The 56,645-nt window shown below is 39.9% G+C and overlaps 3 protein-coding genes across 9 annotated transcripts; 2 read left to right on the forward strand and 1 right to left on the reverse strand.

Moving 5' to 3' along the window:
- Nucleotides 1-936: 936 nt before the first annotated feature.
- Nucleotides 937-9,074, forward strand: opn3 (opsin 3). The gene is made up of 4 exons (XM_040138547.1): nt 937-1,343; nt 3,606-3,925; nt 7,287-7,538; nt 8,236-9,074. Exons 1-4 carry the CDS (start codon nt 1,025-1,027, stop codon nt 8,506-8,508), a joined length of 1,164 nt encoding a protein of 387 aa, XP_039994481.1. The 5' UTR covers nt 937-1,024; the 3' UTR covers nt 8,509-9,074.
- A 1,468-nt stretch (nt 9,075-10,542) lies between these two features.
- LOC120796444 (kynurenine 3-monooxygenase) lies at nt 10,543-28,784 on the reverse strand. Of its 6 annotated transcripts, none has more exons than XM_040139313.1 (16): nt 28,637-28,784; nt 25,383-25,579; nt 24,955-25,024; nt 24,659-24,756; nt 23,913-24,002; nt 23,166-23,214; nt 20,818-20,905; nt 17,513-17,678; nt 17,308-17,379; nt 14,831-14,952; nt 14,133-14,280; nt 13,996-14,053; nt 13,813-13,895; nt 12,302-12,403; nt 12,156-12,215; nt 10,543-11,130 (listed from the first exon to the last, which is right to left on the reverse strand). In XM_040139313.1, exons 2-16 carry the CDS (start codon nt 25,443-25,445, stop codon nt 10,984-10,986), a joined length of 1,416 nt encoding a protein of 471 aa, XP_039995247.1. In that variant the 5' UTR covers nt 25,446-25,579; nt 28,637-28,784; the 3' UTR covers nt 10,543-10,983. The 6 variants fall into 6 exon arrangements, with proteins under 6 accessions (XP_039995247.1, XP_039995248.1, XP_039995243.1 ...); XM_040139314.1 differs by lacking the exon at nt 28,637-28,784 and adding an exon at nt 27,723-27,969 and having other exon boundaries at nt 25,410-25,579; XM_040139309.1 differs by lacking the exon at nt 28,637-28,784 and adding an exon at nt 27,723-27,968.
- On the forward strand, nt 27,040-56,192 carry ide (insulin-degrading enzyme). 2 transcript variants are annotated; one of them, XM_040139307.1, is made up of 25 exons: nt 27,040-27,284; nt 28,779-28,963; nt 29,848-30,055; nt 31,499-31,668; nt 32,656-32,778; nt 34,005-34,117; nt 34,398-34,560; nt 34,942-35,034; nt 35,181-35,272; nt 35,582-35,662; nt 36,310-36,413; nt 38,168-38,270; nt 38,408-38,530; nt 39,000-39,082; nt 41,142-41,286; nt 43,271-43,381; nt 43,652-43,772; nt 44,732-44,823; nt 46,829-46,940; nt 49,897-50,064; nt 50,639-50,911; nt 51,863-51,924; nt 54,369-54,441; nt 54,525-54,592; nt 55,135-55,230. In XM_040139307.1, the coding sequence occupies exons 1-25, from the start codon at nt 27,106-27,108 to the stop codon at nt 55,228-55,230; spliced, it is 3,141 nt and encodes a 1,046-aa protein (XP_039995241.1). In that variant the 5' UTR covers nt 27,040-27,105. The 2 variants fall into 2 exon arrangements, with proteins under 2 accessions (XP_039995241.1, XP_039995240.1); XM_040139306.1 differs by lacking the exon at nt 41,142-41,286 and adding an exon at nt 40,165-40,309 and having other exon boundaries at nt 27,042-27,284; nt 55,135-56,192.
- The last annotated feature ends 453 nt before the right edge of the window (nt 56,193-56,645 follow it).

A 56,645-nucleotide genomic window follows, 5' to 3' on the forward strand; every position in this document is an offset into this window, starting at 1 on the left:
CTTGGATCCTCGAAATGTCATTTTTGCTTTTGGGGGCCACCCCTCACACACTTTCCTATCATTCTTTCCCTCTTGGAAAAAAAGGTTAACAGGAGTACTAAAAACAGTTATAGATCACAAGTGTACTCATCTACTACATGTCACCTCGTTTCAGGTAAAAACAAAAACAAAACAAAAACACATCTGTGAAAGGAGATAGATGTTTTGTCTCTTGTTAGCAGCTGGAACAATTTGCTATTGCTTTTAATAGAAGACGTTCCTTATTTGTGTGTTCGTAAATGTGCGGGATAATGACTGGGAATTGTATTCCAAGTGTCCACACTAAACATCAAATGGATCTAAACCCTGGTCATAAATGCATTTAAACGTGTATATATATATATATATTTCACAAAATAAATGTTTATATATATATATATATATATATATATATATATGCAGTCTTAGTGTAGAGATGTAAATAAAAAAAAACAAATAAAAAAACCCCAATCACAACAAAACATCACATGGTCTTGAGTCATTGAAGACTAAATCAATTCCACCACTGTTAGTCACAATAAAACGGAAGATTATTTGTAGACTTTTGGTTTCAAAATAAAAGTGAAATATGAAAGTGTATACAACATGAAATACAAGTGAAATGCTGCACCATTTGTAAAATGATTAATTTGTTATAGCAAAGGCCGCTTTAGGAAAGTTATTCTTAAATGCTCCCTCTGTGCGCTCCTCAAACGTAGCTTTAAATATCCCACTGCATGACAAGGCCTGTGTTCGTCGCCAGAGATGTAGGTCAAAAAACAAAAACAAACAACGAATTTACTTTGAAAGCACAGCCGGAAGCATGGCGTTTATACCCTGTCTGTCTTGACGGTGTTACATTGACCCAGTTTCAGCGAGCGGCGGTCTCGGGGTGGTTTTGAATTGGCGGCGCGGGGAGCGCGTCAAGGTGCGCCGCGGAGCCCACAGCCTCTCGCTGACACACCGCGCGCTGCACGATGCTGGAAACCAAGTTTTGCTCCGCGCGATGAATCCCGCCAACGAAACCAGAGCCGAGAGGAGCACGGAACATCTGATCTTCGCGGTTGGCACCTACAAACTTCTCGCTTTTACCATCGCGACCATCGGAGTATTCGGCTTTTGCAATAACGCTGTGGTCATCATACTCTACTGCAAATTCAAGAGACTCCGGACGCCCACCAATTTGTTACTGGTCAACATAAGTTTGAGTGATTTTCTGGTCTCAGTCATCGGAATAAACTTTACGTTCGCTTCGTGCGTCAAGGGCGGGTGGATTTGGAGCCAGGCAACATGCGTCTGGGACGGTTTCAGCAACAGCTTATTTGGTGAGAAATATTTCTCAGTATTGGTACATAAACTTTTTACCAAACCAGTGCAAGACGAATTTATTTACGTGATCACCCTCGCTGAGCTTAATTATTGGTTTCTCACTATAGGCAACAATCTTATTCTAACATAATTCCGAATATGAGCAAATGCAACCTAATGTGATGTTATTTTCAAATGCAGAGGGGAGCTCATGCACAATGCAGACTACTATAAGACGCACGGAACGATGATATTCCACGTGGAAATAATAATTAAAAAAAAAAAAACTGTAAAATATGGTGACACATTTTCTCTTTGCTCTTGTGCGCACTTCCTCACAGAATCTGAAGATGGTTAAAATTCAGACCGGCTCTAAAACAGTTTAGTGACTCTAGTCTCCCCCCACGATGAGCTCCAGTAACATCCATCGACCTTGAAGGGCTTCCAATTCAATTTTTTTCCTGTTCTTATCAGACAGTACAGTAGGTTTTTCTTTTGGTTTGGGTTTGTTTGTTTGTTTTTTTATGTAAAGGGAGCATGTTCTGCAGGGTCATTGCCTCATGCAGACGAATGTTTTTTGTCGCCTCCATTGTGCCGAGGGCTTCCGTTTGACTGTAACATGACTGTCCCTTTATCCCCAGCATAACCGTGTTCGTCAAGTGAAGTGGGAATGAACACTCGGGGTCGTTCTGCGGGTCCAACCCGTGTAGGAATTACAGCTGGGCTGGATGGGTGTGTGATAATTAGCTCATTAGTGCAAACCTGCAAGCCTTTTTGCTGCCTTAACAGCAAACTGAACGCAGAGGTGCAGTGGAAGGCTGCCCTCTTTTTCTACCATCTTTCCGTCCCTTGATTGACATTGGCTTCGTTGCACATGATCTGAAGCACACGGTCACCCGCCTGCCTCATGTGGCAGCGCTTGGAGCAGTGAGTTTGTTGGTCTAGTTTCCATTGCAAAATATTGGTATGTCACGCAGAGGATAATTTCCAAATAAAGCATACAAATTTGTGGTTAATATTTTTATCCAAGCTGTGAGAACGCCTCCTTTCATCCCTGAGATGACATTGAAGAGAAAGGATGTGGTGTCCCGCTGCTCTGGCCCACCGTTAGATGGGCAGGACTAACCTAGCAGATAATGGAGATTTCGATTTCAGTGACACCACATCCTGAGAACTCACCGGCCCTTCCCTTGCCATTCACAGTACAGTACCCCAGCTAAAACAAATGACACGTCTTCTGTGTGGCACTTTTACACGTTAAAACCCAAGGTCATGCAATAAGCCATGGCATGATTTGGTATGAACACCGCAATTCTGGAGAGCCTGGCTCCCAGCACCTACTGATAAAGTGAGTATAATATATGTCACAGTAATATAAAAACTGGAGCGCACAAAAAATATATCGCACTTCTCTATCTTTGTCGCCTAGTCCTCTGTACGTGAAGGTGCCCCCATCTTTGCGCCTTAACAAATGCATTACCCAGTGGAGGTTGGTGTCCGTGTGACCGTCACACGCGCACACACACACACACACACACACACACACTAACACACACACACACCAGCCACAGGGCTGCAGCAATAAGCCCTGGCAGTTCTGTCAATGCGCGCCCTTCCTACCGAAACCCCGAGCCGGGTAACCGCTCAAGCTCAGCGCACAACGTGAAACAGCTCCCTGTATAGTGTGTTTGCAAGTTGTGTGTCCATTTATGGACACTGCTCCGGGGTTGTACTCGTGAATGTAGAGATTAATAAATTACAGAGTTGAAAAGGGTACTAGAGTATGTAATAGGGTAGATATATATAGGTTATGTGAGTGTGTGTGTGATTTGTATTGACAAAAAAGATGCGGCATCAATTTTAGATACTGTACCATGACTCTGGCCTGCAGATGTGCTCTTTAGGTTACATGCCATATAAAACTGAGAACAAAATGATGCACAAGATGAACATGAGAGCTGCAAATATGTACAAAATAAGCTGTCTGCAGCATTAGAACCAAACCAGGTTACTTTGAGTGGAAAAAGGCAGGCCGTGCGATGCAGATGCAGGTCTTAGAGGTGTGTGTGGGGGAGTAAAGAGTCTTTCTGTGAGTTTTCAAGGATTCACCACAAAAGGCTTGAATGTGATGTTCAGTGCCAAGACGTTCAGAATTCAGTTTATATAGAGTATGATGAAACTCGTTCAGTCTAAAGAGACGCTGAGTAGCCACTGACCCAGATCCTGCAGTGAGCGCTCTGCATTACTCAGCGCGGCTGTCTCTCTCCCTCCACTGCCAGGCATTGTTTCCATCATGACTCTGGCAGCCCTGGCCTATGAGCGCTACATCCGGGTGGTCCATGCCCAGGTCGTGGACTTCCCCTGGGCGTGGCGGGCCATTGCCCACATCTGGCTGTACTCCCTGGCCTGGACGGGGGCTCCTCTGCTGGGGTGGAACCGCTACACTCTGGAGATCCACCAGCTGGGCTGCTCTCTGGACTGGGCGTCTAAGGAAGCAAATGATGCTTCGTTCATCCTCTTCTTCCTCCTGGCCTGTTTCTTTGTGCCTGTGGGTGTCATGATCTACTGCTACGGGAACATCCTCTATACAGTGCAAATGGTAAGACATGCAGATGTACTTTTTTGTGTTTCGTTGCTAGCACATTTAATACATTATGAATGAGTTAGGCTAATAAACAGAAAGAATTACATAGACTTGTGAATGAAGGGTTGCTGATCGAAATCGTTAGTTGAAAATCTGGGAATAACACATTAGACATGACTGTCGAGACTGATGATTGGGCTCCTCCCCGACTAAAAAAAAAAAGTTATGAAACTAAATTACCACGGTCTTGCCCCATTGTAGCTGGTTATCATCACAGATGTAAAACAAAAACGGATATATGTTATTATCAGGGCTGCAACTAAAGATTATTTTCATTATTGATTAATAATTTTTCGATGAATCGATTAATCCTTTGGTCTATAAAACATCAACAAAGAGTGAAAAATATCCATCGCAGTTTCTTGGGCTCAAGGTGTTACATCTCACCTCCCCTTCCCCCCAAATGACACTTGGACTTTACTCATTGCTTACACTCAAACTGAAACTTTTATTTCTTTCAGCACTTCTATTTTAACTTTCAGGGGATTTTCATTTTAATGAAAAGAAACTCCTTGACCTTCACTGGCCAAGTGCTGCCTTTCACTCGTCTTTCATTACAGCCTCTATCATCATTGGATATGGCAGTGGTCATTCCATATTCATTGGAAACTCATTGTTCATTGTGCCTTTGCTGAGCCTTAGAAGTGGAGCCTTTAAGTGTCACTGATGTTATCAGTTACAGGAGACAGCCTGGTAATAAAGGATACGTGAGCTGCCTGTGAGGATGAGAGTCAAGCATCTGTGTTTATGTTAATGATTCCTGCAAGAATGCTGGAGAAGTTTCTTTGTTTGTGGTAGAAATGAGGGAATCTATATCTGTATCTTTATCATCTTCATCTGTTTGTAATATCAAGAGCAGACGGTCACTGAAGAGTTTGAACAGGGAAGTATGTAAGCAAATGTAAATGAGCAAAGCAGTCTAAAATTCAAAGCCAGTGACCCAGATGTCCGTCTGCATCACAACTTGGTGCATCTGCTGTCTTTATTTCCTTAAGTGTCCGCAACCGTGTAGGAAGCGTGAGCTGCTACTTCCGCACAGCCTCTCATGCCCAAGCACCACGAAACTCACAGTCCCTCCGCAACTCCCTGAACACTTTGGAGGCCGGGGAGGACTCATCACACGTCACAGCATTTTGGGAGATGCTCCGAAAATCTTCAAAGAGAAGTACTCGGAAGCCTATAGAGTATATTTGAATTGATAGAGAAGAAATTAAAAGCACTTGGCCTGCTTTTCCAGAGCCAGAAGAGCTCAATGTAAACTAGGGATGTGCGCGATAAGTCGACTGAATGATTAAACGTTGCTACCCTCGCTAGTCAACAGAAATACTAGTTCTAGAATACTAGAATTACTAGTTAAATTATTTATTCATATTTTATTAATGTACAATTCCGGTTAACTAAGATCATACGCAGCCAACCATTACTGATGGCAATCCCCCTCTCCCCGCACTAATGCCCAATACGTAAATACGCGCAAAATTTTTTCGGACAGTGTCTAACCTTATCGATTAAATCGTGCTCAATTTTGACTGTTCTCTGAGTGTTGTTTTACTTTTAGACTAGTCAACTTGTCTAAATATAAACTTCTGTTTAGTCAACAGGGGACACCTGAAAACATAGAGAACAGTAGAACATTAACATGGACATAGATCATGCCTTCGTAAGAAATGTAGAACATAAATAAAAACTCACCTTGTGAATTCATGAATAAAAATTGAGGCTTGCAGTGATTCAGTCAGCTGCCTTAGACTGTCCTGAGGGAGTCTGGAAAATAACCTTATGCTTTTTCATCACATCTCTTTAGCTGAAGGGTATAATCCAATCTACAGTGTCAGTCACCCCCTCTGTTTTTGAGTTATTTCAATGTCGTTTCCATGAGCTGTCAGCTATATCCAAGCTTATGGAAATAATGCTGTATGGTGGATGCTTATAAAAACTTGTTTGATCTTAAAGGGGCTATATGTAAGTTTTTGCCATTGCTACATAGCCAACGCTAGCATTAACACCTGTTTACTAACTAGCCCAGAAGAAACATTGCAAGTTCAGCATCAAACTTCATTACTTTACTTGCCGAGAGATGTCTCCAGCGATGGAAAGCAACGTCAATGTTAACCCTTGTTATGCTTCTATTTTTATCACTTCTTTTCTTCTACTGAAGTTAGCATGCTAGCCACTTATCCCCAGCCTGTTCGGCCTCTCTCGTCACTTCCAATAATGAGTCACTGTAGTGTCCAGTCTTGCGCTCAGTCCAACATAAGAAGGCGTATTCTAACCTCTTGTTCTCTAAACGCAACGATGGCCAAAGCTCGTGGTAAGCGACCATTATCACCACCACCTGCTTCCAGCAAGAAACCGTGTTCGGTGGCAGAGAAAAATTTAGATATAGCCCCTTTAAATAGACATATTGTCAATACTAGATGTCTTTCTGTTTTGCTAAAGGTGTTGTAATTAATGTTTTGAATCAATACTATATAACTTTACAAAAGAAAAACTTATGCTTTTTTCTCTCACAACTAAAAACTTTAGCAATTCTTTAGCAATAACAGGCGTAGTTTCCCGACACTTGGACAGACCAAAAATGTGAGTGTAAACTTTGCAAAAAACAGTTTGCATATCACAGCTCAACAACCAACATGGCATATCATCTAAAATCTACCCTGTCTGCGTTGGGATGCTCCATCAACTTTCGTGAATATGAATATGGGCAGGTGCACGCTGGCCGTCTCTGAGTCTGTTGTTATCATTTCAGTATAAAATGATTAGTTTAAAATGATTTAATATTCTGCAAATACTGGCTTTTAGTGTTTATTTATGTTTCATTTAGGCTAATAGGGCTACCAGTTAGGGCGTTCTCAGTGCACCTTAGCCGATTTCGTTAATCCAATTACGTTAATCGCTAATAACGAGCAGATTCAGTAAATATTTTACACATTCTTTGTGTGCAATGCTTACTGTACATAGACATTTGCAGCCTGTGAAGAGGCATTACAAATAGGCATGAATTGGCTATAAATGGTCACAAAAAGGTCAGGAAACAGCGATTTAAGTCATGACACGCCGTATGATTATTTTGGGATGACATTAAAACCTCATTCAATACAAACAGTCAGACTAGCAGCGTCTTGGTGTCAGATTAAGGTTTGTATTCCTGCTTTTCTCCCACCCATTTTAAAACAGTCAAACCTGCCCAGGGACTGCGTGTTAAACCACAAACTGTGATCCAAACGAGCAACAATGTGGTGACAGGGCAGTCTGTCTAATTGTTAGGCTACTGTCTCCCTCATGATAGCATCTTACTCTCTCCTGTTTCTTGAAGCTGCGCTCCATCCAGGACCTCCAGACGGTTCAGATCATCAAGATCTTGCGGTACGAGAAGAAGGTCGCCGTTATGTTTCTCCTGATGATCTCCTGCTTCCTGGTGTGTTGGACACCTTACGCTGTTGTGTCCATGATAGAGGCCTTTGGCAGGAAGACCATGGTCTCTCCCACACTGGCCATCATCCCCTCGTTCTTTGCCAAGTCCAGCGCAGCCTACAATCCCCTCATCTACGTGTTCATGAGCAGAAAGGTTTGTAGTCGTTAAGTTTTGTAATTTTTTTATTTTTGCAGGAAGGAACATTCAATTCTGGGTCAACTTTAGGACCCACAAATAATGTGACATCAGTGAACTCTGCACGTCTTCAACACTAATTTTGTGCCCTGTGTAGCTGATGAGGGTGAAGTCAGTGGTCCATGTTTTGCTGGCGTCTAGAACACATTTTATGTCTCACTGCAGATTTTGTGATTGGCTGCTTCCTGGGGGTTCAGTCGATTTTTCCCCCTCCGGTCACCACAGCTGAACTTAGAATTTAATATGGACAAATAGGGCAAATCAATGGTATCTCAAATAGGGGTGAAAGTTGGTTCTCCTCCTGTGCTGCTTCAGTTTTTTCTTTGAGTGGAAAAACTACAAGTATTTTTAGATTTGTATAGAAACTAGTATTTTTGTGAGCATTTCTTGAAGCATTTTTACACAAAATAATGCAAAATTATTGTTTTTTTAGAAGTAAAAATTCTGCAAAATGTGGGAAAAAATCTATTTCAAAATGAGAGTAAAATCTGCATCATAGTGTTCTTTTAATTAAATGTACAGAATGCAGGGCATTCTCAGAGGCTTATATCCTGTGTTTGACAGACAAGTGAGTGAGGAAAGGGTGCCATTTCATCCCCTTGTTAAATACCATCCTTTTATCTCTTCGCTTCTCCTCCTACTCATTCTCTCACAGTTCCGGCGCTGTTTGCTGCAGCTGCTCTGTTCACGGCTCTCTTGGCTACAGCACAGCCTTAAGGAGCGCCCCCTGGCTCCGGTCGAACGCCCCATCCGGCCGATCGTCGTGTCCAGTGCTTGCGCCAGCAGAAACCGACCCAAAAAGAGGGTGACCTTCAGCTCCTCCTCCATCGTCTTCATCATCACCAGCAATGACTTCCACCACCTGGACGTGACCTCCAACGCAGGGGGTTCCTCAGAGGTTAATGTCATTCAAGTGAGGCCAGTGTGATCCACAAGGACTGGACTTCTCGCCCCACCACTCAGTATGCCTTAGTATGTAACGTGCAATTCCAAGCCAAAATAATCCTGTCTGACCTCCTTAGACCTTTCTGCGTCTACACACAGTTACAGACTTGTTACCAATTAAATGTAAATATCCAACTGTCCCCCAAGATCTCAACTAAACCTATTTCCTGACAGTGTTTTGTCCGAGCAGGTATGAAAGTGGGACATCCTCATCTAACATCAGCTCCGTTGACATAAATACACAATGATGTAGTTCACAATCATCTTTCTCTTAGCAAAAGAATCACACTTATTTGTCAAATATGACATACAGTATATGTGACAACTGTAGGACTGTGTTGAGTATTTAGAGGCCAGCAGTGTTATGGACTTGAGTTTGGATCAACATGTGATAGTAGATTGTTTTGGTTGGTACCCAACTGCAAGCGTGTAAAAAGGAAAATAAGCCTTAGCTCCTTAGCCACAAACCATAGTACACAAAATGACATTACTGTGTTTGAATTCAATAAAAAGATCATATTTTAAGCTACCGAGCTTGTGTGGCTTATCTTATTTCAGTCTAAGCCTCTAGTGTGACAAGAGCAGTCACTGTGAAATGATATTCGGTGGAACTATATGCATGAGGACTACAGGAGTGTTATTAGATAAGAGGAGATGAGACTGGGGCCTCAGTATGCTACAGCGAGATGCTCCTTTCATAACCTCCTGGGCTGTCAGCTATGAATAGACTTGATGAATGGATTTCCATAGCTGATAATTCAGTGAGGATGTGTGACTGAGTGAGTGAGTGAGTGAGTGATATGTCTTTGTTTTTATACTGTTTGGTTAAAAAAATAGCTTGGCATTATGGGAAATATGCTTATTCACTTTCTTGCCAAGAGTTAGAGGAGACGATCGATTCCATTATCATATCTGTATGTTAAATATGAAGCTAAGGCCAGACGATGGGTTAACGGAGCTAAGGATAAAGACTGGATACGGGGAAACTGTTAGCCTGGATCTGTCTAAAAGTTAAGAAATAGTTAACACGCACTAATGTACATGTTGTATCTCACTTGTTTAATCCGTGCACAAAACCTGAGCGTAAAAACGACAAGTTGTAAGGAGGGTTTAGTGTGTCTGCGCCATGCCAAGAAAAAGGACAGCATGAGCCCTCACTGTTAAACCACAACTTATGGTTCGTGTACTTTGGTTTTTATATGAACTAAAGAAATCAAGATATAATGTCTTAATTAAAGAGATTTAGGGGAGAGAGGGGTTGGTAGAAAGATTTAGCCAAACTTTTCGACAGCCAGGCTAGCTGTTTCTCCCTGCTTCCAGTCTTTATGCTAAGCTAACCTCTGCAAGCTGCTAGCTTCATATTTAGCGGACAGATATGAAAGTGGTATCGACTTTCTCATCTAACTCTTGGCAAGAAAGTGAACAAAAATATTCCCAAAATATCACAGTATTACTTTAAAGCGGCTACCGTCAATATTTTTTATCATAAAAATGTATAAAATGGCAATATGAAAACAGTGTGACAATGTGGAAGGGGGAAAGAAATACCACCAGAATGTACAGCTCGCCTCCCCCTCTCAGCTCTATGGAACTCACTATGAGTTTCTGCTCATTGTTTAACTGCCCAGCCTGCAACTCTGCTGCTCAAATATTTCCCCGCAGCAGTCGATGGGAGACAAAAACAGAGATAAAGTAGAGTGAATATTGGATTCGCAGGGTGACAAGAAACACAGTTTGAATGAATGCTCACGTTGCCATGTAACTGATGGATGGGTAAATAAGTAACTGCTAACAAGTTCACCGGATCAACTTAACGGTGATCATATGTTGATGTTGTGGTCACAACTTGATTATGCTGCCCTCAAGTGGCCAAAAAAAATCCATTATTGCAGGTTTAAGTATTGATACAGAGTTGATATTGGCCCAAAAGGACCCTAATTTTGTGTACAGTAGATGCTGTTGAGAGGAATGGCAGAATATAAAGGTAGTATTGAAAAATCAAAAATATGATAGTATCTATGAGCTGAAGGAACATTTATTTGCAATTTTTTTATAAGCATCGATATAAAATCATACACATGTACCCTAGACCCTGCCCCTGATCCTGAATTTAATTCTGACATTTTGTTTTCAGATTAAAAGCCATCAGCAAATCATGATGATGGCATGGAAGTAATCAAATCTAAAGATTGAAAAAATATACTGTTGGGAGTCCTTCAGTAAAACCATTATCAGTTTAACACTGGTAGAATATTATAAATCATATAATCAATCATTATGATGGGTATAAGTAACAACAATCATTATTACAATACATTAATTTGCCCGGCAGAACCTTCATTGGGAATTAAAGGACTCATTCAAACTCTTATTAAAATTTAGACCCCCCTCAGTTCCTTCTAGTGTTTAACACTCCAGTCTTAACACTTGTCTGTCAGATCAGAGACTCTGCCAGTGCTCAAAAGGTCCTGAAGGCCACAAGCCTGTTCCACATTTTCTCAGTGGGGATGATGAGCTTGTTGAAATCGGGAGGATTTTTGATGAGCAGGTAGGAGCCTCCTAAAACAGCTCCCATAGCACTGAACAGCAGGCCACGGTTTATCACCTGTGAAATAAAAAAAGATTTAAGCAGCTCTTTCAAAGACATTCCTCTGGAAATCAACAACTGCTTATTAACGCAACACAGCTTACTATTCTCAAATAAGTCATAATCAGAACATGATATGTATTTATAGTCTTGCAGTTAAACTGATATGAGAGTGTATTGACAGCTAAATGCTAACGCCAGCACGCTAGCATCCTTACATATGCTGTAGATTAGCAGGTATAATGTGTATTATGCAAATTCTAACATTCAATTATCAGCAGTAAACACAAGTATGGGAATATTTTCGGTTATTTTTAAATCCCAAATATGTCTCTGGGGTATTGTAACATATTAAAAACTCTGTTTCGTTTATAACTGTAAGCGAAAGTTTAGTGCCTCATACTTTTTTTACTACAGTACATAAAGCTATATACCCTTCACCTAGTTCAGTGACCTTGCTGTTATCTTCACCTTTTAATTCCAACATTTTCCCTGCACTCAGCTAAGCCACAGACAATGCCCTCTCTGCAGCTGATCTCTATATGTTCATTTCAATATCTCATTATTTCGTTAACATCTATGCCCCACTACGGTATATGGTGCTTCATACAAGTCTCCCCCAAAAAGGTCATTTCGCCCTTTGCCCAGACATCCCTATGGGTTTAAACAAATCACGAGGGAGGCTGTGAAAATCCGCACTGTCCATCTGACAGTTGACCATTAGCGCAATAAGCCATCGGCACAAGTCGCATCAGTCAGTTCTACACAGTGCCAAGGACTAACTGGCTCATATAGCCAAGCGTAAGAAATCAGAAATATTTCTTGGTGCAGCAAAGCTGTGTTTTGTGGTAGAATAAATGAAATGTTTATAAAAGGGGAAGTATTTATCCAGTGTGTGTCAAAGCTGACTTTCATGCTTGCTACTGATAATACAGTGACTTCAAAAGGGCCCTGATTTACAATGCTAAGATGTTCAAAGGTATGAAATATCCCCCCCAAAATTAAGTGCATCCCGGAAAAAAGATGATACCAGAGTGTCTTACCTTGTCTTGCCAATGCCAGCGCTGGACAGCTTCATGGTATCTCGTTCTTGTGAAAGTGACCTGGAGACAGTGAAGGATAAAGAATGGCATAGATTTTGTGGTAGACAGAGCAATGTGACAGCGGTCATTTTGATTAGGAGCCTTACCATTGTGTAAAGTGGAATAATTGTCTTTGGCATGAGGAAGTGGAGGAAGTTATCAACATGTTTTCTGAAAATGAACCATTTGGAGTTGACATGTGCTCGCATCTAGAAAGCAAAACAGTGAACGTGTTAGTGAAGTGAACGATCTGTGCTTCATATTGTGATGTGGTTAAAAAAATATTACAGCTATATCAGAAATGTCACATGACCTCTTCTGCTCTGCTGAGACCAATTGCTCGCTTTTTGATTGCATGAATTTTAAAGGGCATGTGGTTAGGTAGCTGTCAAGCCATCACATATGATGGAAATGTGATGGCTTAAACATCAAAATCAGTCTTTAAGTGTCTTTGTGCCACTTACTTTCTTAGCACCATAATTGGGAAATAATTAACTACTGAGTAGAATCCAGGATTCACCAGTCAGGTGATTGTTTGATTGATACTAATTGATAGAGAAAGCTAGCCTTGCTTGCATGTCATAACTTGAGTGGTAGAATGTAATTAAGTACATTTACTCTAAAACTGTACTTATGTGCAATTCTGAAGTAGTACTTGTACTTTCTTCATGTGTTTCCATTTTATGCTCTTATGCTTCTATGCTTTATACTGCTTATACTACTACGACTTCACTATATTTAAGAGGGAAATATTGTAGGCTTCTTTTTACTCCACTACATTACATTTATTTCACAGCTATAGTGAGCATTGATTAGGGTTTTACATGTAAAACATCAGTTTATAGTTATCAATGCAGAGTAAAATGTGTGAAAAGTAGGGTGAGCATTCCTATGGCAGCAGAAACAAGCTGTGAACACAACATTGAAACGTTATCTCCTTTTAAGTTGATATGTCAAACATGTTAGCACACAGGTGTCAGCTTACACATCAGGCAAATACATAGCAACATTAGCTTTCATTTGGAGTAGAATTTGTGTCCACCTCATGCATGTAAGTCCAACCTTTACCCTCCTTTTAGTTCTGGTTTGGTCATTGGTGTACAGTGGCTCTTTCTTTGCTAAAAACAACTGCCTGCTGCGGTTGGAAACAATGCTATGAGACCGGTGAGACTGAACAAAGGCAGTAAAGTTGCGAGACGGCAAACCAAAACAATGAGCTGAAAGAAGCTAAAACACTGCATAGGGGCCCTGCGGAGTTTGGTGATAATTCTCTGTGGGGTTTGTAACTATGAGCAACACCTTTCACTTTACACATAGTCATCTGATCCATTTTTATTAGAAAAATATCAGTTATAGCTGCTTTAAGTTAATGTGCTTTACTTGTAATAGAGTGATTTACTGCAACATTGCTACTTTGCCTAAAGTAAAAGACTTCAATAGTTCTTTCATCACAGCTAGTCCCATTTCTACTGTTAAAGTCACAACCTTTTAAGTAGCGGGAGCAATCAATTTATAATAGACACATTAATCCCACTTTAATGTTGCAATGTTGCATAAAGATACATTCTAAAGTATGATGTTAAATTAGTCACATTAAAACACAGTAAAAATGCATTACTTCAATGTAGTTGTACATGGCCAGGTCTGCAATGGCATGGTCATCTGGAACTCGCACTCTAGTATACTCAGGCAGTACAGCACCTGCATGGATCCAAAAAGGAAACCAGCCAAGACATTCTTAAGAATTGTCAGTTCATCCTCTGTGTCTCCTTTAATCTTTGTTCATTTAAAAAGTACTTACTGAAATCCTCATTGAACTGATCCAGAATTTCATCAAAGACGATGCAGTCCTCAAAGCCCTATAAAGCATGAATAGATGAATGAGTCTCCATTTAATTCTTTTCTGCCTTTCCTTCTCTTTAGTTTAGTTTTACTTACAGCGTTCATCCCCTGCCCATAGAAAGGCACCACTGCATGGGCTGCATCGCCCATAAGGACACATTTGTCGCCAATGTGATACGGGGAGCACTTGACAGACACCATGGCCTGCGCAGGCAATCGGAAATAATCCCTCTTGAGAGCATCACTGTGTGGAACAAATGGAACAAATGGAAATAAAACAAACTCACTTTGAGCGGTCCATTTTGACAGTTGCATTTTTCTAAACAGACCTGGGTTTTTTCCTTACTACAAAAGCATCTGTGAGATCTGAAAAAGCTAAAACGACTATGCCCTGTCTGCTCTGGTAAAGTTAAACAGCAAAACAGAGGAAGCAAAGCATGCAGCTGTTTATGCCTGAGCACTCAAAATAAAGTCAACCCAGAGAGGAAGTGAATTAAATGAAAGCCTGGAGCACCTTAACAGCTCATGCCTCCCCTATCTGTCCGTCACCAACAACATACGGTTCATTGCTAATTAAAATCTCACTGCACATAGCCATGTAACTCTAAGTCTTCAATTTCACACTTCACAGACCGTGGCTGTGAATGTGGCTGGATTCATCAGCATGATGGGAAATTAAAGTGTTTCTGAGATGGCTTGGCAGGTTGGATGAAGAGATAAAGCACAGGGGGAGAAAGGGGAAAGAGAGATAACAGACAGGAGAGAGGGAGGGGGTTGGGGCTGGAGTCACTTACACTCCTATTAGTGGTATGGTGTCAGGGAAGTATTTCTGGAAAAACTCAATGACTTCATCTCCTGTGGTGATCTTCTCAAACTCATCAAAGGGCATGAAGAGGGTACAGGTAAATGTCTTGTCCTAAATTGAAAATAAATAAACAAAGTGCACAGTGATGTTAGTGCTCCAATCCATTGTGACATATTTCTTGCCAAATTAAATGGAGTCATTTTTATTTACACAAGGACATAACACAAGATTAAGCTTTTACCACCCACAGTTCCTACAGTAGGACGTAAGCACCAAAAGTAACTAGTAACTACAGCTGTCATATAAACGTATTGAAATGTTCATGTCATTTTTAATGCTAACAAATGTCAATATTTTTGCAGTATTGGAAAGTACTGGACAAACAAAATAGGTGATCTGATTATATGGTGCTAGAGGAAAAGTTCAATGATCACCAAAGTTATTACAATTCATCCTCTGGGGAGCATGAATGGCTGTATCAAAATGTAAGCAAAATTTATATTTCCCATAGCAGTTGAGATATTTTAGATATATTAGATATATTCTCAAACCAGTTTGAGATGACTTTGTGACATAGTGTATTATCATGTTGGAAGTAGCCATTAGAAGATGGTGGACTGTAGCCATAAATTCAATTCAATTCAATTCAATTTTATTTATATAGCGGTCAATTTCATAACAGGAGGTATCTCAGGGCACTTTCATATAGAGCAGGTCTAGACTGTACTTTATAGTTATATTTCCAGAGACCCAACATTCCCCCATGAGCAAGCACTTGGCGACAGCGGCAAGGAAAACTCCCTTTTAGCCGGTAGAAACCTTGAACAGAACCCGAATCTCGGCGGCACAGTACAGGTATCACATAAAGATGTATAACAATAATAAAACTAATAATAAAAACAAACAATTATTATAATAGGGTGATTAATGATACTAATAAAACTAAATATAATAATAATAATCAGAATTATAATAATTGAAGCAGTGGGTGTTGAGCAGGATCATGGGGGCAGTAGGTATAAAGGGATGCACATGGTCAGCAACAATACTCAGATAGGCAGTGGCATTCAAATGATGATTGTTGGTATTATAGGGCCGAAAATGCCCCAAGAAATCATCCCGCACACCATTATGCCACCATCACCAGCCTGGACTGTTGACAGGTTGAGTCCTTGGATTCATGTTGTTGACGCCACAGTCTGAACCTACCATCTGCGTTCCTCAGCAGAAATCAACATTCATCAGACCAGGCTACATTTTTCCAGTCTTCAACTGCCCAGTTTTGGTGAGCCTGTGCCCACTGCAGCCTCAGATTTCTGTTCTTGGCTGACAGGAGTGGAACCCGACTTGGTCTTCATTTGATGTGGCCCATCCACCTCAAGGTTGGACGTGCTGTACAATCTGAAGTCTTTTCTGCTCACCACAGTTGTAAAGTGTGGTTATCTGAGTTACTGTAGCCTTTCTGTCAGCTTCAACCAGCCTACCATTCTCCTCTGACCTCTCTCATCAACAAGGCATTTGCGTGCTCAGAACTGCCGCTCACTGGATGTTTATGGTTTTTCGCACCATGTTGAGTAAACTCTAGGATGCCCCATGCTAATGTTTGATGTGAACATTTAACATTCAATAACTGCATGAATAAGCAGGTGTACAGGTGTTCATAATAAAGTGTTCAGTGTATATTTTATTATTTTTTATATTCTAATACAGAATCACATTACTTTCATGGGTCTCCAAAACCTCCCTGCTGAACTCATTTCATAATCTTCCATCTTCAATGCAAACGTAGCAGCCAAACTCTAGTGATGGATTAGTTGTGGGCGTGTCATTATCTGCCCATCTGAGCATGTGCTATCTATCAACATCACAAAGTCCTCCCCGTGGACCTTTTAGCACCATCTCTGTTACCATGGCATCAACAGCAGCAAGGATGTTTTTAACTCTCCGTCCTAATGCATTCCTGGGAACTAGGGCGGTGAATGACAGTGCGAATGCACTCCAGAGTCAGCTGCCTTAACCTGGTCTCAGTGAAGAGAAGAAAAACTGTTGTGCTGAGTCAGCCATGCAAAAAAATCGTTGTGGGATTAAGAAGGACAGGAGAGACAGAGAGAAGTCAAACAGACAGAGGAGGAGGACACAACTGTTGTGTTAAATCTAGGTTAAACCTCAGGAGCCAAGACATTTTGCAGACTACAGTTTCTGAAGAGTAAGCCTCTACTGGTTTTGCAGCATCTGTAAATGAGGCAAATTAACTCTGTGAGGACATCCCAGAAGTTCAATTGTGCCCTGAAATTTTATGAACTGATTTTTCTGTTTCTTTTGTTGGCATCAGCTAGTGGTTGCCAAATTATGTGACATAAAAAACCTTACAAAGACACATCTTACCATGTTCAATTTACAGGTGTAGTTTGATAAAAAGCATAGCTACAAAACACTAGGGAGAAGAAAAAGAAAATTCACACTCACCAAGTTGGGCAGGGCAATCATCATAAATGTGTTTCGTGGCCAGATGTGCAGATAATTGTGCTTCATGGCAAACTGGGGATGATGAAGAAAGTGGGAAAAAGCAAAAACGAAATAAAGACGACAACTGTAGCTACAAACTGTGAGTCTAATACTAGCAGCATCTGCCCACCTACAGAAAACAGAGGGAACTGTACAGAGGACTAACCTCTCCATTGATGGGTGGCATGGTGAGCTCCATGTAGCCATGGGGGATGTAGGTCTGGCTATAGTTGAAGCGGCTGCGACGAAGGAATTGCTTGCGGATGGCAGAGAAAGCTCCATCACAGCCTACAATAAGGTCTGCCTTGATCTGCTCCTTGGATCCATCTGACCTGAGAAACATAACAGTTACATGAGAAATGAACCTCGATGTACTATACACTGGCGTCCATTTGGATATAAGCTGAATAATTTAGCTTTACAATACTCTAACTTAATTTACAAAGCTAATTTATTTCCTGCTTAGCCTGAGGATCCTTAATATTAAAAAAATTACCCATAAGCAGTCTACACATTAAATTATTTAATGACCAAAGGCGACATTTCGGTCACAGACCTTCATTGGACATCTCAGAAGCAATGTCTCCCTGCCAACACACCAGTCACCCTGGCTGCCACTCAGGCATGTAAAAAGTGTTCCTCAATAATACATTAACATTTATTAAGTGGCTATATGCTTTCGGTTTGATTCAGACACAAAAGGGAGTATCTTTCCCCCTGCAGGAGTTCATTTAAAGCTGCAGATTTTTTGGGCTTTCCTGTAAGTGCCGTAGAAACTTCATATTTTTTTGTTTTTACTATATTTCAAAACCGTTTTTTATTCCATGCAGAAATTTAATATTTTTTCATATGGAGATTACAAAACTTGAATTTAGATCAAAAATGGTAAACTTTTATGTTCATTTTAAATCCAAAGGTAATTTTTATTTTAAAAAGATGCTCCTTATAATAACAGCTGCATTTAAATTGAAACAATGGTTAATATCTCAGTGTCTGTATAACAATATATAATGTATGTAACAGTCATTGAATGGTAATGGCTTTTTTTTTTTGATTCATTGTAATTTCACTCTGAGTCATGGTGATGATGACGATGATGGCATCTCTGGCAAACATAAACACATTATACTATTTGGTGCATCTGCTGACTGCGTTGAAGAGCTGCTTCAGGTAGCAGGCGTCAGTATTCCCAACATCCCCATACGCAGTCTGATGTGCCACATGTAAAAGGTTCCTGTCATGGTGCCTGGAGTTAAATGGGAGTTAAATGTTGGCTCTGAGATCTGACGCTGTTCAAGGACCACTGCACATTAATGACCCAAGTGGAAATGCAAGTGCATCTGCTAAACTCAATATTAAATACATCTGAATATTTTCTTGGCAACCTTTCATCTTAAGTAAAGATCCTTGCAGACTCCATAATGGTGTTGACTGTTGCCAGAGTGCTTTAAGCGCCGTTCCAGTTATTTAGACACCATCTTGTATGAAGTTGTGCCTCGTCATGCAAAGTTCAAGGTCTACGAGTCATGGGTGGAGTCTAAATGCAAAAACCATTACACACTGGGTCCTCACACGTTTGACTTTTGTAATTAAAATATGTAAATAAAAAAATAAGATTAGCTGTGCAGGCCGCTCTGTGAGGCAGTACTTAGGCACAGTGGTGCTTTGAGCTAAATGCTAATGATAGCATACTAATTCCAATGACAATACTGACAGGCTGAATGTTGCGGGTATAATGTTGACCACGTAGCATGGTAACATTTGCTAATAAGCAAGAAGTTTAGATGGGAATGTCATTTTATTTTAGCATTTAGTAAGTATCCAAAGTCCTAGACAAATCAAAATTGTGACCTGATGATGGCGCTAGAGTAGAATTCAGGGGCTCACCAAAGATGTTAAAATTCATGCTGAGGGGGTAAAAAAATTTATGTACATAAATGTGTGTACTAAATTTTTATGACTATCCACCTAATAGTTGTCTAGATATTTCACCCAAAACCGAAAAATGTCAACGTCATGTTGGCGCTAGAGGAAAAGTCAGGGGATCACCAGCGTTTTTAGGACTCATCCACCGGGGACAGTGAATGTCTGTAACATGTTTTGTGGCAATCCATCCAATAAGTGTAGAGATATTTCAGTCTGACCTAAAGTGGTGGGCCAACCACACACACCCACAGTGCGTCCGAAGAGCCACTCAGCTAGTGTGGCCAACAACTAAAATGTTAATTTTGGAATTCTGTACATGTACACATGTAAAGAAAACTGTCTCAATCTTAAAGAAGCTTGTCCCTTAGACCTCAAATCTAAGACTGATATACAGATTTTATGTTGACATCGAAATTACAGTTGTATGAAAATACTAAATTTGCATAGTGACCAATACATTTGTAAATTGATCTAGTGCATCTGACACTATCTGGTTTCCTAATGACTGTGTTGTGAGGTCTGGTGGCGATGCTTGTGTCTGCCCACCACAGTGTTCCAGCTCTCCACCTAAAGATACCATATCTCAAAAAACTGAATCAGATGACAATATCAAAAAATTTTCAGTGATATTCTAAGACCTTATTAACCTGTTATTAAATTTACGGGAATAACTTCGTTAGTGTACGAATAGAGGCCAGACCATAAGAAGAAAGGATGTCATGGACATCTACTTCACGCTGATGCTTATCTCTGAGCATTTCCTGGCTACTATGGGAGGAAACCAGCTATCTCAGTGGCATCAGGCTCTCCGTGTACATTTAATTATACAAGCTGGAGAGACCAAATATTAGCTTTCACAGTTCAACTACAGGGGAAGGGAGGGGATGTGTTCTGGATGTTAAAGTGCTCGCCAGGTTGACTTTTGGATTCGAGGAAAGCTCCCAGCAAAACCTGATTAAATTAAAGTGCATTAAAGTGTTTGTTCACTGCAGCAAAACCGGCACAGTGACTCATTCTGATCCATATTTTCAACTAGGTACAGGTTGGACCACCGGGCATAAAAAATAAATAAACAGACAGAAGTGACAACACACGCATCAAATGGATTTTTACACATTTTAGATAAGGCGGAATTCAATTAAAAAAAAGGTGAATTAAATTAAACTGAGTTTTTGCTCCTGCAGACTGTATTAATTCTTCACTGCATGAGTACACTAATTCCCATGACTAAAAAGACCTGGAGATGTTTCAGTGTCAATTGGGCTGTAAATTATGTGTCACATTTGCCTCAAGGACAACCAAGTAAAGCTTCAAAGGCAACATGTAATTTACCATCCCAGGCCTCGGGCAGTTTACATGCACAAGGCCACAAGTGTTTACAGGCAGGAACACAGAGGGAACATGATCAATAAAGTTAAAACAAAGAATCCAAATGAGCAGATCTCCTCCTGGATTACCCTCCATATATTATGTACGCACGTGTGTCTGTGAGTGTGTGTGCTGTGAGTGCATGGGTGAACATGTGTAAGATCGGTAACTATTTACCTTACAAAGGTCATTAGCCCTGTTTCAGCCCTCCAGTCCTGCAGTTTGTGCTCAAAGTTCAGCTTTGTGTTTGGATATGTCTCTGCCTCTGGGAGTAAAATGTTACAAAAACAGCTTATATCACAGATGCAGACATGACATAAAAACCAGCAGTTTAATGTGAAAGGTAATATCTTGTTAAAATACACAGGAAACTTTCACAATTCTAATAAAAAGGAGTAAGGACACACACTGTCAGCAAACAGTTAAATCAATCCCCCGCTGAAGGGGGGTGACCCCATGCTGATTAGCACTAATCTCCTTAACAACATAACACAGCAGTCAGTGTATCTGGTTTTGTGAAAACTGATGTTTAGGCCGTCACACTTTCCAAAATCTCTTTATCTCAGTGTTCACTCCAGGAGTCTGGATCGGCCCTGATAAGAGCGACGGCTTTACAGTCAGCCTCTCTTTCAGCGCACACAGGCAATCTAATTAAAGAAAGACCCGTGCTGTCACACATTATCTCCAAGCACAAATGGAGGCACTTCATTAAATATTAGGCAAAATCCTTTTAGCCAGAAAAGACTTAGCACATCCCCTGACGTTGCCTGACGTACTCAGACAGTTTAAAGGCTCACATGAAGCTAACGCACAGGGAGTATCTCCAGTGGATGAGGCTCAGCTCGCAAGCAAACAGCCTAATTTAGGAGAAGCAGTGGGAAGAAAGACTACGTCTTTTAACTTGGAGCTTTGTGCAGAGTTCATGAATTAAGAATGTACTGTATGACACAAAAAGTGATTTAGGCTTTCACAGAACACGAGAATATGAATTTATTTACCGTATAATATGCTATAAAATGGAATTGTAATCCTTTAAAGTGACACCATGTAACTTTTGAAAGAAGAAACAACAGATTCTTCTTCATCAAATGAAAAATTGAATTTATTTGCAACATAAGGCACGGCAATGTAATACACAAAGGGAGTTAGCTTTTACAGCCTTATTTGGTCTGGTATGACCAGTAGCTCATGGCGGCTAATTTTAGCTAATGTTAGCCAACTCTTACCCCATGGCTGTGTGCAAAATCACTCCCTTGCTCGCTTGCTCACATCATATAACAGACACTCAGAAGCTAAGTCTGTAGTGACATTTTGGACACTTACAAATCGTCGCTGACAGGTGAACAGTCGCATTACGGTAATTTCCGTAACTATCAAATCCAGCATATTTCATTGTGGCTTTGTTAGCAGAAAGCAGAGTATGTGCCATGGACACTTTTTTTGTCCCATTGTGGGAATTTTTGAGTATACTAATTGGTATATAAAATGTGTTTTCAGACAAATCCTATGACTCTTCTCCTCCTTTGCTACTGTTACACTACCTTCTAGCATTTAGCATTATCCCACCATTGTTACTTGTGGCCACAGTAGCGAAGTTCAACAAAAGTTACATAATCTCACTTTAAAAGCCAGTAATATAGTGAATCCGCTAATACATTTCCACATTAATTCCATTATTTAACATAAGTAGCCCGCCAGTTCTCAACCCTGTTTAATAATATCCCACAATACACAAGCATTGAATGACCAGACTTTAAGCTGGGGTTCTTGTTTATTCCTGTTAGCTCACATGATGAATGGAAAGCGTTTTGCTAGATGTTCTTTGATTCCTCCATACAGCTGGTATGAATGAAAATTTAAAATGTAGGAATTATTGTAGTTGTATTAGGATTTTTTTAACCTCTTTTGTCCCGGTGAGGGTAAAATAAAACCTGATGAAAATGAGAGGAATCTTCTCAATAATTTATTAGTCGGCTCTTTCATTATGTCTCATAGTTTATTAAACTAATCTTATTTTCTCTGTGCATAAGAGATAAAGATTGAGATAATACATTTATTACAGTCCTGTTGGAAGGTGATAACATTACAAGATGCACATTTCATCTCTTTCTCTCTTTGTACATGTTTTACCTTTTGCAGCTGCAGGCTTTATGTTAATCTGATGGCATTCAATTCATACCTGTGCTGTGTTGAGAGGGTTGTGGATAGGCCCTAGTTAGTGGGACTGCCAACGTAACTTTTACAGCCTGTTTTATGTGGCTTGGTTAGTCAGACATGAGACTGACATGTTAAACTGCCATCTGATTTACGTACAGGGGTGCATGTCTGAAAGGGGCTAAAACTCTTCATGAGTCAAATTTTGCACTGTTTTCTTGTAAGAAAAAAAAACATCATTTGAATGTTAAATTGCCAGTTCAATTTGGCTATAAATTGGTTATTTCAGCATGCATTCTATGACACTGTGTTCAGTGTGAATGCTCCGAGATTATCTTGTCTGAATTATAGATCACTGTTAACATTCTTACCTGTTAGCAGCTGTTTGTTCAAATTGGCACGGTCTACGGACAGGATGTACTGAAAGAAGAACAATCTATTACAGTGCGATTCTGCAGGAACTATGGTTTCACACTGTTCCTTTAAAATGAGAACAGGAAGCCTCTTGGGTTTATACTCTCTCTCTCCCTACAGTCTCCCCCACATTCATGACTCTACAAGCTTTCACTGTCGTTCTTGTATATTTTTGTTTCATTAAACCATGTAAGTCCCTGTGAGATTGAGAATCCCTGCCAAAATGGAGCAGTGTAATTAAAAACTGCTAAATTCAGACAAACTAATCATATCTAACAGGGACACATTTATTAATGACATACAAACCTTTTAGTCGGACTTCTGTTATGTGACTGTGGCTAAGTTGTCACTTGTACTGATCATCATTTGGTGAATCCTTGTCTCACTTCACATTACGTAGCTTTGTGTGTTGATGTTTCTGTATCTTTCACAAACCCATCTATGTTGGTGCATTTGAAGTCTAGCAAGCTGAAAAATTCACATTTATTCTGCAGTATACATGACGCAATTCTTTCATTATGTTTACTAACAAACCCCAGTAACACTGATGTAGTAGAATATTCTTTTCAGCATCATGTATAGTAGAAATAGTGGACTATTCTTACTGCTGAATAATCGGTTATTATAGTGTTACGTAGTTAACAGAGACCTTTTCAGTTTGATAAAATATATGTTTGGTCACATTACACCAATAGCAGGCTTACCTGGCCTTTCTTGCCATAAGGGATTGGGGACTGTTTCCCACTCAGTGAATGGATCATTCTTGCATGCATGGGAATTCCTTGGGAGACAATCTGAGTAAAAAAAAACAGAAACAACTGATTAATGCAGAAGATCAAAACTGCCATTTAGGATAAATAATTCTATATAATTTTAGAATTCGCATCGGTTCTTTAAAAACAAATTGAAATTTTGGGTCACTAATCATAGGTGGAACGAAAGCGTATCATGCCATGGTCAGTCCATCTAGTCCATTTGGTCACTCAGTATATGCCACTGAGGGTGTATGTGAAAATAAAAGGGTCTGATGAAGAGTTTTCATGTGTGCATAACATGCTCAGTGCAGCAAATGTCGACCAACAAAAACGATTTCTGACCATAAATAATGCCAGAATAAAAGATGTTGAGCAGACTTCAAGCAAAGAAACCAGGGTGGACAGATTCCCTGGGGCATGGCCACGCGTAATATTTTTAATTATTAGGAATCTAGCTAAACAAAATCCGAAGGGTTTCCACCTGCCTGCGTTGACTTTGGTCTATGATGTGTGGTTTCAGAGGATTAACATGGGCAGGAATAATGGATGGCCTGCGCAAGTATATGCTACCAATTTGTTTGCTCGACACCTTTTAGACTAATAAACAAGCAAGATAAGGCCCCTGCAGTCCTGGGATAAACCTTACCTCATTTCCACTTCACTAGTTAAAAAGGGAACATATCTAGTAAGCATACCTTCTCCTCCATTCCGACACGTTTCAGTGCTTGCCGGCCTCTGTGAGACAAAGCCAGGTTGATGCTTCTCCCCCTCACAATTTTGGCGTGCCGGATGTCTGACCCAAAATCAAACAGAATGTGTCAGAGTTTTTGGTTATCCGTGAGCAAAGCAATGCCTCTTTTCACCAGTGTGCGTATACTAGGCCGGAATATCGTAATGTTAAGGTGTGGATGTGTTCTTCGGAGAGAGGAGCGACGTGGCAGTGTGCTTTACTTGGCAAAGTAGAATTTTAAGAAAGAGCTTTGGATACTACCTTCCCTGTTTTCAAAGACTTCCACATCAAAGCCTCTCTTGGCAAAGAAGCAGGCATTCAGTGCCCCAACCTGAGGGTTTGAATGGGAATACAGACAATTCTTTGAAAAACTTGCCAAAACCACTGTCATACATAAATAATTATCCCTATACCTAACTATACAATATTTAATTATTATGCCACTCCTAAACAATCGTTTGTTACCTTATATTATTTACTCCACGCTTTTAAATGCAAATACACTTCTTCTACCACATAGTACAAAAAATGAAAGTCTTCACCCCATCCCCCCCCCCAAAAAAAAAATTGATTTGTGGAACTGTCCTCTTTATAAAAGGACACCTGGCTTAGTAGAGTCAATATGCAGTCAAGAGATCGAACGACAAGATCTAGAGCAATTTAATAATTCCCTTTCATTTCCGTCTTACCAAACCACCGCCCACCACTGCGACAACCTTTTTCTTGGTGGATCTGCCGGCTGCCTCCTCCATTGTACTGAGGTCTCTGTGGTGGTCTGACCCTCTCACTGCCCCAGTCCAAAGTGATTTTCAGAGGTCGCATGTAGAGGTTCAAAAGAGGAGGAGCGGAGTGAATCCCACGAACGTCCCTCTCGAGATCAGTTCCCCTTTCAAAAGGAAACACAAGAGAAGATAACAGTACTTTCCCAACTGCGTCTGACGACCCGCTCTGGCGCCAAAAGGCCTCAACCAGATATCCACTGTACGTGGGATATGCTGCAATCGCTGTTGTGGACAATCTCTACCTGCGTGTCGGGCATTGAGCCTGAAGGTGCAAAAAAACACACGTTAAAACAGTCCAGACATCACTAAAACGACCTGCTAAAGCTTGTCCAAAGATCTCCTAAAAATATAACCTGCGTCTAGTCTTCATTTTATTACAGTGCGGCTACTTTTCAGGGGTCACGTGTAACTGTCAAATAATGAGTTGACCTGTGTAATGGGTAACTGCTGCGACTGTCTCCAGTGACAGGCAATGTGTGTCAGTGGGATGTGCGGGTAAGGACATCTGTCGCCATCTAGTGGCTGTGCGATGTCAGCAAATTCAGCAGGGTTTACACGCCGACAACTGACACAACACGCGAAATTCAAAAAGGACCGGAGGTTAATCCATTTCCTTTTCAGGCATATAACGTTATCCCAGTGCCAGTACAAAGAAAGTACATCTGTGTCCATCTCGTTGCCTTCAAAACAAAGAAAAACCTCTCTTTATCTGATGCAGTTGTATTATTCGCTCCTTGTTTTTGTAACGTTTTCAGCATCCATCCGTTATTTTTTGTGTAGATGCAAAAAGAAAACAAACGGCAAATAGTTTCTCTCTGGAATTCCACAGAAACCACAACGATATTCAACATCCAGCCTCTCCGACTCGCGGTTCACTAGATCCGGTGCAGAAATCTAAAAGCAACGTCTTACTTTAGTATGTTTACTAGTAATTGCTTTACAGAACAATGAATTTAAAAACAACAGGGCAGTACCATTATGGCGTTACATTTCGTTATTTGGCATCTGTCTAGGTAGAAAAACAAAAACATTTAGGAGTATAATTAAGAGCACAAGAAATAAAAGAAAATCAAAGTTAAAAAATACAATACTAATAGTAGTAATAGCTTAAAAACAGTCTTCAACTAAATTACGGGAACCGTCCAGTCATGCTCTATTAATTTGTAGAGTTTTATGGATATTGCCAGTTTCTTTGCAGATTTTAAGTTTAGAAAATTCAGTTCTCTGGATTTCTTCTAATACAACATGTACACCACTAGGTACGGCCTTCCTTACGTCTGATGCTTCATTTTCCACAAAGGAAAGAGTTGAATTGTCCGTAGTATTTCTTATAAGTTCGTTTGACAATTTTTCCTCAGTCTCACTAATTTCTAAATACTTGATGTCTCTACAGCTGAATGCGCAGGACAAAAGGCTTGAAACCTGATCCCACACTATGAACGTAAATTGTATTCCACGCGCAGGCTACCGAATCGATATCAGAATCAATGACACAACGCAATTTTCTGATATAGGCTTGGCAATTTGCCATGTGCCAGTCGGTTCAACTTGAGGTATATGTGTAATTGATAGACGTTGTTTTGAATACACGTATCCGTCGCCTAATTCGCTGCAGAATTGGTAACCTACCATGTCGAATTACTCACTGTTCCACGTTCGATTATTTGTGACTATTCTAAGATGGCGCTGTAAAAGCAGGGTTTGTTTTCCATGGGTGCAAAGTATGTTTAAGTGCATTAACCGAACGGCCCAGTGTACGCGATATCTCCACTCAGCAAGCACCGGTTTCTGTCTTAACCAAGCTCTAAGGTAAGTGTTTTCAGGCAAATGCCGTAACCTTTAGTTAAAAAAAAAGAATAATTTTCACGTCAAACGGCAAGTTAGCAAGCTACCGAACTAACGTTAGCAACTCGAGCCGTTAAAGCCGGCTTGTTGACCAGTTAGCCTGAAATTGTTAGCTTTGTTGCTACACAAGGTGGTATCTTAAACGGTTGTATAATTGGTTATTTATTTTATACTTTACAGCAGTGGGGAATTAAACGTTAACACAGAACGAAACAAGCCAACCCAGCTACCAATTTGATGCTTGTTAACTTTTCTGGAGCTTTTGCCGCTGATATAGCAAGCTAATGCTAGTTTATCTTCCGTGAGTAGGATTAATTTATGCCCTCTAGCTAGCGAGTTACGATAGCTAATCTCTGCGGTACTCGGCGAGAAGCACATGTATTCGTCTTTGTAATCAAATACCTTTTAAAGTAAATTGTGAATTGTACGCGTTTTTTTCTCCTTCAAGAATACGTTTTTACAAACTTTGCTGCCTAAATTTATTTTTCTATATAAAAGTAGTGAGTTAAATTAGCCATACAAACTCGTGATCAAACAGGTTAATTGGTTGTATTTCAGCACTGTTGTTGAACTGCGTCGTATTTGCAGATCTAAATATAGGATATAATGTCTACAAAGGTGGGCTACATTAGCCATGAGTTCGCCAACAGCTGTCCCACTTAGTGATGTTACCAGCTGAATGTCATTGCTGTAGAGTCTGACTGAATGTCCAATTGATCGAATTGTGGCATCTGTCAAATCCCCAAAGGTTACTGTAAACCTCAATTGTTGCCAGAACATAGTAGAAAAGTGTATATGTACATTGTATATGCACACACTAAGTTTGCGGTTTATTAGGTACACCTCGCTAAAACTAATGCAGTCTAAACAGTCCTGCAATCAATCCGACCTTCGTGACGGTTTCAATGTTCAATATCTATTGAAATTGTTTTACAGAGGTGTTGATTCAACTGTGATAATTTTAGAGAATGTAGTTTGTGGTGCTGTTGAACTGTATTGCCTTATGCACAAAGGTGTTTCTGTTGTTTAGCCTCACTCACTGACATAATTGGGGTGGACCAAATAATATAAACAACTGTCCCTATAACGCAACAAAATTCAACAGTACCACAAACTGCTACATCCCAATTGATCATTACGTTGTATCACCACCTTTCTAGTTTTGACTCAAACTGAAAATTATAACTTTCATGAAGTTAGGACTTATAGCATGACTGCTGTATTACACTGTATTAGTTTTAGCTGGGTTTTCCTAATAAACTGTCAGTTGAGTTTGTTTGTCATGATTTTTGTCCCCAAAGCATACTTTGCCTTACCGAAAAAAGATACTTGATTTTCTCCAACTACTAAAATTTCCCTTGGGCTACCTTTCAGCTTAAATATGAACATAGACATATGAACATGAACACGGCTAACTGCACTAAACTTTGACTGTACATTTAATTCCCTCCACTGCAGGCTGGTGTCATCCTTGCCACTCAGAATGACTGACCCGGCTGTGCAGAGGGTGGTTAGTGACATAATTCGCTCTCCTGAAGACAAACGGGTTTACAGGGGCCTGGAGTTTACCAATGGCCTGAAGGCCATGCTCGTTAGTGACCCGACAACAGACAAATCCTCAGCTGCTTTGGATGTCCACATAGGTAAGGGTCTTTCATCAGTATTGTCTTGGGAAGTAGTCATGTATTTTGTGTCTTTCCTCCTTACAGGGACCCTTATCGCACAGTTTTGGAATGTAATAGGGAAATATGTGACTATTTTTGCCCAGTAGGCTATTGAAATAGTCCACGTTATAATAAAACATGCAGCAAAAATGTACTTTTCAGATTGCCATAGTTACATATAGAGAGTAACCTCAATGCTGGCCATACTCCTGCCCTGTGTTTGAGAGAAGCAACTTTGATCTCTTTCACCCATTATTCCGGTTGCCATGAATGAAGCTGTAAATATAATATCGCTGTCTACCTAACTCATGTCCCATTTACATTTGCCCAGCAAAAACTAAGAAAATGTTGTGACCTTCCGCTGTAACACCTCTCTCAGACTAATAGTAGGTTGCTTTTACTGGAGGAGGAGAAACTGATGATTAAATTCTTAAAACTTAACACTGACAAGTTGTTTGTGGACAGTGAAATTTTACCCTTGAACGCTGACTCATAGAGAGGCAGAGTTGAAGAGATAGTGACAGTGAGGTCCGATGTTTAGTATTAGTATGCCAGGTACTTTGACCATGCCTTTTAGAGGAAGAACTTACCTTGCATACTCTTAAGTCATATGATTAAGATACGGTTTCAATGTGTTAAATAAAAAGATTGTTGCAGTAACAATTTAACAGTGTAATTCTCTGCGTTCGTAAATATAGTCACTGTTGTGCCATTACTAATGTGGGATTTTTTTCGCATTTCTCTTTCTTCTCCACTCTGCCCAACCAACTTGGCAAACAAAAGTTTTTCATCTGATCTCAAATGAACAAAGAGATACAGCTTGATTGGCTGAATTTCTGTGGCCGTTTTTCTTAAATTCACAGGTTCATTATCGGACCCAGCAAATATCTCGGGCCTGGCACACTTTTGTGAGCACATGCTGTTCCTGGGAACAAAGAAATATCCCAAGGAGAATGAGTACAGCCAGTTCCTCAGCGAGCATGCAGGCAGCTCCAATGCCTTTACCAGTGGAGAGCATACCAACTATTACTTCGACGTGTCCCATGAGCACTTGCAAGGAGCACTAGATAGGTAATTTCCTATTCATTTTTGCCCTGTGATGAAAGTAATTAGGTCTCAGAGTTTCATATGTACATCACATGTATAACTTAGCTTTGTCCTTTTTATTATTATTATTATTATTATTATTATTATTATTATTATGTTTTATTCAGCTGTATTTATTTGTGTGGACTTTGACGTCCCCGTATAACTTGGTTTTTCTTATCATAAATGATATTTTATCCACCACATTTACATACAGGACACCCTTGTCCAATTAAAGTAGATGGCATTTTGCCTAAGTGGTTATTTAGTTATCAGTATACAGTTCTTCCCATGGGAGTCCAGGTGTTAATCCAAGAGAGCTGCCAGGTCATTGTCTGTCCGTCTTTGGTTACTAGACCCAGTTTCATCATACTCTATTCTGTAACCATCAGCATAGTTCCTACCCCCCTCAAGCCAGAAACCTCAGGCACAAGGTGAGACTGTTGTCTCAGCCTTGCAGGGGGCTCTGCTCACGTGTCAGCTGTGGTGGTTTGGAGACGACAGTCAGGCAGTGTCAGAATTTAACCTTTAGGGATAGGATTACCTACCTATAAATGAATGATGGTCTAGCAAACACTTGTTTATATGGAGCAGGCTAATTGTTCCCCTGTGCCAGTGAATTGTGAAAGCCATCTGGACTTTAGTGGTGGGAAAGGACAGTGCAGAGTGTGCTGAAATATTGATGATGTTGCCTCTTTGAAAATAGAAGAGCGTTGTGTCTGAAAGGATCATATGTGTCACTGGATGGCCCGATTATTTTAACCATACCATTAAAATAATAATCAGAATTACAGTATTTATGTCGCACTTTTTGGTCAATTAATGCATTTGGTAATTTATAATCAAAGAGCAACATTTCTTTTCTAGACTCACCATTTAATGGTAGGCTGAAGAGGGTACATTTGACTAAGAATGACAACAGCACCCACTTCCATAGTATAATCACATATCAGAACAAGGGGCACGGTGTTGTTGTTTTTGCAAGAACTGTTTTTTGATTTAAAAAGCCAGCTGTCATGGAGGTAAAGTTTTGGTCAGATTCAACAAGAATTTTAGACATGGCTTAGTATAAAATGCCATCTGTTGCATAGATCTTAAAATCTACAGCAAAAACTGACCTGGGGCATAGCTTTCAAAACATTCAAATTGTTTGTGTTCCTATCATTTTCTGATTTGCATGGCAGTTGCTCACATGCTATACTCATGCAAATGGATTTTCCTCGCTGAATCATGTCCCTTTCTGTGTCTTGAAATGGTCTAACTGTACACACCGACAACCTTCATTTAACCCTGAACAACATCAGGCTACTTCTCCGTGTGCAAATTTTAAAACGCTGAAAATTACAAAGGCTTAAGTGTAATATATTATGTACATATGGAACTGTACTTTTTAATGTTAAATTAGTTGTCATTTTGCAATTTCTGTAGGTTTGCCCAGTTCTTCCTATGCCCACTGTTTGATGAGAGCTGTAAGGATCGGGAGGTGAATGCTGTGGACTCGGAGCACGAGAAGAACCTTATGAATGATGCCTGGAGGCTGTTTCAGTTGGAGAAGGCCACTGGCAACCCTAACCACCCCTTCAGTAAATTTGGAACAGGTAGAAACTCTCCAGAGTTACCACCAGTGCTCACTTAAACAGTACATGATCATATAATCCGTTTTTGCTTTCTGCTCATTACATCATGTGCCAATATAATGTTATGGTAGGTCATCATGTCAGTCTGTCTATTTGTAGTCATACAGTGAACACAACTGGAGAACAATACGTGTTAAACACTAGTAAAATACTGTAGCTGTGCAATATTTGAATATATGGAGTTTTAATGCCGCCTATGTATTGTTTGAAGAGATGTATTTTTGTGCAGAGATTTATTAATGACTTTGGTTATTCAGTTTATTAATTAACTCATTATGAATATTGAACATATTAGGCACTATTAACACCTCCTTATTTGAATTTGCAAAGCACAAGGACATGATTTTCTAAAGCAATAGGGGCGAAAATATTTTTGATCTATGCCACTTTTTAACACGCCTCCTAACAATAGTGGTTCAGATTCACTCAGTTGATATTTAGCTGTTGCAGGAAAGCCTCTCATAGCATGAGGGGATGTTACTCTGTTTTTAACTGAATTGCAAGATTAGAGTGACGTACACTTGGAGTAGCTCCAAGCTCAAAATAGCCACCTGATGGCAGTCCAACATAATCTCCTCCATAGTGATGCTTTCTTTTCTTTGTCTCAAAGAGCCTCAACCACTGGCACTTGTCTTCCCTCAGGGGTGCTGCTGTTAGGGCATTTGTAAAATGCATAGGCTATCCTCAATAGGGAATCAAAGTCTGATCATAAAAAAGTTCCTCAGCCTGTTATGTTCTCAGATCGAAACTCACAAGGTTTCCTATTTTTTATTCTCATTAGTTAGTCAAACTACATTGATAATTCCAGTTGGACAAGGAAGATGAACCTAAAACATTTGAATTTTTTTTTTTTAATAGACTGGCAAAGATTGATCATTAAAATTATGCTATCTCATTAACTAATTCACACATTAATATATCCATTGGCCTTATTTATTTCTCTTACAGGTAACAAATTGACCCTTGAGACCAGACCATCCAAAGATGGGATTGACATCCGTCAGGAGCTCCTGAAATTTCACTCTACATATTACTCTTCTAACCTCATGGGACTCTGTGTGTTAGGGAGAGGTAAGAGTTAATCTCTCACAAATGTGACATTAAAGGTTGCAAAATCCTCACTTGGCCTTATCAGCACTCAAAACAACAAAGATGAACAAGCATTGCAAGTCACGTATGACTCAGTGTTCATGGCCTGAACCATAGTATTTTAAGTTTATATGCAATTTTCTTTATTATACAACAGTACAACACATCATTCTCAAATCCATTGTGATAGTTTACCTTGATATCATTGCCAAAACCAAATGAACATTTTCAAGACAGAGTAGCTTCTACCTAATGCTGGTTGTAGCATTTCTTAAAGGTTAATCCACATACATTATGCCAGACACCTCCTCTTTCTCATACTCTGTCTGCCCTCCCTTTTACTTTGCTGAACATGGTGGAGATATATTTATTTTTAAAGATCTCTCTACCCACTGGCCTTTCACTACTTTTACCCATTGTAATCCTTTGCCATTGTGAGAAACTCTGGAAAAACTCTGCTTCCTTTGTGATAGAAGTACAGCACGTTCTTCCTGTTTTGCCATCTGCAACAGACTTTGTGTTTTAGGAAAGTACAATAAATTTCCCAATAAGCTCAAGCTGATATTACAAAGCCTAAAATAAAAGCTAATAGCTAACATGTTTCTCAAAGATGCTATCAGTTGTTTATGATCATTAGATTAATTACACCAACATCTCGGAATGATTGGTTATGATATACTAATGTTACAATGTTACAAACGTAGGTCACATCATTAATTATTTTCTCAACCCCCTGTGTACAGTGTAGAATTTTTGTCATTCTTCAAATTCAGTTACTTATTAAAGGAAGTGTCACTGGTATGTGTCATCCCCAGCTTAAATGTTACATTTTTCTCTTTCTCATCTGAATGTTAAGAAACGCAGTTCGACATAAGTGATTACAAGAGCATCTTACAATGATTAATCACTTCAAGTGGTTCTCAGTTACTCAGCTGCTGAATGTCTAGTGAGCTTTCTTATTCCTATTTATTGTTTAAAAAAAATGATGGGAATGAAACAGCTGTGAGCATTCTGTAAATTGTTTATGAAGGTGAACATGTTTGTTTTAGTAGATGAGCGAAGTCAGGGATCCATCTTTTGTTATTAAGTCAAAACAGTTGAACTAGGTCTTCTTTCCACTCATTTGAGCAACTTATTCTATTTCAACTCTAAAGTAACTCTGAGATAAACCAATAAAAAACATTTTTTTTTTCTTTTGTTACTTACAGAATCATTAGATGAGTTAACCTCCATGGTGGTTAAACTGTTTGGAGAAGTGGAGAACAAGAACGTGCCTGTCCCAGAGTTCCCCGAACACCCCTTCCAGGAAGAACACCTCAGAGTGAGCCGTCTACTTATCTCCCGCAGATTTGTTACACTTTACACCTTTTATACTAGAGCATTAATGTAAGGCCATATCCAGTATTTAATAAGATATTATTAATTAGACATTTTCAATGCTGTGGAAATTTTTTGCATTATCTAGTGCCACATAAATTCTTGCAGTATCATTTATTTAAATTTTTTTTAATTAATTTGTTTTGTTATTTTATTTAATGTAACTTTTTATTTAATAACTTTTCCTAAGAAATTTCATTTTACTGTTCTTTGTCCTGTCACAGCAATTCTACAAGGTGGTGCCTATCAAAGACATCAGGAACCTGTACGTGACTTTCCCTATCCCAGACCTACAGAAGTACTACAAGTCTAACCCAGGACATTATCTGGGACATCTGATTGGCCATGAAGGACCTGGAAGTTTGTTGTCTGAGCTAAAATCTAAAGGTAGCACATCAAGTACAGTTGTAAGATAATGACAAACATGTTTTGAGCATTTAGGGACTGTGAAAGGTTTTAATGATCAATTCTTCGTTTGAAAAAAAAAAAAAAAAGACGAATAACACAAGAAATGAGAATATGCACAGTTTTCTGGCTAAGTATACCTCCAAGTTTTAAAATCAATGCAAAACATTCAACCCAAAGGTAAAGCCATTACCCACCAAAGCAGAATTATCTGGTTCAGAATACAGAATAATTTTCAGTATTCAAAGTGTAATATCAAACTTTTGACGAGGTTCACCCTTCCATCATAAAATGAAGAAAAATGTACTCATGACTAAATGAAAATAAAAAATCATACTAATCATTATCAAAATTATTTTTTAGGCTGGGTGAACACACTTGTTGGAGGGCAAAAAGAAGGTGCCAGAGGTTTCATGTTCTTTATCATCAATGTGGACTTGACTGAGGAGGGCCTTTGTAAGTAGTACAACCACTTTACATGTTGGTCATTCACCTTTTTTGCAAATTTTTTTTGCATGTGGTTATGATTATTTGTGAGTATGATCATTGTGTATGAGCGGGTAAAGGATGTTCATTGATGCATGATTTGTATATCAATGCAGTGCACGTTGAGGACATCATCTTCCACATGTTCCAATATATTCAGAAACTGCGTACTGAGGGGCCTCAGGAGTGGGTGTTTGAGGAGTGCAAGGTAATTAATGTTGTCTATTCAGTGACAACGTTTCAGACAGAGGGGCAAGACAAACTTTACCTACTTATTTCATAATAGTAGAGAAACTAATAGAGCAACAGAGGCTGATGGATTCAAACCTGTCAGCTCTTTTCCTCTTAAATGAAAGCTATGTCAGATGAAGCTGGGTAGTATTAATTTTTTATACTACAGTGTAAAATAATGTATGCTTCTGTGCAGTTCCCCTATCTAGAATCTGGTTCCAAATTTCAATTGTATGTCACTGGTGTATGTGTTGTGACTTCAGCCTCTCTCCCCCCCCCCTTGTAGGATTTAAACAAAGTAGCCTTCAGGTTCAAGGACAAGGAGCGACCCCGTGGCTACACTTCCAAAGTGGCTGGTTTACTACATGTAAGTCCCCTCTCAATCTGCAAAGGTTGTTTCCATGGAGACAAAATGCAGCTCATCGCGTCTGTACCTGCTGTCGTCATTAGGCTGTCTGTTGCTGCTGTTGAAAGAATTGAGATTTTGCAGTGGCTTGCTCAGAATTAGGCTAGGCTTTTAGTTTTTCATTTTTCTTTTTTTTCACAGTTCCTCTATGATTGTCGCAGCAAGACTCATTGACTTAAGTACCTAAAGGTCACTGCTGCAAAAATTACAGAAATTTTCTTTTACTGGGTTTTGCAGATCAAATAATGTTTTTGTTTTTTTTGGTTTTTCCTCACCTTCAACTGCAACAAGTGGCAGGAAGTACATACATACATACACACACACATACACACACATACATACACACACATACACAAATAGACAAACACATTGAAGCGTAATTAGCATTTCTTCTAATCTTCATTCTCATAAGTTTGCAGGCTTCTTTTCAGTTATTAACTTGTGAATTTGAGATCTATGCAGCCTAAAGATGAGAGTTTTAATAACCAAAATCTTTCATGTCAGTGGCAGTTTAAGACATAGAAAACTTCAGCCTAAAAAAATTTAAGAGACCCTTAATCCCCACACCTCTAGCAGTACAGTGCTATCATCTTTCTACTGTGTTTCAGTACTACCCTCTTGAAGAGGTTCTTGCAGCAGAGTACCTCTTGGAGGACTTCAGACCAGATCTGATTGAGATGGTGCTGGATAAGCTGAGACCAGAACATGTCAGGTCAGTGTGTGAGCATCAGTCCTTGGTCATGTACAGAAAAAACTGAGGCTCTCTTATTCCTATTCCTAAGCACAACGGGGTTATAATATGTAAAGAAACTACAGTTTTTTGCACACGTGGTCAATCTTAGTAGGGTACATTAACAGTAATAGTTGTGCGTTCCCCATAGTAACATTAGAATAACGTCACTGTAACACACCAATAAGTGCAGCTTCAGACAGTAACCGAAGTGTTCAATAAGTGATCAGTGTGAATTATTATAATGTTATGTATATAATTCACAGAAAATAACTTTATTTTTAATGTCACTGTTAGAATTATTTATCAATTAATAAATGCATTGCAAGCCTGTACACATATGTAATAATGTGTGCATTTGTGCCTTACATGAGAAATACCTCAGGAAGTCTGCTGTATCTTGTAAGTCTGCTGTTGGTCTGCTTTGATATTTGGATGAAATGGCTTTTCAATTTTCTGCCTTGAAAAGAAATGCCAGACAGCTTTACAGATTGAATTATCTCTGCAGCCTCAAAAAATAGCTAGCTTGTTATATCAGGAGATGGATATGTGTGCTCAGGAATACATTATCAAGTCTTGCTCTCCGAATTGGAAATGCTGGTATCGTCAAACAATTTTGACAGTTTGGCCAGGATGAATACTTTAATTTTTTTTAAAGTCCTCTCCCATTTTGAACTTGATGTCCCTTTAGGTTTTAAACTACTGATTGAACAAAATAAACAATTTAATGTATATCAACTTGGGCTATAAGAAAATGTGATGCAGTTATCAGTTTTTTCATATAATTGGCAAATAAATGGTTTATAAAAATTAAGTTAAAAAAAAAAAATCAGTATTTGCAACCGTAAATCACATTTTTGGACCTACATTTTTCTCTTTGTGGAGATGCTGAACATTTCAGCCATTTTTGGAGAATGACCCTTTAAAAGACATATCTGTTTGACTTTATTTTCAATTTATAACCTCCACTGTGACAAGATGTCAGAAAATGGAAGAGAGAGTGAGCCAATTTTGTGGCAATAGCCATAAAATTGGCTAATTGAGTCTTGTGTAAAAATCTTGCCAAGTGTAGCTTTAACACTAAATTATTTTATGGGATACTACTGTTGTGTCAAGCAAAGTGCAGATATGTGACTAGTCTATTCCCTAATGCCTACCAGGGAGGAGCACTCATCAGCTGACCATGACAGTTTGCATGCTTGTCTCTTCCTTTACTGAAGTGGCTATTTAACCTCGGGGCTGCGCCAGCGCTATTTTGAATTCATAATAGTGTTCCACCATGTTTCAGTTTCATTCAAGCAGCTATAAGTAAAGTTATAGCAAGTTAGGTTGCATCCTTAGAGTGCTAGAAATTCCAATCGCATTTGTTGATGATACATGCTTTTTGTTTTTGTATTGAGTCCTTGTAGTTTGTTTTAACAGTTAGTGATCTTCTATTGGTATTTTGTGATAGAATACATTTTTTTAGGTAGCAGTAAAACACACACTCTAAATGCAGCACACGGAGGGCTCAAGCCTTGATGGCACATAGGTATTCTAAACATGGCCCATCCGTTAGAGGTAAAAAAAAACGTGTCAGTGGCTCTCTACTACCTCAGAAATGATCAAATGGAATACTAACAGGAAAGCCCTCGTATCTCATATTGTGTAATGGTTATTGACAGACAGTATCTAATCAGCTCTGACAGAGAGATATTTGCATCAATATAATGTGACCTGGTTCTCTTTTTTTGCAGAGTTGCAGTGGTGTCAAAGTCATTTGAAGGGCAAACAAACAAGAAAGAAGGATGGTATGGCACTCAGTACAAACAGGAGGCCATCTCTGAAGAGACCATTGAGGTGAATCACTGCATTCCTAGTACTCTAAACAAATCAGACCCAATACTGGGGGCCTGTTTTTCTGCTTTGCTATGAGTGTATGACTACTGTTTAAGTTCTATGAGTCACTGCTTGCTGATCATATGTCTGTCTTTCAGAAATGGGCAAATGCAGACCTTAATGGCAAGTTCAAATTACCCATGAAAAACGAGTTCATCCCCACCAATTTTGAGATCTACCCTCTTGAGAAAGACTCTCCTTCAGTCCCAACTTTAATCAAGGCAAGTGTTTTTGATATGCTGCTCAAGGTATTGTCACTCTTCTTTACCTAAAGGCATAGTCCCTGCTTAACTGCCTATTGTTAAAAATCTGTTGCACTTTCATATGATAATAGAGTATTGTTGTCTTTTGATTGAGACATAAAACATGTAGTATTGTTGTTGCCATCATGTCAAGATGAGAGGAACTAAGCATTTAATAACTACATATTCCATTCTGCGAAGGACAAACTGAATAAGAGCCATTGTGCCTTTTTTCTTTTATTGCTAAAATACCATTTGTAATCTGTTTATCAAAGTAACTGTTAAATTCATGTGACTAAGCAAATGCACACTGTCTGCTTGTGGTGCGTAGAAGTGTGCTGAAGTGTGCTTTTGCTGGCATTTCCAGGGACTAATGCAAATGATTACCTTTGTACAGAATGAGCTTTTAATGAATATGAAAATGAGAACTGGCTGTGTTTTCTTCTAGGACACTGCCATGAGCAAGGTGTGGTTCAAGCAGGATGACAAATTCTTCCTGCCCAAGGCATGCCTGAACTTCGAGTTCTTCAGGTGTGTAAATAACTATGAACCTTTGTACTTCACCTGTAATTTTAGGCACCAGGTTCTTCCCAGTAAATCAACTAGTACTTCATCTTTCAACCTTTTACATATGGAGCTCTGATTAGCTCTTATTATTTCTCAATAACACACAATAACTAAAAGTTCTAATATAAATACAGTACTAAGCCATCCATATTAAACAACATTTAAAGTAATCAGCCCACAAAAGTGCAGTGTCCAGAAAAATATCAACATGTAGATGAGTTTTTATCAATTGTAAGTGATGGGGGTCAACAACTCCTTTTTAGCTGCTCTACAATAAAAGAGATTTGAATGTTTTAAAGGATCTGAAGGAATATTAATTTTGCTTTAACAGTATCTTAACTTTACAACTCCAGTTGCATATAAAATAATACCAGATCAGAAAAGATTGAGGCTCTCACCTCTTAGATTAAGACAGGAACAGGAAAGTAGAAGTGAAGCAAATATCCAAACTGCAACACTTACACCCTAAAGCAGGTTGCGGCCAATACCATTACAGAAATTCAAGAATTATTATTATTATTATTATTATTTTTTTTTTTTTCCCTGAAATTCTCAGCTCTAGAAGAGGAATATTATAGCCTTCAGTAATTCAAAACTGGAAAAAGAAAACTTGCACCTGGTTCCTTGTCCATTTTTGCTATAATTCATTAGGAGGCCATAATGCTTCCAAACACAAAATCTAACATGAAAGTTTTTTCCAGTGTTAGCATATGTCACACAGAAGATACTGGGCTGGATTATCTTGGATTTGCCAGTAGTCGACAATTGAAATACTGCCAAACCCCTCTGGGTGGGACTGTTAATTAGACAACATTGGTCTATTAGACTTTAATTATTGGGTTCATACCAACCTGTAACAAGTTGGATCCTAAACCGAATGTCCTGTACGTGGTGAATACCTGTAACATTATACCCCCAATAATTGCAGTTAATTATGTGTTAATGTGTAGAATCATGTAGTATCTTCAGCTCCTACCGTGAGAAAATGTAGAGATCAATACGCTTCGTTTCTATGCTTTGTTTGACCACTGCCATTTCCTCTACAGCCCGTTTGCGTATGTGGACCCATTGCATTGTAACATGGCATATTTATATCTGGAGCTCCTCAAGGACTCCCTCAACGAGTATGCATATGCAGCCGAGCTAGCTGGCTTGAACTATGACCTCCAAAATACCGTCTATGGGATGTATGTAAGTATTCAAAATTCCTCCCCATTGCCCACACGCTGCATCCCAGACCTTATGTCCCTTGCCCTTTATCATCCTCAGACTGGGTTACTGTGGCTCAGCCAGGCCTGGGTTGACGGGTGATTTTAAGACATTTCTATGGCCAGATTGGAAAGTTTTATCATGCATGATAATACAATTAATGAAGAAAACTTCATCCAGTGTCAGAAAACTACAGTCATTGTCTGTATTATCCAAGTAATTGACAATTTGAGACTTATCTCAAATGGTAACTCCCATCTATGCAGCTTTTTTTTTTTTTTTTTTTTTTTTTTTTAAAGAAAAAAAAAAAGCTTTAATTATTTTCAAAAACCTTCTGACGTAGACCTGGCTGGTCTCAGTCTAGCCTCTGTTCTGTCTGCATCTTGCTCTTCATTTTTCATTGAACCTTATTACCTCTTTGCTCATCCATCTTCCACGAAATCTTACTACAGAGGAGGTGTTTATTTTCTCACGTTTTTAAGGCATACCAAACCGCTGTCATTTCTCTCTTAGATGTATCAAGGTTAACTGCACACTTGTAGTTAACACATAAGGTGATGCGGCGTTCAACCAGAGACATTGAGTTTGTTAAAGGTTGATCTGAAAACAGTAGAATAGTTTTTCCCAGTCTTGCTGGACAGAAAGCTGGTCACAAGGCTGCATATACATACTCTTATTATCATTCTTCTCATAAATGCATTGTCTTGTGTGGTGTTTTTTTTTGTATTATTTTTTTTGGACAACTCTTTATTCCCAACATTTATTTATTTTATTATTATTATTATTTTTTTGTTCTTTTTTCCCCTTCCATTAGTCGCTACCTATACGCAGATCCCCTGCACTGCAACATGACCTACTTGTTACTCAGGTTACTGAAGGATGATTTAAAAGAGTATACATATGCAGCCCGCCTGGCTGGGCTGGTGTATGGCGTAGCCTCAGGGATGAATGCCATCCTCGTAAGTAAGCTGTTTGAATTATGGAGGGAAGTGGGAGCACCATTGAAGGGATCCGCTCTGAGGCTTTGACAGTGTGTGGAAATGGCTTGGTTTTCTACACTCAATTTGATTAATGTGAAGTGCTGTGTCATTTGTCTAACCTGAGGGATTTACTGGAATCTCTGCTTGCTTCCTGCAAACACCAACTTAATATGCTACTTAACTTTAGGATATCTTAATGCAGTCCCCTGGAAATGTTATAGACTACTATTGGCATTTACCTAAAGGAATTATCTTTTTTTATTTATTTTTTATTTTATTTTATTGCCTTGACAACTCACATTAAGTCTTTGTCACAAGACTTTTTCATTTCTAAGATTAGTGTTTTAGAATTCAGTTTCTTTAATTAATTTTAAAGTAATTTAGATTAATTGATATAATAGCTTTTCATTTTAGGCCCCAGGGCAATAAAACTGACAAATTTTTAACTTCGTGCAGACTTTAGGTGTACACTGAACCCTGACTGGTTCAGTCAAGGACGTGTAACTGGCCGATATTACAGATTCACTTCCAAAATTCATTCAGGCCAGTATATTTAGACAGTGAAAATGTAGCAGAACGGAGAAGGAGAAATGCTATATGGCACAATTTTACCTACTTTGTGTGATTATGATTGTTTTTGTTTTTTTTGTTTTTGTATTTTTGGCTGCCATTCTCTCGCTTCTATTGTGTTAGTGTATATTATAGTATAGCATATTTATATATGTACATTTCTGCTGACACCAGTGCCGAAAGGACGATGGAAGTGAATCTGTATCCAGGAGGTCTGATGGACATAGTTAGGAGTGACTTGCTCAATCAGGCACCTCTTTGTTTCCCCCAGTGTATGATGTTCAGCTGTGTGTGCATCTGTGTCAGGGATTTAATGTTGCATAGCAAAGTAGCCACCTACCCATGAATGAAAATGATTTGCAGTGGTGGTGTTTTGTTCTATTCTTTCAAGCTTTCTAACTTTCACACTAACACTCTGCACCCTTTGTCATATGACCCAGTAACCTGCATTCATTAGCTACCTCTCACCAGTAAATTCATGATTGTGGTGTGTCCTTACAGACTGCTATTCAACACACTTGTCTTTGTAGCTGTGTGATGGGCTGTGTGTAATTGATTTGAGTCAGCAGTATTGGTGTGGCTGGCTGGCCTTTTGTCAAGGTTAATGATGTTAGGAGAGATTACTTTTAACAGGTGTCACCGCAGGGACTTAGCGATAGGGAGGGGCGAGGCATTGGATGAGTCTGAGAGGGTAGCCATGTAGCTTGAGGTTTTGCTGAATCATGAAGGGCTATAAAGGTGTGGATGACTTTGCAAAGTGAAGGCTTTAAATAACCTTGACTTTTTTTTCTTTTTTTAAAATACTCTTTTGCATAGGAAAACCTCATCATCAACCACTTAGGGCTTTTCCTGTCTTGAGACTACAGGGAAATATGTTTGCACTGCTGGAGATGATGAAGTGATGCTTCCTAATATAGATCAGTCTTCTCATACAGATTGATATTTGATGATGATTTGGGGCCATTTTTTTAGTCATGTTTATGCCCAAACACATCATAATGTAAGTGTATAAAAGACAAGTTTATGACATTTACACACTGCATTGAACTGGACTGTCAGCATTCATTCACTGTACTAGTGCCCTAGTGGTCAGTAGGAATCTTTTTTTTTAATTTTTTTTTTTACATATATTCCTTCACATTTTTAGTTTGTTTGGTGACTCATCATAAACTGGGGAGTGATGGGATTTTTTTTGACAATCATTTCGTCAGCCAGCAATTAGAGCACTTAGCCACACATTTATAAATTAATAGGTATAAACCTTCAAATCAGTAAATAAAACTACAGTATGGTCTGTCAGACATTTTAGGAAGAGCACTGATCATGCTAGGCTCACCTGACCTTGCTGTTTGTTGATAATGTACCACCTGTCCTCTGTCACTGTCTGCTGCAGCTGTCTGTTAAAGGATACAATGACAAACAGCACATCCTGCTGAAGAAGATCATTGAGAAAATGGCCACCTTTGAGATAGATGAGAGGCGCTTTGACATCATCAAGGAAGCGGTAAGCTGTGACTGCAACGCCATCGTCAGTACAAAGTTGTGATGAGTCATGATCGATCGAAAAATTCCTTTCATTACTTCATTGAACAACTAACTTTAACCTATGGCTATTCAGAATCTTTATTTAGCCTTCGACACAAGAGCAGTAAAGTAGAAATAGTAGTAGTTTTGACACTCTACACTAGTTCTGACTCACTCTTCCAGTTCATAAAGTGTTGGTGTTGAACTGGTTTGGCCTTCTCTCTCTCTGTCTCTCGCTCTCTCTCTGCAGTACATGAGGTCTTTGAATAACTTCAGAGCAGAGCAGCCTCACCAGCACGCCATGTACTACCTCCGTCTACTGATGACTGAGGTTGCTTGGACCAAAGATGAGCTCAGAGAGGCTCTGGATGGTGAGATACTACTCTTAATCTCTCTCTTTCTCTCTTTACTTCTGTCTCAAAGTCCCAGCCCTTGTGCTTATTAGCCCCTTTTCTACTGTGGGCCAAACTGAGATCACTAAAATCCAGAATAATGCGTAGTCAATCCCTTCTTAAGGCTAGAACTGAAAAAATGAAGCTTGGCCTATATAGTTAGTTAGTATAATGAGTTTATTAGTTGAAAGGTAGTAAGAAATAGGCTTTAGTTCCCGGGATAAAGTTTGAGGTGTTTGGCTCAGAGTCGGGCCACTCTTTCGCTCCTCTCATCTTAGCTCTTGTCTTCTCTTCAGTCTTCCTCCTTAAATCCTCATTTATATGCTGAGGCTGTTCTCCAGCAGATGCCTCCCTAGCTGCAGTCTTTCCTCTCTGCAGCACTAGTCTGGAACCTGAAGGGCAGACTGTTATATTTTTACCACGGAGCTTACAAAGACTATCCTGGATTCACATGAGACTCAATTAACCTGCAGGGTTGAGGCCTGTAGCCAGTCACCAGGGCCTCTAATTACCACAGCTTGCTCCCTTATCAGTATCCTTACCCTCTCGCTGTCCCGTCTGGGGTCTATGAGACATTTTTCAGTCTCTTGTGTGTGCGTGCGTGCGTGCGCGCGAGCGCGTGCGTGCGTGTGTGTGTGCGCGCGCGCGTTTTGCTGCTGTAGACAAACAATAATTTATATAAATCATTTGTGTGTCTGTGTGCCTCTGTCTGTGTGTGTGTGTATCCCTGTTGTAGCTCATCCTTGAATCTGGGTCAGACGTTGCTTGAATTCAGATTGGTCAGCCCACATTGAGACAGACTTGATTTTTGTGCATGTGTAACTGAATGTTTTAAGTGTCTGTGTTTTTTGGTTTTGTTTTTTATAAACTTCAGTCTCAATATCAACTTGGGAAATTGCTCTTTGATTGATTACTGTTTTTTGTGATCTGTATTCCAGATGTAACTCTCCCACGCCTCAAGGCCTTCATACCTCAGCTATTGTCACGGTTACATATTGAAACCCTTCTCCATGGCAACATCACCAAGGAGGTTTGTTTGGAGTCACTGTGTCTTTTACTGTAAGCCAAGAGAATTTTTAATTTTGTTATCTCATTGCCTTCATGGATTTCTGAATTTGCAATAGTGCAGCTTTCCCTTCATATTAAGGCTCTAAGGTTTGTAACATACAGTGTCAAGAAAGGAAGTGAACCCTTCGGAGTGAACTTGCATTCATGTATAAATTTGTCTTAAAATATGGTCAGATCTTCATCTAAATTACAGTTATCAACAATAATAATAATCTCTTAGGTTAACGTCAGGGTGGCTGTCTGCCAGCTGAAGCTCAGTAGAAGCTGGGTGATGTCGCAGGACAAGGACCCGAAACACTGAAGTAAATGTACTACAGAATGCCTTCAAACAAAGTAAATCTGACTTTTGGAGTGGCCCAGTCAGAGCCCAGACCTTAATCTAATGGAGATGCTGTGTAATGACCGCAAGAGAGCCGTTCACACCAGACATCCTAAGAATATGAACTGAAGCAGTTCTGTAAGAAAGAATGGTGCAAAATTCCTCCTGCCGTTGTTCTTTCAAAATGAAATGCCATGAGCAGTTTCTGATGCATCATCAGGGGGTTTGTTTACAGGCAGTGTTGCCAACTTATCGCTAGATTCAGTGACTTTTCACACCCCTTTTAGAGAGTTTTCTTGACAAATGCACCTAGTTACAAATGTAGTGACAGGACAAACTTTAGCTACCTTTTGTAGAAGACAGTCGCCATTATTGCACTGCAAGCGTGAGGACGGGCTTTCCCTCCGCAGGAAGACCTCTCTAGTCTCATGCAGTTGACCAAACGGCCGCTGACATACACGTGAATGAGCTTCTAACGTTCTCTCCATTGATCATTTTACAAGTACATATAGCTGAAATCACAGCACAGCCGTTGTCTTTAACTTATGTGTGTGGTGATTTTGTCAGATGACATCACGGTTATAAAATCAGGATTTCAGCAGTTCAGAGCAGCAGCTGGGAAAAGACTTGGAACCGACTGCAGGTTAACATGTGGTCTTAATGGGCCACGGTTCAGTCACTATTTCATACTTGTTCCGTTGTGTGACAACAGAAACAGAAAAACATGTAAATGAGAACAGCTTCATTGGGAATTGGCTGTATTAGATTACTGTGTATTTGAGCACAGAAAGTAGGAGAGAAGCAAGTAGTTAAAGGGCGGTTCAGCCACATACTAGGTTTTGATCTTGTCTTGTTATTCTTAAGAATCATTCCAGTCACCCTCAACCTTTTTAACTGGCCTTCCAATGGTATCACAGAGGATTATCTTAATAACCTCTTACAAGATTCCTGTGATCAAGTCACACATTGCATGAGGTCTCAGCAGCCACATTATGCCTTTTACTGATGACAGTGTCACAGTCAGGTGGAGAGAGAATTAGATTCAACAGTGGAGCAATGATCCATTTTTGTCATCATCGAGTTACAGTGTAGACCTGCTTCTGTAGCGCCAGAGCAGGAGCTGACCGAGTAGTACATTGATTCTGGAAACATACATTTCGGTGAACTCGTTCAAACATTTTTTGATGCTACATTCCCCTCCTTTGTGTTATGGTACCAACAGAAGTTTCAGTAGAGGTTATGTAGCAATTCCTGCAGATAAAACAAAAACTATCTGTATGGCAAGTTAATGAAGGGGGGAAATATCTGCTGAAGATCAATCTAACCTCACTGATTCTTTAGGTTTAGGTTGAGAGCAATGCAATACCCTTGTGTACCATCAATTATGGGAAAGGTTTAATGTCAAGCAAAGTTAATTCTGGTCATGTAAAACCGACAATTTAATGCAACCTGTTGGGGAATGTTAAAAGCAATTCTAGGGAACTTAAATAGGAGACTGGTTAAGGGAAAGTGCATAACAGAAAGGTAATTACAAATTCTTTGAGAGAGTTAAACATTAGAGCTAAACGGTAGATAATATTTTTCAGATAATTTTCTTTAAAAATACTGTTACTCAAGTTTTTTCTCTCCCTCTCTATAATCTCTCCAGTCTGCTCTCGGCATGATGCAAATGGTGGAGGATACGCTCATTGAGCACGCTCACACAAAGCCCCTTCTCCCGAGCCAACTGATTCGCTACAGAGAGGTGCAGGTTCCAGACGGTAGGTCCTTTTACTCCCCTACATCCCATACACACACCGGTTACACACTCTTATCATCATCCCCCAGTCATGTCTGTCTCCACGGCGACCACGCAGAAAGGTCCTTACCCAGGGCTCCTGCCCTCGTCATCAGTGATGCCGTCTTGCGTTTTGTAAAGATTTGATTAAATTCAACATCCCTCATTTCCCTCGGAGGAACATAATAATCACTTAGTGGAAATGGACGTCATTGAGCAAAATACCCACACACCTTCCTCTCAGCTATTCAAAGATGAATGCAGACACACAAGGCAAAGCACCTGTGCTGCCTTTCTGATTACATTAGGAAAATTGAGTGGTTTGGAGAGGAAAACCAGAGCTGTGCAGAGCCACCTAGAGACATCCTGTGTTTCACCGAGGGATTTTCCAGGCTTGGGTCCAGGCTGCCAGTCAGACACTGAGCAGGAATACAAGAGAAGGACGTAAATGATGTAAACGCAAATTTGGGTTATGAAATGACTGATTGGCTTAGTTTGTCCAAGAAGCACATTACTAAAATTAATCTGGGAGCAGAAAGCTTTGGAGCATAAAGTTCACATAAACCTGTGGTCATTTACACATAAACCTTTGTTAAAGAACCATGTGATCAAAATGTAATCAGAAAGATCGACCAACATTCAAAATTCAAACACAATTTAGGGGCCTGGTATCACTCTTAATTTGATCGACAGGCTTTTTAAAAGGGAGACTAATACTAGAAAACATTAAATCCAGACTCAAGTTCTAATGTTAATGCTGTAGTAAAGGCCCAAAATACTGGTATATCTGTAATTTAAATGGTCAAATGATCGAAAGGCACTTAAAGCAGTAAGTTGTACTGTTTGCCATTGTGTAGTAAGAAAATATGCAGTTTCACCCCTTACTATACAGTATTTAGTGTTTCATGGTTGTTATGCTTATGCCACACTAATGTCCTGTGACATAACAAAGTTCACAAAGAAACACGAGCTAAAAATTTCCACACTTTGATTAATCAAGGCACTAATGTATGTTATTTCTTATATTTCCTGACAGCAGGCGTTTTCCACTTCAGTCGGCATTTTAGCACATTTCCCACACACACACCTAATTAACGGGAATATATAGAAAGATTTCTATATATGGATTGCAATTGAAAGACTATATCCATTGTTATGTCACACAATGAGCAGATAATAGGCATAATATTTACAGAACAGAGACGTCCTGCTGTGATCTTTGTTGCTGTAGATATTCATGTTGCCCACTCTCATGTTCCTGATCGGATGTGGACTCGAACATGCTCTCATGGAAAACAAGCGGCCTTTTCTGATCAAGTGTGTTCTGTTACTTAGTTTTAGTTACTAGTTATGTTTTGACAGTTTGCTTTCAGAACCTCCACACCTGTAGGAGGATGAGGCGGTGCTCACAAGTGCTGGGTGCGCTGCCCCTCGGCAGACTTCCAGATGTTCGGCCAATCAGAAGAAAGCGGGCTTTTAAGGAGCCCTGAGCTAACATTGCCTATTTCAATCAGAGGATCAACTGAGGGACTGTATAACAGGCAGTTTGAGATAAATAAGGACTTTTTTTTCTTTGAACTGTGGACCATGCAAAGTTCTAGTGGAGTCCCAGAACATACAGTATAGAGCTGGAAAAGAGCGTAACGGGTCCACTCTAGGTAAAACTTTTGACATGTTGAGAAGAAGGCGAGTGGAAATTATGAGGACTGGGGACATGACACGCCCTGAGTGCATAACCAGCCAGAGTGCTCAGTCAGCATATGCATAAAGGTACCTGCTTTACCCAGCCTTAACTGGTCCTCCATTCAAAGTGAGCTTGATCACACTGGACTCAAACAAACTGAAGCTGAGTGTAAAAGGAGCCTGGTTTTCCCCATGCTAGAACGGATGGCTCCTATGAAAGCAAATTTCAAGTACAGATAAAAGGCTACAGGAGACCATTTTGGAGCCACTCAGCAAAAAAGCATGACGTTGGTATTCAGCAGAATGTCTCCACCTTTCTGGAGAGTGTCACCACTGTCCTCTGTCTAAACTTTCCCGTTTTACTGTATTACACTAAATCTACGCCTCAAGCAAAGTGCTCAGGCTTAACGGCATCTGCAATTGAAACCGCTTATCCATTTTTTGCAGGCATCAGTTGTGCATGTTACTTTTACGTTATATTTTTGACAGACCTGATTATGCTTACAGGAGCAGATTATATAGATGTGTAGAGCCAAGCTGGTGAAATTCATTTCCATGCCTGGCCTTATCTCAGTTCATGGATCACTGTGGATTTTGGGTTCATGAAAAGGATTCTACCGGAAACTACTTCCATTTGTTTTTGCTCAGTCACTGCATTACATACTAAGTGTAGTTCTCAACATATCTCAGCAAGGCACAGTCACGTTTGACAGAATCCTTTGAATTTTTACAGGCTTTACATATAATCTAAATTAAATCTGCACACACACAGCAGACAGGAATTAAAGTGCTTATGTAATCTTATTCTGACGTCCATTACCTATTCCATTATCAGTTTTGTTTAAAAACTGGATCAGCATGACAGGAGATGGGAGGGAAAGGAGGTTTCAGTATTTTTAAAAATCTAAAAAAAATTACTAAAATATTTTGATTCAAAAGACTTGAATATTTTTCTTACTACTTCTTCAGTGTCCGTACTAAATACATACATACAAAATGCATGCATGCTCTCTCAGACGTGTTACTTTCGTTTAGTCTTCAATTGAAATAAAAATGGGAGGTGTGGTTTTTTTTTGTTGTTGTTTTTTCTCTTTTGTTGTTGTTGTTTTTTTTGTTTTTTTTGTTTTTTGTTTTTGTTTTTTTTAAGCCCAGCTCAGGAGCCCTGCCCTTTTCTCTGCTTGAGTAATTCATTTCCAAGTGAATTGTATGATTATAATAATGAACAAAATAAACACATATCCTCCTCTTCCTCTCAGGTGGCTGGTATGTTTACCAGCAGAGGAACGAGGTGCACAACAATTGTGGCATTGAGATCTACTACCAGACAGACATGCAGACCACCCACGATAACATGCTGCTGGAGCTGTTCTGTCAGATCATCTCTGAACCCTGCTTCAACACACTGAGAACCAAAGAACAGCTGGGTGAGCCCAAAATATGATGTCAAACATTACATTTATTGAAAAATATATCTTGGTTAGAAAAATTGCTGTAGGTACAAAATAAAACTGACACACAATTTGCTACTGATTTGTGAACATTGATTCAGGCATTTTTCTTTGAGAATGATGTTGCTTTAATCAGAATTTTGTAATTAGATGCTGCTCTATAAAAAACAGACTGTCTAAGTGGGTTTTAAGTGTTGTCAACCATGATGATGTTTAATAATTTTGGGAATTAATGGATGTGCCTCAGAACCACATTTCTTTGGAAGTCATTTTGTAATAATAGTGCAGGACTTAACATTAATATCAAGATAAACACAGAGACAAGGGTAAGAATAAAGTGAGGAACACACTTCACGAAATCCTCCATGCAAAATGTTTTTTTTGTTTGTTTTTTTTTGTTTGTTTGTTTTTTAAACACTTAAAAGGCTCACGTACATGAATGTGTGATTGTGAAACTAATAGGCCAGAGAAAAATTTGAGCAGTTTTTCTGCACACGTTAAGGTGTCTTACTGCTGAGCTCTCACATATCTTCTTCTCCTCCACCCCCAGGCTACATTGTGTTCAGCGGGCCCCGGCGGGCGAATGGAGTTCAAGGGCTGCGCTTTATCATCCAGTCAGAGAAAGCGCCCCACTACCTGGAGAGCCGTGTGGAGGCTTTCCTCTGCACCATGGAGAAGGCTGTGGAGGAGATGAGCGAGGAAGCCTTCCAGAAACACATCCAGGCCCTGGCCATCCGCCGCCTGGACAAACCGAAGAAGCTGTCTGCTGAGTGTGCAAAGTACTGGGGAGAGATCATCTCCCAGCAGTATAATTTTGACAGAGGTGAGGCCTCCCAACAGTCCTCCTAACCTCACTGCTAACTCCTGACTATGTGTAGGTTTCAGGCCAAATGCACCTTTTTTTAAGTGTATTTAAATATCATTTAAAACCTTTCCTGATCTACCAGCTTTTATGAAGAGCTTGTGTTACATACAAAGTTTAAATATAAGTTCCTGAGAGTTATCAATATTTTGTTCAGTGCCAGAGGTGAGAGGGATGTTGCTTAGAGCTGCTCAAATTAGGATCGATTAAAGCCTGAAATAATCTGCAGCCGTAGCACACCTCTCTGTTACAGCACTCTCCCGAGTGCCGTAATGGATTGTAATGGGCCTGATTCACTAGTAATCTGCCTAAAACCCTGAGTGATGGCAACACTAAAAGGCTGCCAAGGGAGTGGTGGTGATTACTGATACTAGCAGTGATGGAGGAGGGGAGGAGATTCGGGAGATTGAGGCCACTCAATCGCCAAGGGCACAGAAAAAGATACAATACACATCGTCAGTCAGAGCCTACACAGTCAGCTTCATGGGCTAAGTGTGAGACGGAGCCGCTGGTCTGTTTCTGTTTGAACAGCAAGGTGTTTATTTGGTTTGATTTTTCATATTACTTTAAACACCCAGCCTTTCAGTTGTTTTATTATGCAGCAAAAATAAACTTGACAAACTTTCACTCACTGGATCACCAGTCTCTGAAGAACTTAAGTCTCTGAAAGTTTTTTTTTTTTTTTTTTAAACCTCACTGACATGAACTGAAACTGCTCGCTGCCTGCAGAGGTAGGCAATAGAGACTAGTTGTACAGTTTGGACAATAAACAGAAGTAATTTAAAGTTCACACAAGCCATAATATGTGGGCTAAAATGAATCTCTGAAATCCTCTCCTCAGGTTGTGAGCACCACGGTAGTCGTGTGCCTAAAACTGCTGATGTTAACTCTGTTTTCCCTGTTGTGTTGCAGATAACATTGAAGTGGCATATCTGAAGACTTTGACGAAAGAAAACATAATGCAATTTTACAGAGTAAGTAGTACAACTTGATGTCATGTGATGACTTTTCCTTTGAATACATTTGAGAGTGCACATCCCTGCCCTATCCTTGCCTGCTCACTCAGTCTCACACCTGAGCTCAAACGGACATCTGTCTTAAAACCATAATTAGCTCAGGATTTTCTGCTTATTTCAATTGTATTCTGTTTTTTATTAGAAACATATAACAACACCTTTCATGTTAGGGGCCATTCAGACTCTGCAGAGACATAGGAAGGTGTTAGCTCAGAATCAGTTTAGTTTAACCTCCTTTTTAAATAAGGTCATATAGTCTAATTCTCACATGTTGTAATGAGTGGACATTAAAACCACGAACACCATACAAATCTGAGCTTTGAGCATTTTAGCTTATTATTTAATATGGAAATACCAACATAATTTTACAACGAACAAAGATAAAATGACTCCCTGGATGCAATTACTCCCCAAACTGCCAGTTTTATTTGAGCGGCTTTCAATTATGATGCTCATTTGACCTTAATTGGCGTATTTTGTGGCTGTGGTTAACACTGTATTGACAGCAGAGGTGTCCCTAGGAGGCAGCTACATAAATTACAACAATGGCCTGACATTTAATGACACAGAAGGGTCATGAAATATTTCAAGGTCTATCAGTCATTGCTAAATGCACATTTGAACTGTCTAATAAGAAATGCTTTATTCACAATCTTCTAATTATAAAATGAGTGCTGACACAGTCCATTGTTATCTGGTGCCTGAACTCTAACCTGAATATTTAAAAATGTGTTTGAATCACTTTTATTGACTGACCTGATAGAACTTCAACATACAATTCGATAATGATATGAACTGACAAGAAATGATTTGATTCGACGGACTAGACATTTGGTTGCTGTGATTATTTATCACATTATCAAACATATGGGCTAAGTGCTGTAGCTCTGTGTTAGACAGTTTGCGGTTTGAGATTCAGAGTCCCTTCTTGACCCGGGAAACAGCACTGGAGAAAATAATCCAACCGCAATTCAGCCCATTTAGTAGCTGTCATGGAGCTTTTGATCATATAACACTGGAGCTGTCATGGAAGTTCAAATTTCCATTTTTTTTTCCTGAGCATTTTAAGGAATTTTTCACCCATGTTTGCTCAAAAGCTAAGGTTCATAAAAGAAAATGGGAATGTAAACATTAACATCTATAATTCCATTACAGTGGGTAAATCCATCTGCATAGGAAGACTTAGTGATATGATTGAAAGCTCCAGAATACAATTAAATAAACTTACCTAAGTGTCACAAGATCTGCTGAGACTGTTTTAATATCAGGGTACCAATCCTTGCACGTACACAATTTTTTATTTTTTTTTTTTAACCAGCTGTTCAGGCACTTTCATAGTTTTCTTGATTAGATAATTGAGGAACTGGGTGAAAGGCAATAGTTACTTTAAGAGTTCTTACAAAGTGTTCCTGCAACTTCTTGGCACATTTTGTATACGTGAACCATAGATGGTACTGGTAAAGGACAGTATGAGAGTCCCATCGTGTACTGCAGAATCATGTCTTGCCTTCCTACTGCAGATAATCAGAGTTGTATTGATCAGCTATACAGAAAAGAATATTATCGGACTGCATAATACCAATCATATCACCGTTACAGAGCAGTGGCTGCGTGATACTTTTTTTGATAAAAGAGCAGTATTGGTCCATTATACAGAGTGAGAAGACGACATACTCTGTGTGTGTGTCTGTGCGTGTCTGTGTGTGTGTGTTCGTGTGGAGACACACCAGTCTGCCCTCCTAGCTTCCATCTCCTCCCGCTTCTGTTCGTAGCTGTGGAGGTGACACTGACCCAGGGCGCTCGCAGCATATCGGCTGCCATAATGACAGCCAGCCAGCCTGTTTCAAGGGGGATAAAGGGCCAAAGATACTTGGCTGCTGAAAGAATTGGCATTATCTCAGCTCAGCAGAAACCCTTACAGGCCCCATGCAGAATAAACTTAATGCATTTCTAATGTCATATCGGCTACAATCACTGCCCCCCCCCCCCATTTTTGGTCAGAGTTGACGCTGTCTGACTGCAGATGAGTCAAATCTTCAGTCTAATACCATCCTACTTCTAGAGACGGTGATGAGACCCGACTGTGTCGCTAAATCTCCACAGGGCTATCACAACTGATCCCAGACTCAGTTAGAAACACACGGCCAGTCTCTTCTTCTGTGGTAGCAACTCTCTGTACCCAAGAGCGTTGAACCCACTGATGAGTCGTTCCATTGACTATTTCTGACGGATTGATGTGGTTCTTTCCCCCCAGAACTATGTGGGGGCATTTGACTAACGATTTAAACTCTAACGTTGGTTAGAGTAATGATGCTGTCGTCAAAAAAAAAAGAACCAACCAACAACAGTGTTCCCTGCCACCTGCCACGCATCATCCCACCTGTCTGTCTGTGTCTCCACAGGAACGGCTGACAGTCGACGCCCTGAAGAGACACAAGGTGTCCGTACACGTCCTGTCCAGAGAGATGGACTCCTGTGAGTATCTGTAGACGGCTGTGGGTTGCACTGGCTTCGCTCAGCGTCAGGTTTACCTGTACATCACTGTTTGTGTTTACCAGGTCCAATAGTGGGCGAGTTCCCCGCGCAGAATGATGTCAACCTGGCCCCTGCTCCTTCCCTGCCACAGGTAACGATCCTGCTCTGTATTTATGCGTCAGCTTTCTTGCAACATGACATCAGTGAACTGCACACAGCACACCCATAGTCATTACACAGTAACAAAAAGGAACGAAGCAAAAGATCATTCAAAAGATCAGTTCAGCTGTGTCTGGAAAGGATTTGGAGTTAGAAAAAACAAAAACAAATACACACTAGAGGCTCAAATGTTTATTAATCCACAGCTGAGAGTAGTCTTGAACAAATGCACTGTTTGTTTAGTCCTGTTTGAGTAACATCTGTGAAAAACTACAGTGCCCGGCAGTTGTAGTAAAAAAAAAAGCTGAAACTATACAGTTGTGACCTGAAGGCTCGAGCAAACGGACTACATAGTAGCTGCTTCTGCTAACTTAGAAAATACTGATCGTGTTAAGTAGTTACCATGGAAACGGTGTGCACGTAGCTCCTTTTGCTATCAGATGCAGTTTAGGGAGGGAACAGACGAAGCAGAATAATGTGGAGACGTTTGTCAGCACAAAGCCAGTCTGACCTGCCGACTCTTTGTTTTCCCAGCCCACGTTGGTTCAGGACATGACGGAGTTCAAGAGGAGCCTGCCTCTGTTCCCCCTGGTCAAGCCTCACATCAACTTCATGGCTGCCAAACTGTGAGCGAGGCCGGCAGGTCGACACGCTGCAGCACGGGGGCGGTGGGGAGGGCGACGGCGAGGGACCCCGCTCTGTTTCCCACCTACCCCCCCCCCTCCCTCGTCCCGGCAGGAACACTTTCATCTGACTGAGCCTGCATGAGCGTGTGTGTGCGTGCGTGCGTGTGTGTTCGTGTGTGTGTGTGTGTGTTTGCTTGGGTGCATGTGAATGCGCGTGTACACGTGTGGCAGGCTGGAGCCACTAGAAGAGATGCTTGGAAACAAATGCGTGTATTTGAATCACAAAGTTAGCCGTGGTTGTCGACATAGCTGTGATAACAGTAGAGGTCACACCAGACTCACCTCATGTTCAAGTCTCTAAAAGGAGAGGCAACACTCACGCATCACAATATTGTGTCGGTTGTTGTAGAGAAAATAGGAAGAACCTAAAAAACAAAACAAAAGAAACCCAAGAAAAGGGCCAGATCCCTTTTGACCAAGCTCAAGTGTTCTGCAGAAGCTTCCCGTTAGGAGGCGTTTCATTTGAATTATTCAGAGAGGTGCTGCTTTGAGAAGGGATAGCGGGTTTATTGTGATGAACTGAAGCTGTGGAGGTTAACGACAGCAGCTCCATGAAGCTCTGCTATTTGATCTGTTGGACTGGCATGTTTGCCATGTAACTCTCACAGGCGCCACAACTCTCCTGAAAACGTTATCACAAAAGACACACGGTCAAAAGGAACATTTTATTCAAATTGATGCATTTCTGAAGAACACCTGCCTTATAATTACGGTTTTAATCTTCGCAGCTTTTGAAAATTTCTTCGCTTGCAAACTAGTAAAATGTTGGGACCCTTTGAGGAGCTGTTTTAAATTGCTAATCACAGAGAACCATGCGCGTGAATTTTTTTATTTTTTAATGCATTTTACAGTAGTACGTAATTCAGACATCTCAGGGGTGCCTCCATGCTGTTTTTTTTTTTTTTTTTTTTTAAACATTCAATTTTATTAGTGAATGATTAAAATACAAAACATTTTTATCAGTCTGTCGTCTACTTTGTTCCCTTTTACTAAATGTGATCAATTCCTTTATTAGTCTTCTCCAAGTTAGTTTTTGTAAAACTCAAGGGAAATAACGGCTGTAGAGACGAACAGTATTTTACTTTTCCATTCTGGTTTGCTCTTGGGAAATTGTCATTATTCTTACACTGCGTGTCTGCATGTGACACTTTCTGCAGCTTGTGCCTTTCCCGGGGGGCATCATTCAGTTTGTATCTGGCTCCACGGAGCTGCTCCTGGTCTGATCTGGGGCAGAATCCTGAAGGATCTGACACCCGAGCCCCCCCCCTCCCATTGATGGACTGTGCACTGGCTCTTAGAGCATAGATTCCAAAAAAAGCAGCTAGCCTTTTTATTCTGAAAAGATAATTACATGTTGAT

This window comes from Xiphias gladius, chromosome 11, assembly GCF_016859285.1.
Source record: "Xiphias gladius isolate SHS-SW01 ecotype Sanya breed wild chromosome 11, ASM1685928v1, whole genome shotgun sequence".
NCBI lineage: Eukaryota > Metazoa > Chordata > Actinopteri > Istiophoriformes > Xiphiidae > Xiphias > Xiphias gladius.

Excerpts from the sequence above, each read along its gene's own strand:
- LOC120796444 (XM_040139313.1), bottom strand. The coding sequence starts at position 25,445 with ATGGAGGAGGCAGCCGGCAGATCCACCAAGAAAAAGGTTGTCGCAGTG. Across the intron at positions 20,906-23,165 it reads GAACAAACAGCTGCTAACAG|AGGCAGAGACATATCCAAAC; the intron begins GTAAGAATGTTA and ends TTTTACTCCCAG. Across the intron at positions 12,216-12,301 it reads TTATTCCACTTTACACAATG|GTCACTTTCACAAGAACGAG; the intron begins GTAAGGCTCCTA and ends CACTGTCTCCAG.
- ide (XM_040139307.1), top strand. The coding sequence starts at position 27,106 with ATGTCGAATTACTCACTGTTCCACGTTCGATTATTTGTGACTATTCTA. Across the intron at positions 34,118-34,397 it reads TCCAGGAAGAACACCTCAGA|CAATTCTACAAGGTGGTGCC; the intron begins GTGAGCCGTCTA and ends GTCCTGTCACAG. Across the intron at positions 51,925-54,368 it reads ACATAATGCAATTTTACAGA|GAACGGCTGACAGTCGACGC; the intron begins GTAAGTAGTACA and ends GTGTCTCCACAG.
- opn3 (XM_040138547.1), top strand. The coding sequence starts at position 1,025 with ATGAATCCCGCCAACGAAACCAGAGCCGAGAGGAGCACGGAACATCTG. Across the intron at positions 1,344-3,605 it reads TTTCAGCAACAGCTTATTTG|GCATTGTTTCCATCATGACT; the intron begins GTGAGAAATATT and ends CTCCACTGCCAG. Across the intron at positions 3,926-7,286 it reads TCCTCTATACAGTGCAAATG|CTGCGCTCCATCCAGGACCT; the intron begins GTAAGACATGCA and ends TGTTTCTTGAAG.